This window comes from Mercenaria mercenaria, chromosome 15, assembly GCF_021730395.1.
Source record: "Mercenaria mercenaria strain notata chromosome 15, MADL_Memer_1, whole genome shotgun sequence".
Taxonomy (NCBI): domain Eukaryota; kingdom Metazoa; phylum Mollusca; class Bivalvia; order Venerida; family Veneridae; genus Mercenaria; species Mercenaria mercenaria.
In genome coordinates this window covers 30,824,364-30,880,779 of record NC_069375.1, presented here as the reverse complement: position 1 = coordinate 30,880,779, position 56,416 = coordinate 30,824,364, and the positions used below count along the sequence as shown (strand labels likewise).

The 56,416-nt window shown below is 36.4% G+C and overlaps 2 protein-coding genes across 2 annotated transcripts; both read right to left on the bottom strand.

Annotated features, from left to right (window-relative positions):
* Window positions 1-15,112: 15,112 nt before the first annotated feature.
* LOC123550225 (uncharacterized) lies at window positions 15,113-40,036 on the bottom strand. The gene is made up of 11 exons (XM_053524910.1): window positions 39,960-40,036; window positions 37,405-37,497; window positions 35,992-36,129; window positions 34,896-35,013; window positions 33,809-33,861; window positions 32,985-33,096; window positions 31,264-31,387; window positions 28,301-28,368; window positions 25,483-25,656; window positions 23,256-23,343; window positions 15,113-21,066 (listed from the first exon to the last, which is right to left on the bottom strand). Exons 4-11 carry the CDS (start codon window positions 35,003-35,005, stop codon window positions 20,431-20,433), a joined length of 1,365 nt encoding a protein of 454 aa, XP_053380885.1. The 5' UTR covers window positions 35,006-35,013; window positions 35,992-36,129; window positions 37,405-37,497; window positions 39,960-40,036; the 3' UTR covers window positions 15,113-20,430.
* A 2,296-nt stretch (window positions 40,037-42,332) lies between these two features.
* LOC128548687 (uncharacterized) lies at window positions 42,333-54,448 on the bottom strand. Its single transcript, XM_053524044.1, has 4 exons — window positions 54,318-54,448; window positions 51,235-52,230; window positions 49,443-49,576; window positions 42,333-42,701 (listed from the first exon to the last, which is right to left on the bottom strand). The coding sequence occupies exons 1-4, from the start codon at window positions 54,377-54,379 to the stop codon at window positions 42,349-42,351; spliced, it is 1,545 nt and encodes a 514-aa protein (XP_053380019.1). The 5' UTR covers window positions 54,380-54,448; the 3' UTR covers window positions 42,333-42,348.
* Between the last annotated feature and the right edge of the window lie 1,968 nt (window positions 54,449-56,416).

Genomic DNA, 56,416 nt, shown 5'->3' with positions numbered 1-56,416 from the left:
TCGTGTGAATTAGACCCAATACCAACTTGGCTTTTAAAGACATGCCTTGACGAGCTCCTTCCGGCTTTGACAAAAATTATCAACACATCACTGGAAACCGCCTATGTTCCAAAAGAATTTAAAAAATCTCAAAAAAACCACCGGGCCTTGATTCCAATGAACTAAAGAACTACAGGCCTGTTTCAAACCTACCTTTTGTCTCAAAAGTACTGGAAAAAGTAGTAAATAAACGCATTGAGTACCCCTGACTTCAAAGAATCTACATGAACAGCATCAGTCTGCATACAGAAAGCATCACTCGACAGAAACTGCACTTCTCAAAGTTCAAAATGACATTCTTCAATACCTGGATCAAAACGAAATCACAATCTTGGTAATGCTGGACTTATCAGCTGCGTTTGATACTATCGACCATGAAACGCTGCTTAAAACGCTTGGAAAAGGACTTCGGGATCATTGGCAAACCACTACAGTGGATGACTTCTTACCTGAATGACCGCTACCAAACAGTCTCAGTAAATGGCGAAGTATCTACTCCAGTCCATATGAAATACAGTGTACCACAAGGATCTGTCTTAGGACCGAAAAACTACACCATGTACACAAAACCCGTTGGTTCAATCTGCAGAAGCCATGGACTGAATCATCACTTTTATGCGATGACTCACAATTATACTTATCGTTTAAGCCAAAAATATTTCCCACCAACACGAAGCCCTATCTCGGATTGAAATCTGTCTCAACGACATAGTCTCTTGGATGCATCAGAATGCTGAAGCTCAATACTGACAAAACGGAGGTCATTTTGTTTCACACAAATCACACAAAAATACCCGAAGATATCTGCGTGAAAGTAGGACCCTCTCAGGTTAAACCATCAATTTGTGTGAAGAATCTCGGTGCTAGAATGGATTCAAACATGGTCATGACACAGTATGTTAACACTCTGTAGAGCTAGTTACGCACAACTTCGGCAAATTGGTCACATCAGGCAGTAAATCACAGCTGATGCTACCAAGTCTCTTGTGAACTCTCTGGTTACATCGAAAGCAGACTACTGTAACTCGCTGCTGTATGGAATTTCCAAAGACTCACTGCAAAATCTTCAATGTGTACAAAACACAGCGGCCCGCATCATAACCAGGACTCCAAGATACGAAACACATCACGCGGTCTTCAAGGAGTTGCATTGGCTTCCGGTTCAGCACCGCATTGAGTTCAAATCTAACACATACAAAGCTATGCACAATGAATCTCTTAAGTACATTGTCGATATGCTGGACATGTACAAGCCTCGTAGAGACTTAAGGTCGGCAAATGGCCCGACCGAGGAGTCGAACAGTAAAGTATGGTGACAGAAGTTTCAAGCATGCAGCTCCAAAGCTTTGGAATGCCCTCCCAGCAAGCATCAGAGATTCAAGCTCACTGTCCGCATTTAAAAAAATCTTTGAAAACGCATCTCTTTCACATATGTTATAAATAAATAACAAAATGCCATGAAAGGTTTGTTTCATGTTTAGAATGGGATTGGTCTCGTAATGTAATTTAACGCCGAACATAATTTATGGATGATCTTGTTTTAATTACTATTCATTTTAATCTTTTACCAATATATTTACATGTATGTATGTATGTGTTCTTTATGTTTTTGTAAAGCACTTTTGAACGTACATATTTTGTATGAAAAGAGTGCTATATAAGTTAGGTATAATAATAATAATAATGATGATGATGATGTGGAACAACTACTTCAAGTTTGAATCAAATCCATTTAGTAATAACTGAGATATTTACTTCAGTAAAATGCATCAAAATTAACTTTAACTTCTAAGTAAAAGGTGGCCTAATTCATGAAAAATTGGTGCTAGAGTTATGCATCTTGTGTCATATGATGTGGGTGATAAGGTGGGAAAATTATTTCAAGTTTGAATCAAATCCATTTAGTAATAACTGAGATATTTACTTCAGTAAAATGCATCAAAATTAACTTTAACTTTTAAGTAAAAGGTGGCCTAATTCATGAAAAATTGGTGCTAGAGTTATGCATCTTGTGTCATATGATGTGGGTGATAAGGTGGGAAAATTATTTCAAGTTTGAATCAAATCCATTTAGTAACAAGAGGACCATGATGGTCCTGAATCGCTCACCTCTTCCCACATGACCCAGTTTTGAGTATGACGTCGTTTTTTCTATTATCTGACATAGTGACCTAGTTTTTGAGCTCATGTGACCCAGTTTTGAACTTGACCTAGATATTATCAAGATAAAAATTCTGACCAATTTTCATGAAGATCCATTGAAAAATATGGTCTCTAGAGAGGTCACAAGGTTTTTCTATTATTTGACCTATTGACCAGTTTTCCAAGGTACGTGACCCTGTTTTGAATTTAACCTAGACATCATCAAGGTGAACATTCTCACTAATTTTCATGAAGATCTCATGAAAAATATGGCCTCTAGAGAGGTCACAAGGTTTTTCTATTTTTATACCTACTGGCCTAGTTTTCGACCGCACATGACCCAGTTTCGAAACTGACCTAGATATCATCAAGGTGAACATTCAGATCAATTTTCATGAAGATCCATTGAAAAATATGGCCTCTAGAGAGGTCAAAAGATTTTTCTAATTTTAGACCTACTGACCTAGTTTTTGACCGCAGTTGACCCAGTTTCAAACTTGACCTAGATATCATCAAGATGAACATTCAGACCAACTTTCATATAGATCCCACGAAAAGTATGGCCTCTAGAGAGGTCACAAGGTTTTTTTATTATTTGACCTACTGACCTAGTTTTTTAAGGCACGTGACCCAGTTTCAAACTTGACCTAGATATCATCAAGGTGAACATTCTGACCAATTTTCATGAAGATCCATTCTAGGGTATGGCCTCTAGAGAGGTCACAAGGTTTTTCTATTTTTAGACCTACTGACCTAGTTTTTGACCGCACATGGCTCTGTTTCGAACCTGACCTAGATATCATCAAGATAAGCATTCGGACCAACTTTCATACAGATCCCATGAAAAATATGGCCTTTAGAGAGGTCACAAGGTTTTTCTATTATTTGACCTACTGACCTAGTTTTTGAGGGAACGCGACCCACTTTCGAACTTGACCTAGATATCATCAAGATGAACATTCAGACCAACTTTCATACAGATCCCATGAAAAATATGGCCTCTAGAGAGGTCACAAGGTTTTTTCTATTTTTAGACCTACTGACCTACTTTTTGAACGCACGTGACCCAGTTTCGAACTTGACCTAGATATCATCAAGATGAACATTCAGACCAACTTTCATACAGATCCCATGAAAAATATGGCCTTTAGAGAGTCACAAGGTTTTTCTATTATTTGACCTACTGACCTAGTTTTCGAAGGCACGTGACCCAGTTTCGAACCTGACCTAGATATCATCAAGATGAACATTCAGACTAACTTTCATACAGATCCCATGAAAAATATGGCCTCTAGAGAGGTCACAAGGTTTTTCTATTATTTGACCTACTGACCTAGTTTTTGACGGCACGTGACCCAGTTTCGAACCTGACCTAGATATCATCAAGGTGAACGTTCTGACCAATTTTCATGAAGATCCTTTGAAATATATGGCCTCTAGAGAGGTCACAAGGTTTTTCTATTTTTAGACCTACTGACCTAGTTTTGATGGCATGTGACCCAGTTTCGAACTTGACCTAGATATCATCAAGGTGAACATTCTGACCAATTTTCATGAAGATCTTGTGAAATATATGGCCTCTAGAGAGGTCACAAGGTTTTTCTATTTTTAGACCTACTGACCTAGTTTTTTATGGCACGTGACCCAGTTTCGAACTTGACCTAGATATCATCAAGATGAACATTCTGACCAACTTTCATAAAGATCCCATGAAAAATGTGACCTCTAGAGTGGTCACAAGCAAAAGTTTACGGACTGACGCACGCACGCACGGACGGCGGACGACGGACGCTGCGCGATCACAAAAGCTCACCTTGTCACTTTGTGACAGGTGAGCTAATAAATAAGATAGAATGAAAGTGCATCAAAACTTTAACCTGAAATTCAAAGTAAAAGGGGGATAATTCATGAAATATAGGTGCAAAAGTTAAGACCCTTGTGCCATATGATAGGCCTATTAGTATTGATGTTGAACAACTACTTTAAGTTTGAATCAAATCCAATCAGTAATAACTGAGATAGAGTGAAAATGCATCAAAACTTAAACCTGAAATTCCAAGTAAAAAAGGGGTTGATTCAATAAATATTGGTACCAGAGTTATGGACCTTGTGTCATATGATGTGGAACAACTACTTTTAGTTTGAATCAAATCCATTTAGTAACAGGAGATCACAGAATGATCTTGGCGCCCACCAATGAGCCATTTTTGAATGTTTCAAATTTCAAGACTAGCTCAAGGTCAAATTTCATTTCGGTACACAACACTGTGTACGTGGTCCATGCATGTTGTCCGAATTTGAAAGCTGTAGCTTGAGACATGTGAAAGTAGGTCACTAGATCAATTTCAAGGACAAAGTTCATTTCTGTACACAAACTATGCATGTGCATCAATTTTGAAGGCTGTAGCTTGAGAAATGTGAAAGTAGGTACTAGGTAAAAATCCATGTCAAATTTCAATTCAGAACACAAATTATGCATGTGGTCCAAATCTGAAGCCTGTACCTTCAGAAATGTGAAAGTAGGTCACTAGGTCAATCTCAAGGTCAAAGTTCATTTCGGTTCACAAAACTATGCATGTGGTCCAAATTTGAAGGCTGTAGGCTTGAGAAATGTGAAAGTAGGTCACTAGATCAAAATCAAGGTCAAATTTCATTTCGGAACACAAAACTATGCATGTGGTCCAAATTTGAAGCCTGTACCTTCAAAAATGTGAAAGTATGTCACTAGGTCAATGTCAAGGTCAAAGTTTGTTTCGGTACACAAACCTATACATGTGGTCCAAATTTGAAGGCTGTAGCTACAGAAATGTGAAAGTAGGTCACTAGGTCAAGATCAAGGTCAACTCATGTCAAAGTTCATCTTGCCACTCAAAACTATACATGTGGTCTAAATTTAAATGTTGTAGGTTATGGACAAGAAGATTTAAAGTTTTTCCCTATATAAGTCTATATGAACCAAGTGACCCCTGGGGCTGGGTCATATTTGACCCTAGGGGGATAACTTGAACAAACTTTGTAGAGAACCACAAGATAATGCTACATTACAAAGGTCAAAGCCCTAGTCTTTGTGGTTTGGACAAGAAGATTTTCAAAGTTTTTCCCTATATAACTCTATGTAAACCACGTGACCCCCAGGGCGGGACCATATTTGACCCTAGGGGAATAATTTGAACAATCTTAGTAGAGAAACACTAGATGATGTCACATACAAAATATCAAAGCCCTAGGCTCTGTGGTTTTGGAAAAGAGGTTTTTCAAAGTTTTTCCTTATATAAGTCTATATAAACCATGTGACCCCCAGGGCGGAGCCATATTTGACCCCAGGGAAATAATTTGAACAATCTTGGTAGAAGACTACTAGATAATGCTACATACCAAATATCAAAGCCCTAGGCCCTGTGGTTTTGGGCAAGAAGATTTTCAAATTTTTTCCTTATATAAATCTATGTAAATTATAAAAATAAACAAAGGCCCATAACTCACTCAAAAATTGTTGAACTAGTCTGATTTTCGGGGGGACACAACTAGGGTATCAATACATCATTCTGACAAAGTTTGGTCAAAATCTCCCCAGTAGTTTCTGAGGAGATGCGATAACGAGAAATTGTTAACGGGCGGAAGGACGGACGACGGACCACGGATGCAGAGTGATTTGAATAGCCCACCATCAAATGAGATAGAGTGAAAGTGCATCGAAAACTTTAACCTGAAATTCTTAGTAAAAAGGGGGAATTATTCATGAAATATTTGTGTGAGAGTTATGACCTTTGTGCCATATGATGTGGGTGATGATGAGGTATAATTATTTTAAGTCTGAAACAATTTATTTATTTATTTGGGTTTTACGCGCACCAACACAGTATAGGTTATATGGTGCCAAACAGGACTACAAATTTTGGTTCCACATCTCATTTACATCGAAATAAATCCATCAAATAATTACACAGATAAAGTGTATCTAAACTTTAACTAAGGTGCAGATGCGAAAGGACGTTGACGCCGGGTCGAGAAGGAAAGCTCTCCATACATCATATAGTCAAGCTAAAAACTGTAACATGATGTTTTTGTATTTAAAAGTATGACAACACTGAAATGTACAAATGTATATTAGCATATCTAGACAGCTGACAACAGCAACTTTCCAGCTTTTGATGGTGGAGGAAAAAATTTATCCTCTGTGCATTTTCTCAGGGGTGAAACCACTGAAATGCCGTATGCCAGCTGGATGTCTTCCTCACATAGAGAAACCACATCTGTGAGGATCAAGAGTTTCAAAGGAAGCAACCTTAACAACTTAACCACAGAGGCCACAAAGGAATTTTGGAAAAATATAGTAGTAAAGTTCATAATAACATTACTTTTTCAGCTTTTTTATCTTTGGGGGTAGGAGAGGTGTGTTTAAACATTTTCAAGAACTAGAATCAAATCCAAGGACGGTTTATGGCCTGTGTGAACCCCGTTTCTTTCCATAAAACAACTAGACAACTTGCATGACTGACTGAATGGTGTGATAGTTATAGTGGAATTTAACCATTATCATGCTGGACATGACTGATTCTGCCTTTGGCACCAGTGTTGATCATCGGCCTGCACATACGTGCAGTCTGATCAAGATCTGCACTGTTTGCAATTCAGTCAGTATATTTTTGGTAAGCATCCCTTTTATCAGTTAATGGTACTGTCCAAACTGAAAGGTGGACACGTTCATTATAGAAATTTAACAGGGTTAGGGTAAACCAAGTACCAACACAGATCATGGGTAAACAAAGTACCAACACAAATCATAAAACAAGATTGTATATTGTACTGGAACATACAATAATTGGTACTGAATGATAATGGTCATGTAAAAACACATTTCTAAACTGTTCAAATAACATTCATAAAACAAGTGACTATACATTTATACAACAAACAAACATGATTTATTACACAGACTCCTGTAACTAGTAAAATCAGGCCGCTGAAGTGGAGAATAAATGAATAACCTTCTACATCTTGACTATTCGAAAATGTATGGCAATGTTGAAGAGAAAATAACAAACAAGATGAAGTATTGAGCAACAGTTTAAAGTTTACTCAGTAACTGACATTTGAGGTTATTAACATTGTGGTGTACTATAAAATAGAATGCTATAATATAAAATTTCAAACAGCTGAATTACAACACATAAAGGTCCTTCATCTATGAAACTTTCAAACATACTTTCAATAGTGTTTGAGGAGTTGGACACACAACATTTTTCTCTATATTCTACATTTTAGCAAAACTATCAGAGGGCCGTAACTGTGATAAAAATAGTAACAGCAAAAATTCTTTCAAATATGATCATCTGCATATCAAGCTTGTTCATCTGTGAAAATTTGATGCAAATCAGCTATTAGTGTGGGAGGAGTTGAACACACAACATTTTTCTCTACATTCTATATAGCAAAGCTATCAAAGGGCCATAACTTCAGTATAAGCAGTCACAGCAAAGGTTTCTTTCTTTGTGGTCATCCACACATCAAGCTTGTCCATCTATGAAAGTTTGAAGCAAACCAGACAAGTAATGTGGGAGGAGTTACAAGATTTCGGGACGTACATATGGACTGATGTATGGACAGTAGCTACGCTATACTCTCCACAAAAAATGTTCAAGAGTTAAGAAGATCAGTGAAAATGAAAACCCTGCTTTAAATTTACAACCTGAAAACAGCGTCAACACCAATGACAGCAGCCACAACTTCAGGTGTAAAATAACCCTTCGCACTCTTTGAATAATCAAACTAAAAATTAATTAAATATCTTATATCTCTACATTTCTTATATATATAAATAATGAATATTTTGCAGTCATCACTGCCTGCTAGTTTAGGTCCATTTTCCATTGCCAGGAATGGCAAAGGAAATAACACGGTAAAAGTAAAGAAAGGCTAAATTGTTTGCAAGATTTTAAATGGATAACATTCTCAAATTTGATTTTCTTATTTCCTTCAGGAAAAGGGAATGAAAGTGAAATTTAATACTTATGAAAACCATTCCTATGTTTCTGTCACTTCGGATGTATAGTTTGTGTTAAAACATTCGCCACTGGTGATAATTTCATCTGGATGTAAGAATTTTAAGTACTTTTCAGATTTTCCTACGTTTTTTTGTGACCTGAAGACATGCCATTAAACCTTATCTCTTGCAGTCAATTAACTATTTACGTGAATTTTTAGAAAAAAAACAATGGAAGTCATTTGTCAGTTGCAAGTTTATTCAAAAATAAATCTTCGGTATTTCAAAATTCTCTTTTATTCATCGAAATAGTGCAAAAATTCAATGGTAACAGCACCAATCAAAACAGAAAATTTTATATCCGTTACTATTTGCTTAATTATTTCAAATGAACTTCAAAATTTACAAACTAAGAATGTGCATGTATTTAATATATCTTCATTGGCCAGAAACTCTCTTCATCTCAATACTATGTCTATAACAAATATTTATTTAACTTCTCTAATATGTCACTTTCAGATAAAAATTACAGCTAAATCTTTAACCTTTAGCCTGCCGGCGGCAAACAATTCTGCCTTTGCGGCCAGTGCAGACCAAGATCAGCCTGCACATCCTTGCAGTCTGATCATGATCTGCACTTTTCGCTATTCAGTCAGTAAATTTTCAGTGAATACCACTTTGAATAATAAATAGTACTGCCTATACTGAATGATGGACAAGTCCATTATAAAAATTTAGCAGGGTAAAGAGTAATTTAAGATATTAGCAACTTCACTTAAATACTGTAATCACTGGATTAAAAGGAACTGACGTCAGAAAATGATATAGAAGGGAAATGCCAGTATTTGCTCACGAAAATACATATTTTAGTTTGTTCCATTCTAGCGAGTACAGAAAGAGTAATCAAATAAATACCATCACAAAACAATTCTCTTGGCCATAAAAGTATCAAACAGTAACAAGAGCTATCAGCGGACAGCAATGCTCGACTATTCACGGCCTTGTCAACAGAACGAAAACAAAAGTGGATAAAGGGCCATAATTTTGAACTTGTAAAATGCATATAAGCCTATGACAGAAGACAAAAATCCCATTCCAATAAGTTGGTACTGAGATACCAGCTTACTTACAAAAACTTAACTAAAAATTGCTAAGTTGGAAAGGAGGCATAACTTTGTAAAAATTCAAAGAGTGATGGAACCTGTGCACTTCACTTCAAATCATCACAATGAAGAATCCATTCCCATAAATGGACACCGAGGTACAAGCTTAAGTACAAGAACTTAACCAATAATTGATTAAGTCAAAAAAGGAGCACCATTTTCTAAATAAGCAAAACAGAGTTATGGAATCTGTGCAATGTTAGTCAGTTAATCACACTGAATAAATATGTGAACTTTCAATCCATTTTAACAAGTTGTAACGGAGAAACTAGCTTACATACAAGAAACTTAACCAAATCGGGATGCTGACGCCAACGAATGGCAAGTCCAATAGCTCTGCCTATTCTTTGAATAGTCGAGCTGAAAACAAAAGCAGTTCTGTGCGAATTTAAGGATCCTACATGTCTCCCTGTGTAAGACAAATATTTCTCAACCCAATGTTCAGCAGGGAATGAAAAACCATCAATCAGCAATGTTTCTTATCCAAGCTGCGCAAGATCATTTTCTCGACTACCACTGCAAAAAATTTCAAAGACAGTGGAAATTATAAAATCACGTGTATCGTTTATTGCATCAAAATTATGAGGTCACAATGCTCCAGTGTAGCTGGTCTTTTTCCTAGGGAAAAGGTAAGGTAATCTACTACCAGGATATCCTTGTCTTTCTCCCATAAGAACGCAAGAACAAGAGGCCAAAATGGGCCTAAGTCGCTCACCTGAAGAGGACCTTGACCATTTGACCTCGTCTCTAACCAGATTTAGTGAAAATCCTTTAAGAATTTCATTAAACTAGACTGTTAACAAAGTTTTTCTATGATTTGACATATCAACCTTGTTAAAAATCTCAGAAAACCCATTTTTTGAACCTGACCAATACTTAATGAGACATTCAGAATTTTTTTATGAGGATCAAGCGGAAAATGTTGCCTCTAGAGTGCTAACAAGGTTTTTCTTGTTTCTGACACAAACTTTCAAACTTGTAATTCTTTATTTCATAGAGACAAACATCGACATAAACAACAATCAAGTAGAAAATTTTGCCTCTAGTGTGTTAACATGTTTTTTTCTACCATTTGACCAAGTGGTTTAGTTTTTGACCGAAGTTATCCAATTCTTAACTTGTTCCGTATTTCATAAAGACAAACATTCTGACAAAGATTTATGATAATCAAGTAGAAAATGTGGCCTCTAAGTATCAACAAGGTTTTCCTATGATATGACCTAGTTTAAGATCTCAGGTAACCCAGTTTCAAATTCAACCTAGACTTCAGAGACAAACATTCTTACAAAGTTTCAGGATGAGGCTGAAAATGTGGCCTCTAGAGTGTTAAAAGGGTTTTCCTATAAATTGACCTAGTGACCTAGTTTCTGATCCTAGATGACCCAGTAACAAAACCATCAAAATTTTTATCGAGGGCAACATTCTGACTAGGATTCATAAAGATTTGGCCAAAAATGTGTTCTCTAGAGTGTAAGGCATAAAAAAAAATTGTTTGTTTCCGGTATCCCGACCTACTCTAAAGTTTTGGCTAGGGTTGGATACCGGTTCCCGGTATCGGTACCGTACCGAATAATCACTTCGTAAAGTACCGGTATATACCGTTTCGTAAAGAACCGGTTCCGATTCCGGTATTTCCATAAAAGTAAAAAAACAAAATAATTACCAAATCCGCGGCAAAAGAAAGCAGAAAATAAGCAAATAGTATTTGAAACACAGTTATAACGCGATCGACATTGTTTACTGTGACACCGCTCCAAGTAACATGGAGAGCTGGCCTTGCGAATAATTTCGTATGCTAAATATTATTATAAAAAACTTCTTTTCCCGTCGTTTTAAACTACGTGAATCATACTTAATTGCAAAATATACGACATTTTTTTGCTCTTTGTCATATTCTATCAAAACAAATGAAAAAAAAATTATTTTAATAAAAAGTTACGAAACTAAGCTGTAACCTACGTAAACAAGTCATCGGTTTTCGCGAACTAATAGAAATACGTTATTGCTGGTTGTTTCAAGCGTTTTGAGGGTTATTTTTCAATGAAAATTGTGTTGGAAAAAATGTTGCAATTTAAATACATTACTAGTTAACCTGGTTGAAGATTTATCATGAGTGACAACGAGTCTGACTTGTTAAATGGGTTAATTTGAAAGCTAGTAAGTGTTGAATTTCACAGTTCTCGTCAGTGCAGAGCAAGCATGAACACAGTCAGTGAGTCCTAGATTTAAATTGCACAGTGAGCGACGTATCTACTCTTTTTTTATTTTGGAAAACTCTAGTTTGTAAAATATATTTATTTTATTTACTCTTTCATAATTTTAGTACAACATCAAATTAACAGACTTAAAATGTTTATATATCAAAGCAAATTTTCCTGTATAACTACTTAAAACGGTGTATTTAATACTAACCAAATCATTGCTTATGTGATGTACTTCAAAGCTTGGTATCGGTATCTGTATCGTTAAAAATACCGTATCGTTTCGTTGGTATCGGTATCGGACCGCTTCGTCCTTAACGATATCCAACCCTAGTTTTGACCCGACCCTAAATGTTTTTATGGCCTTGGAGAATTTTTTTTTCAACTTCACTTTTTATGCTTTAAACATTGTCAGTGATATTAGAAATCAACTTACTGATGCTCTAAAGGCATAACCCCCTAATTTGTACTTGTCTTTTGACATAACAAGAGCACCGCCTTGCGGGTGCTGACGCTCATCTGATTTTTTTTGTATAATAGAAATATTGTCCTACCCATGATTTTCTAAGTCTAAAAAGGGCCATCACTCTTGCAAAAAGCAGGATAGAGTTATGTTTCTTGATGTACAGTGTCCACTTATGATGGTGAAAAACTGTTGCAAGTTTTAAAGCAATAGCTTTGATAGTTTATGAGAAAAGTTGACTTAAACATAATATTCAACCAAGAAAATGATTTTTCTAAGTCCAAAAGGGGCAATAATTATTGCAAAAAGCAGGATGGAGTTATGTTGCTTGCTGTACAGGGTCAGCTTATGATGGTGAACAAGAGTTGCAAGTTTTAAAGCAATAGCTTTGATATTTTAAGAGAAAAGTTGACCTAAACATAAAACTTAACCAAGAAATCTGATATTTTCTAAGTCCAAAAGGGGCCATAAATCTTGCAAAAAGCAGGATGGAGTTATGTTTCTTGCTGTACAGGGTCAGCTCATGATGGTGAACAAGTGTTGCAAGTTTTAAAGGAATAGCTTTGATAGTTTAGGATAAAAGCTGACCTAAACATAAAACTTAACCAAGAAAACTGATTTTCTAAGTCCAAAAGGGGCAATAATTCTTGCAAAAAGCAAGATGGAGTTATGTTTCTTGATGTACAGGGTCTGCTTATGATGGTGAACAAGTATTCCAAGTTTCAAAGCAAAAGCTTTGATAGTTTAGGAGAAAAGTTGACCTAAACATAAAACTTAACCAAGAAATCTGATATTTTCTAAGTACAAAAGGGGCCATAAATCTTGCAAAAAGCAAGATGGAGTTATGTTTCTTGCTATACAGGGTCAGCTTATGATGGTGAACAAGTATTCCAAGTTTCAAAGCAATAGCTTTGATAGTTTAGGAGAAAAGCTGACCTAAACATAAAACTTAACCAGGCAACGCCGACGCAGACGCCGACGCCGACGCCGACGCCGACAACCGCTCAAGTGATGACAATAACTCATCATTTTTTTTCAAAAAATCAGATGAGCTAAAAATGATTTCCGAAAAGTCTTTTAATAAAAAAAAAAATTCCAAAAAAGAAAATGTTTTCGACCTACCTACCCTAATGGGCGATATCGGTCAGTTAATTCCCCTGATTAAACAGGTGCGCGTATAGGTGGCGCTACATGCGAATAGGTCCTAGAAAAGTTTGTTTACATTATTTACATTATTATTCAGTCGCTGTCACTTCAAACTATATTAGTAGATTTGGAAAATATCTGATTATGTAATCAAAATTCAGCTGTTTATCTCTTGAGCAATTGAAGAAAGAACTTTATTTATATTTATTGATACTCTGTGCCTTAAAAAATATGAGGCTAGCTGTAAGGACTGTTTTAAAGTGCATTTTCTGTGTGTCAGTTTATATATGGACTGTATGATTGTTATGTTTGTTAATTGTGACAATAAATGCTTTTATTCAGCTTTAAAGTATTTTTCAATATTGAAATGCCTCCCTTGGAAAATCATTTTATCATTGTGCAAGTATTCAGACTATATTCTTAGAATAAGGATCAATATACTAGACAGTATATATTCCTAAAGTTACAAAATTAATCGGAAAGATCTGCATACACAGCTTAATGCAATGAGATCTTGAATAATATAAAAATTATAATAATAATTACTGTAAAATGTTAGAATATATGCCTTTGTGATAAGATGTACCTTCAATTTTCCATCAGCTCAATTAATTTATTATAGGTGTTTTCTCATATATTTCAAAATATCATCCATGAGGCATAAATGATCTCTATTGACAAGTTGACATACCACGTGTTAATTTAATTTTATGTTGCTGCCTCTTTAATTTTCAGTCAATTCAAATTCACAGTAACTTGCCCACATAAAGTTAAAATATAAATCTTTACATTTAATAAAAACACCCGTAGGATTTTTAATACACAGACCACAAATTTGTGAAGCTTTAAAAATAAAAACAACTGTGAGACCTTTTAGACATTATTTCAAATTGCAATGTATTAAGAAAACTTATTATACACATTACATTAACATCTGACCGATATTTAACACCTAAGTGGGAGCAGAAAGTGTTAAGTCTGCTTTAAGGACATATTCTTGAATTTAACCCCCTAGAGTTAACAGGACACATGGCATGCACATTTTTATGATAACAATCAGTATGCAGCCGGTGGATAGGAAATTTTATGCAAACTAAATGTTTCCAGAGTAACCATTGTCTATTTGAAACAAAGCTTCCATTCAGGGGTAAAATTTAACAATATTTTCAACTAGCTACTAGCTAGCCTCACTTTGCTTATAAATTATACGGAAATGTGACTCGCTTAAATTAATGCTAAAATAATAATTTCAGTTATATATTACTAGCCAGCATTTTGAAATGATGAAAATTTTACAAGGCTTTAAATTTTATGTTAAAACCAAAGAAACAGCTATCCAGATAGATTATATTGATAAATTACATGATTAGAATTTTTTTTTAAATGCTTTAATTATTTTATTATTCAGCTATCAAATGCATGAAAGGTTAAGAAAAAGAGTTTAACACTATGATAAAAGCCGAGAGTACACCGCATGATAGGACCTATTCGCCCGTAGCGACACCTGTCAAATCATTTGGGAAGATAACTCAGCGAATGCTGCCATTCTTTTGAGCACGTTACCGGAAACAAAGAATTTTTTTTTTAAGGCCTTAACAGTCAAATTGTGGATGACACACAACAAAGGGTGAGCACAATAGCTCATCTTAAGCACTTTGTGCTCAGGTGAGCTAAAAACTAAAAGCCATTATTTAAATATATTGATAAATGTCATAAAAAGATACCAACTGCATTCTCAATTATCATAAATTTCAAAAATAACTTCTGGTATTCAAATAGTTCAGATAACATGCAACATTAAATCTTAAATACTGGTTTACTTCTGAATTATATGAATGGTCCAAGATAAACTACTAACATAACAGAATATGTACAACAGTGAAAACACAAAGAATATGAAGAACATGAAGAACATGTTTTAATTGTAACTTGATCATTATAACCTACATTAGATATATCACTCAGTTAAACTTGGTCCAAACAACTATAAATTGTCTTCATTGTTAATGATGAAATAAGAAAATAAAATATAATGGCAAAATACTATGGATATAAGAGTTTTCTAAGACACCAGAAATCCATGTTAGAATCAATACTTTATTGATGATCACATGACAAATAGTTAAATATCTGTCAACACTTAGAAATCAACAAATCATTTCAAAAAAACTTATTTTACAATGTCACCTTTGAACAAATAATATCAACTTTTATATCATATCTCATGCAAGAACACAGATGAAGTAACAATTTTTTGTATTGTTTAATAGCTTTGGTAACAAAAACGAGGTCCATGAAGGTCCTGTATGGCTCACCTGACATAGCTCTATCTGTGCAGGCTGTGTCATGGTCTGCACTGTTCGCTATTCAGTCAGTAAATTTTCAATGAACACCCCTTTGAATAATAAATGAAACTGTCCAAACTGAATGACAGACCAGTCCATTTTAGAAATTTAGCAGGGTAAAGGTTAACATGCCCCCATTCAGGCATTTATATCATGAAAATGATTAAAATATCAGTAAGTAAATTTTGATGATAGTGTATAGACCTATGCTCTTGAATGGCTAATCTTTATTTCCTGGTTGTATGTTTTTTTCATATACAAGACGACCCTGATGGCCCTAGATGGCTCACCTGTCTCACAGCTTGTGGTAACAGTTTTGGTATATGTTCACACACGGCAAATATCTGTAAAAATATTTTGAAAAAGGGCCAGTGATTCTGACAGGAAGATTCTAAAACTTTTAACTGATTAAACAAGGGTGTGTAATGACTTATGTGTTTGTGGAGTTTTATACAGGATACTTTGACACAACATCAAGAAATAATAACTTTATTATATTCGTTTTATTTCTTTCTTTTTTTACTTTTGGAGGGGGTGGGGTGGGGAGTTGGGTGTAATGTGTGGGAACTTGGTAAAGGGTCACAAAAGAAGATTTGTATGAAATTATTCAAAATTCTGGCTGGCAGTTTCAAAGGAGATTTCAAAGTTTTCCATATAACCATACTGGGAAACCTTCCCTGCCCTCAACGCACTCCCCTGGCAGCCATGTTTTTAATGAAATAGAATTATTTGAAGGAATTTGGCAGAGAGCACCAAAGGAATATTTTTTAGAAGATATCTCAGAATTGGGCCAGCTGTTTACCAGAATTCTATATGAATGACCTAGATTTGAAGGAATCTGAATCGGTACTATCCATGGAACATTCCTGTGAAGTATTGGCTTGACCGTTTAGGAGATATTCTTTAAAGATATTGTAGATGATTGACAGCAGATGACAGATGGACAATGGACATCCAACAATCCCAAAAGCTTACCAGTGCTATGGTGAGCTAAAAATAGGACAGCTCAGTCCTCAACTAGAAGTTTATAACAGCTGGTCTGTATATATGCATAAAATGACACACTGGAAAAAGTGAAGACCATGAGCAAGCTATAAACTTTTTTTAAAGATGTAAGTCTCCAGATCCATGTGAAAGTTTCGAAATTTCGAAGACATTAGACAAAAACCAAAACTGTCTTGATATACAAGGAATTTATCTGTATTTTATACCACACAAACTAAAGTAATTATTTAAACAATAAAGCTTAACTTATCTCAAAGTAATATTACTCTTATTTAAAATTTTGGCGCTGAACTTGAGGTATGTCTACTTAACCTTTAGCCTGCTGGCGGCAAATATTTCTGCCTTTGCGACCAGTGCAGACCAAGATCAGCCTGCACGGATGCCTGCACATCTGTGCAGGCTGATCATGGTCTGCACTGTTCGCTATTCAGTCAGTAAATTTTCAGCAAACACCCCTTCAAATAATAAATGGTTTTGCCCAAATTGAATGATGGACCAGTCTACTTGAGAAATTTAGCAGGGTAAAGGTTAATAAGACCAAAGTTAAATGTCTCAGTTTACCATATAAGGGTTACAGAAGCAATACGACCCTGTAGCGTGGTACACATGAATGCAGCAACTACAGGCTATTCAAAAATAAACATACAAATCTGTTCTGATCCGAGGCAGTAAAACAAATTAATTTTCCAAATATTAGGAAAGTATTACATATGATATATAAACTGCTTTTAACACAACTGCATTCACTGAAAATTGACTAAAAAATAGTTAAACAACTATTATTATTAAACTTTTCTGAAGTTTTTTTGGTTTCTGCAGTTTTTATGATGACATAATTGAAGGTCATACTGCAATTTTTTAGCTTTTAATTTTTTAGGTGAACCTGTAAGCATTATTTCAGGCACCTTTTTCAAAAAATGACAAACAATTAGAAAATTTCTAAAGTGATTTGAATTTGAAAAGTATTAATATTTCAACTGATAGCCAACAAAGGATTATATATAGGACTGACTAACTTCCAAAAACTAAGCAGGTTTCATGTAGAACTGCAACAGGTCCTTTTGCACAGTCAAACTTCTATTATAATACTTTAACCTTTAGCCTGCTGGCGGCAAGTGATTTTGCCTTTGCGACCAGTGCAGACCAAGATCAGCATGCAGGCTGATCATGGTCTGCACTGTTCGCTCAGTCAATAAATTTTCAGTGGAAACTCCTTCGAATAATAAATGGTATTGCCCAAACTGATAAAGACCAGTCCATTTTAGAAATTTAGCAGGCTGAAGGTTAAAATATATCAACCTGATAAACAAATGAGATCAGTCTGTGTAAGTGAGATCTTTCTATGTCCAAAGAATGGAGAGATGGTCCCTATTATTTCAATCATTTGGCAAAACTGGCTGAATATTTTAATGTCAAATCTAAATTCAACGAAAGCTTACGGTATTTGGCAACACAAACTGGGATCTCTTCGACATGTTCGATAACTTCTTACTTGTATATTAAACTGATGTAAGTATTAATGCCAGTTTACGTAAATCTTATTTTAACTTTAACTACTTCAATATCAGCAGCATTTTATTTTACACTCTTCAAACTTGGAAAAATGTTAGCCAGACAAGCAGTTAATCAAATGAGAAAAAAATCTACTAAAATTAAAATTAACACTCTGAACAAGCTTTAAAAATCACAATAAATATTCAACTGATTGGGAACATAAAACTTGAATAAATATAGAAATTATCATTAAATATTTCAAGAAATAGGGCTGCCACTGTTAAAATGTTTTCTCTTTGTTGGAACTATGATACCAACATCCTAAAATTCTGTACTGGTATTGAAATATCATCAGCATGTTAAAATCAATAAAAGATGCTTTTTACATAGCAATCATTATCTCTCCTAGCAGCCATTTGTGGGTGTAATTCTTAACCCTTATCATGCTGGACATGACTGATTCTGCATTTGCGACCAGTGTAGATCATGATCAGCCTGATATCTGTGCAGTCTGATCAAGATCTGCACTGTTCGCCATTCATTCATTATCTTTTGGTAAGCACCCCTTTAAACAGTTAATGGTACTGTCCAAAGTGAAAGAGGAACAGGTTCATTACAGAAATTTAGAAGGGTTTAAAGAGGAACAAGTTCATTACAGAAATTTAGAAGGGAAAGGGTTAACATAAAATCTGCTACAGAATAGACAAGAATATCTTACAATGCTAGGAAATTACGCTTACTGATACAGTTTTTTCTTGTATCATTGCTACATATGTAATATCTACATGTGTCATGTGTGGAGGATTATCACAACTGTCCTTACACCTTTAATATTATTTTGCTGATTTTGTTAAATATTTCTATAAGATAATTAAAACTTTGACCCCAAATATGGCTGCCATTTTTTTCCCAAGAGAGATAAATACAGCAATACATCAATGTCACAATTAACAATGATAGCCCTATCAAGAAAAATATTTAAAACATTTTCAGTTAATTTCAATGCACACCAAGTATTAACTTATATTAACATAACTTAATTCCTCAAGAGTATTATACTGCAGGAATCACACAGTCTCGTCACTAACTGCATACCGGTATCTGTCAATCACGGAATCTATCCTGATACAAGACTGAACAATGGCAGTACTAAACTAAGAAATCTTAAATATTCATGGAGGACTCATTTTTGTTGAATTTGTCATTGAGTCAATCCACAAAATTAAATCCCAACTAACAAGTAAAATTCCTTTTCGTTTCATTTTTAGAAGTTGAAATCCACAAATTTATATCCCGACCAAATAGCGGCTTGGCCAAATTACAGACTTTCCTGCCAAAATAATCAAAATTGTTTCACAAACAATATTCCATATTCAATTATGCTACTGACAAATATCTGAACCAATTACTATTAAATTCAATTTTTTTTTCAGAAAAAAAACTGTATGTCTCCTCTTTTCTATAATTCAAAATACTGGGAGCAAACAGACAAAGTCTGAATAAATCTGTAAAAACCCTGTTACCATGTACGTAAGAACATGTATCACAGACCTAACAGTAATCTATAAGTCTGGGCAAGATGTTGTAGAAGTTGTCTGAAAATCATAGAAATTTAATATTCCGGGTCACTTATCCCCACTGGGGAAAAAGAAGAGTCTAGTTCCATAACTATAATCTGTAATCCATTTGATTGAAAAATCCCTAAATTGTTAATTTAATCTTTTCTTGGTTATTCGTACTAACTACTATGAACAAAATCTAATGAAAGAAGTTGATGTGTCCTGAAACATTTTCTTTAAATGTTTAAAGTCCCACAACCCTCATTAAAATTAGTCCATATCAATTGAGCAGAACATCTCAACAATATGCACAACTGGACAATATTCTCATTTTTTACTACAGAATTTGGTCAAAATCCAGTACAATTTGTAAAATTTATCTGAAAAATAATTTTGACAGCTCGGCATCATTTAAGTAAGAGACATTATCAGTCCACATCTCATAGCAGAATTACAGCAAGCTCACTCCAAAATTAATTTATAATGGGCAACTTAAAGCATAATTCTGACAGCTTTGCTGTTGAAAATCAGCACTGGAAAATTAACAGTATTTGCAGAGGGAAAGACTTTATTCATCATTCCACCTTCACAGACTTTCTGTTTCTGCAACAACTTCTAAAACCAGTAGTAACTATATATGCTTTTAACTAAAATCAGAAAATTCACTGCAGAAATGCTGAACATTCTGGTACCTGGCCCAAAAAAGCATTGTTCCTATATCATTTTACTTTCATTAATTAAAACAAAAGCCAATTTTCAACAATAAAGTCCTCTTGAAAATTACACTGGGAAATGGAAACTTCCAAAACTGCATTGAATTCCTCCTCTACAGAAATCCTCAAAATATAAAACGAATCTGAAGTATCACAATGGTCTCTATCGCAACAATTTCAATCCCATTTAACCATATATTCAACACGACCCATACTATCAACTCTCCTGCCCATGACAGAAAAGCCTCTCCCATACCCAAACTTATCATGACAGCAGTAATAGTTCCCTCCCGCTACAGATTTAACATGTTTTACTGTAAAATCATCCTCTTTCGCACTGTCATTTGCTATATCTACAGGTACATTTGTTCGCTGAGTAGATTTCCGCCTTCTTTGACGGTCACTTCCCCTCTTTTCATTGTTTTTTTCCAGCTTTGGCACAGACTTTCGACCGGGTTTCTTTTCTTGTATCTCAGGCATGGGTGGGGTACCGTTACACGATATTGTAGGCACTACGGGTTCAACTTTCTCTAGGACTGGGGGATCATCTGGTACAAAGTCGGTAATCCCTGTACTGCTCTCCACTTCCTCATTACAGTCAAATGTCTCGAGAAATTTATTCCAAATTTTGGCGCGTATTTTTTGCTCTGCTTTTTCAGCTGACTGTTCAATTTCTGTTTTAAATGGATGATTACATCCTACGAATGAAGAGCCCAACGGAATGAGAGTTTCAAGGAATGGCAGTTTCTTTGGTTTTCTTGCAGACTTTCCTGGAGAGCCTGCGTGTTTGGACGGACTGTACTTGCATTCTCCCTAAAAACAATTACACAAATAATTAAGAACCAATACATGTATTATACAATTTTTCTACCTTCAGGCAAGATTTGTTTCAGAGGCTATTACTAATTTTTTTCTCTTAATAGCATGACCAATCTTAACTTTCAAAATATTTTTGCAGCCTGTAGAATTTCAGTAATGTGATAATTTTCCAAAAATATCTGTTCTTGAATGGATGTTTCAAGAGTGCAGCTCTATTCTAACTTCAGTTTACATTGGACACTGTATACCTGTAACATTTAATGCGCCTTCAACAATTACTGACAAGACAAAATCTGACCATGTTCAGTTTCAAATACACAACTACATAAAAATATTAGTCCAGCCTCAGTAACTTAACAGCTTTGGAAAACAAGAGGGTCATGATGACCCTGGATCGCTCACCTGAGTAATATGAGCTACATGTTTCAAATGTCAAACTGATGATAAAATATTAAGAAAGTCAGTAGGTCACATTCATGGTCAATGAAATTCAGTTTTACGATTTGTGTGCAAAACTGTGTATGTCATCAAAATTTCAAGGCTGTATCTTAAAAAACAAGAAAGTAGGTCAGCAGGTCAAGGTCACAGTCAAGTAACATCATATTACTTGGGGTCATCAGGTAATTATAATTAAACAGTCTTGGAAATAGGATCAGATGATTTTTTAAGTATTTTTCCTATATAACTCACATAATAACTAAGTGACCCCAGGGTGGGGTCTCTTTTAACCCCAGGGGCATAATTTGAATAATTTTGGTAGAGGACTACTAGACAATGCATCATATCAAATATCAAAAGCCTACTTCGTATGGTTTTAGACAAGAAGATTTTTAAAGCTTTTTCCAATATAAGTCTATATAAAACTTGGGACCCCCAGGGCAGGGTCTCTTTTCACCCATGGGGTACAATTTGAACAATTTTGGTTGAGGACCATATGACAATGCTACAAACCAAATATCAAAGGTCTAAGTGTTGTGGTTTCAGACAAGAAGATTTTTTTAAAACTTTTTTTCCTATATAAGTCTATGTAAAACTTGGGACCCCCGGGGCAGGGCCATATTTGACCCTTGGGGGATAATTTGAACTATCTTGGTAGAGGACCACTAGATGATGCTACATATCAAATATCAAAGTCCTAGGCCATGTGGTTTTGTACAAGAAGATTTTCAAAGTTTTCCCTATATAAGTCTATGTAAACAATGTGACCCAAGGGGCGGAGCCATATTTGACCCTAGGGGGATAATTTGAACAATTTTGGTAGAGGACCACTAGATGATGCTACACACCAGATATCAAAGCCCTAGGCCCTGTGGTTTTGGACAAGTATATTTTTAAAGTTTTTCCTTTCGGTTGCCATATATAGGAAACCAGAGTTCTGCATGGAATTCAATTCTTTGAACAATTTTGAAAGGGGGCCACCCAAGGATCATTCCTGTTAAGTTTGGTGTAATTCTGCCCAGTGGTTTTCAAGAAGATTTTTTTAGAAATTGTTGACGGACGACGGACATCAAGCGGTCACAATAGCTCAACTTGTCACTTCGTGACAGGTGAGCTAAAAAAACAACAAGAAAAACATTAATTAACTATGCATATCCCAGGAATTTGCTAGTACTTACGTCTAAGTTACATTAACACAGCCCAATTCTGTGCAGTGCTGGAATCCAGATTTATAAATCAAAGCTTGTTCAATAAAGTGTCAAGATATGCTCAAGGTATCTATAAAATCATTTATGCCTTATAACCAAGTAAAATGCTCATGTATTATTATCAGTACACTGTTCAGATTTTCAGTTTGTCTTGGGGTTTTTAACGCCATTTTTCAACAGTATTTCAGTTGTGTAACGATGGGCATTTAACCTAACCAGAGTTCCTGGAATCTGTACAAGTACGAACCTGTTCTCCACAAGTAACTGCCAACATCCCCACATGAATCAGAGGTGGAGGATGAATGATTTCAAACACACAATTTTTTTTATCAACTCGTCACAGAAAACATGACCCGCCCAGAGATCAAACTCACGACCCTGGGATCCGCAGATCTGCGCTCTCACTATTGAGCTAAATGGGTGGGCTATTCAGATTTTCTGAGCTTTTGCAAAAATTCACCACACTTCCAATTAGTGCTGTGACACTACACTGTTTCTGACAATAATAAAGAAGAAAAGTATAAACAACAATTTTACCTGTCCTAAGGCTACAGCATCGAGCCTCTTTTTGACAGCACCTCTTGCATGTAGTGGACTGTAATGTATCTGGTTTACTGGAGATTTGCTGCGAAGAAGACAGATCAGTTAATGCAAAACAGATTTATGGAACGTGTGCAATGCAAGTCAGTTCAGTGCAGTGAACAAGAGTTTGAAGTTTCAAACTATTCCCATCAGTGGGTACTGAGAAAAGGGCCATGAAGGCCCTGTATTGCTTACCTGACCTATTGACCTAAAGATCATCAAGGTTAACATTCTGACCAAGTTTCATTAAGTTATGGTTACAAATGTGGCCTCTAAAGTGTTAAATAGCTTTTCCTTTGATTGACCTACATGACCCAGATTCGAACTTGACCTAAAGATCATCAAGATTAACATTCTAAGTTTCATGAAGATACAGTCATAAATGTGGCATCTAGAGTGTTAACAAGCTTTTTCTTTGATTTGACCTAGTGACCTAGTTTTTGACCCCACCTGATACAGATTTGAACTTGACCTACAGATAATCAAGATTAACATACAGACCAAGTTTCATGAAGATACAGTCATAAATCTGGCCTCTGCAGTGTTAACATGCTTTTCCTTTGATTTGACCTGGTGACCTAGTTTTTGACCCCGGTTAATCCAATATCAAACTCGTCCAAGATTTTATTGAGGGTAACATTTTGACCAAGTTTCATTAAGATTGGGCCAAAATTGTGACCTCTAGTGTTAACAAGCTTTTCCTTAGATTTGACCTGGTGACCTAGTTTTGACCCCAGATGACCCAATATCAAACTCGTGGAAGATTTTATTGAGGGTAACATTCTGACCAAGTTTCATTAAGTTTGGGCCAAAATTGTGACCTCTAGAGTGTTAAAAGTCAAATTGTTGATGACTGACGACGACGGACACGGTGATCACAAAAGCTCCCCTTTGAGCACTTCGTGCTCCGGTGAGCTAAAAATCTAATAAAAAATTACCAAGTCTAATATTGTAAACAAGAGGGTCAAGATGGCCCTAGGTCGCTCACCTTAGAAACATACCATAACAGTGTAAACATGTTTGACCTAGTGATTTCATGGAAACAATTATTCTGACCAATTTTCATTAAGATTAGACCAAAAATCTCTTTAAGTGTAAACAAGTATTTTCTTCAATATGACCTGGTGTCCTAGTTTTAGAGCCAAGATGACCTACATTCGAACTTGACCTAGATTTTATCAAGGTTATCATTCTGACCAAATTTCATGAAGATCAGTTGAAAAATACAGCCTCTATCGCAAACACAAGGTTTTTCTTTGATTTGACCTAGTGACCTAGTTTTTGATCCAAGATTACCCATTTTCGAACTCGGCCTAGATTTCATCAAGGTTATCATTTTGACCAAATTTCATGAAGATCAATTGAAAAATAAAGTCTCTATCGCATACACAAGCTTTTTTCTTTAATTTAACCCAGTGACCTAGTTTTTGACCCATATTCCAAACTGACCTAGATTTCATCAAGGCAATCATTCTGACCAAAATTCATGAAGATCAATTGAAAAATACAGCCTCTATCACATACACAACGTTTTTCTTTGATTTGACCTAGTGACCTGTTTTTGAACCCAGATGACCCATTTTCAAACTCGGCCTAGATTTCATCAAGGTTATCATTCTGACAAAATTTCATGAAGATCAGTTGAAAAATTCCAGCCTCTATCGCATACACAAGGTTTTCCTTTGATTTGACCTAGTGACCTAGTTTTTGATCCCAAACGACCCATTTTTGAACTTGGCCTAGATTTCATCAAGGTAATCATTCTGACAAAATTTCATAAAGATCAGTTGAAAAATACAGCCTCTATGGCATACACAAGCTAAATGTTGACAGACGACAGACAGACGCCAGACATCGAGTGATCACAATAACTCACCTAAGCATTGCTCAGGTGAGCTAAAAAGTGAAAGAGTTATGGAACCTGTGCAAAGTAAGCCAGCTCACAGTGAGAGTGTGTAGTTACAATTCATTTCCGCAAGTAGTTACTGAAACACAAGCTTACATACAAAAACATCAAATTTTCCAATAGCTTTACTCATTCTTTGAACAGTCAAACTAAAAATCAAAAGCAGCAATCAAATTATAACTTATAAAAGATTTTAGGGAGTATGTAACTAGTATAAAACATCAGTGAGAATATCATTTTCAATACTTTATGCATGACTGTACACATATAACATACCATTCAACAGGCATGAACACCTTTGACCTTCGACCTTTTATCTTAAGTTTGTTCATCAACTCATCAGTGACTTGTCCAGTGAAAGGAAGGGTGATATGTATCCGAGGAGGTGGCACTCGTACACGCAAACCCCATAATGCCCACTTCTTACGCACTTCAGATCCATTGGTAAATCTGAAATACACAAAACAGTAAATATAGCTATACATGTTATCCAGGGTGGCCAACCCATATGACCTTTGGAAACACACTGAAAAAAATGCCTTGATTCAGGTAACATTTGCCTGTATCTTCCTTATTACTTGGCAGATTTTCATACAAAAAAATGCGATGAAGACAACAAAATGAATGCTTTCCTCTGCACTAAGCATCTGCCATCAATTCTTTGTACTTTTTTTAAGTACTTCACCCAACTGCTTTTTCATGGACTAACTGTGTAGACAACATTCACACTTTTGCAGTTGGGAAAAGTGTTTGAGAAAAGTACTGAGAACTGATTGCAGACGTATTGTGTCAGGGGTCTAGCTTGGTCCAATTTTTTGGGAGAAGTCACTTCCCCCTCAAGCTGATTTAGGGAGAAGTGGGGAGACTTTAGGGAGAAGTGGGAAGACTTTTCCTACCACAATGCTGTCGAGCGATTCGAAAGGTGGCTGTAATTTTCTTGTTTTCAGATAAAGAACAATGATGTGACTATTCATTTTCTTAGATCATTTCCTATACAGTGGTTATTGTTTCATTACAAAATTCTGGAAAAAGTTGTTTTCAAAATTCAAGCCGATGCTGTAAATCTAGCCCACCGATTTTTGGTTATATCTTGTATGAAGTGTTTATTATTAACACCGAGTCACCACCTCAGTGAACAGTATCTCACTCGAACAAAACTGAAAGTAAACTGTGTAAACTAGAAATACATATTCAAATCAATTCATCGATGGAAGTCAATTTAACGTAGTTAATACATTACATGTCGTTCTTTTACCATAGATAACAAATAATTGTGTACAATATTCCAATTAATCGCATGGTTAATCAGCAGTTTCTTTACTAAACATTGTTTTTTTGCACTCGAACATGTTGACAATAAACGCAAAGTGTCAAAGACGTAACCGCATTGCTAACTGCCTGAACACAATCCACTCTGGTGTATCGGATAAAGTGATTCGCTTTCACACTTCTCGGGAAAATCTCGCAAGTACCTGAAGTAGGCAGAGCTTAAATTATGCTACCGGCGTGTGTTTGTGTATTCAACTCTAATTTTGACACCGTGCAAATTGCCAACAGCCCGGAAAGCGGTAATTAGCAAGTGCGGATATCAAAGAAAATCGGGCGACTTGCATTTCGCTTTGAGGTTAGATTAGAGCGAAGTTTGAAGTTCCAAAGCGCCTATTTTGCTCAAGTCACCCACTCACGAGAGACCTGACTGTGTGGAGCAAAGCACTTATTTTTCCGTCTTCTGCCAACAGACCACAATAGTTCACCCCTGAGCACTTTGTGCTCACGTGAGCTAATAATATAGGCAAAATAATACCTAAAACGGAACAATTTCTGCGTGTACGATATTCAAATCACATGTTGGCCACCCTACAGTCATAAACATGGTGAGAAAAGCCAAATTAAATTTCTTGAACTGTTTAAAATATAAAAAACAAGAGCACCGCCTTGCGGGTGCTGACGCTCATCTGATTTTTTTTGTGTAATAGAAATATTGTCCTACCCATGATTTTCTAAGTCTAATAAGGGCCATCATTCTTGCAAAAAGCAGGATAGAGTTATGTTTCTTGATGTACAGTGTCCACTTATGATGGTGAAAAACTGTTGCAAGTTTTAAAGCAATAGCTTTGATAGTTTATGAGAAAAGTTGACTTAAACATAATACTCAACCAAGAAAATGATTTTCTAAGTCCAAAAGGGGCAATAATTATTGCAAAAAGCAGGATGGAGTTACGCTGCTTGCTGTACAGGGTCAGCTTATGATGGTGAACAAGTGTTGCAAGTTTCAAAGCAATAGCTTTGATAGTTTAAGAGAAAAAGTTGACCTAAACATAAAACTTAACCAAGAAATCTGACATTTTCTAAGTCCAAAAGGGGCCATAAATCTTGCAAAAAGCAGGATGGAGTTATGTTTCTTGCTGTACAGGGTCAACTTATGATGGTGAACAAGTGTTGCAAGTTTTAAAGCAATAGCTTTGATAGTTTAGGATAAAAGCTGACCTAAACATAAAACTTAACCAAGAAAACTGATTTTCTCAGTCCAAAAGGGGCAATAAATCTTGCAAAAAGCAAGATGGAGTTATGTTTCTTGCTGTACAGGGTCAGCTTATGATGGTGAACAAGTATTCCAAGTTTCAAAGCAATAGCTTTGACAGTTTGGGAGAAAAGTTGACCTAAACATAAAACTTAACCAAGAAATCTGATATTTTCTAAGTACAAAAGGGCCCATAAATCTTGCAAAAAGCAAGATGGAGTTATGTTTCTTGCTGTACAGGGTCAGCTTATGATGGTGAACAAGTATTCCAAGTTTCAAAGCAATAGCTTTGATAGTTTAGGAGAAAAGCTGACCTAAACATAAAACTTAACCAGGCAACGCCGACGCCGACGCCGACGCCGACAACCGCTCAAGTGATGACAATAACTCATCATTTTTTTTCAAAAAATCAGATGAGCTAAAAAAATCAGAATTTATCAATACAAATAATAATAATTACATACACATCGCAAATACTTGTATCTTTTTTACTTGATGTCTAGGTTTTGAAAGCATTAAGTACTGTCTCTACATATTGTACATAATACTTCAAGCATAGAGATTGATATTTACCTTGTTTTGTTACTTTCCAAGGCATTTTTAACTTCAACTTCCTTTTCATCCTCAGTAATCTCTGTGTACTGAAACATAAAGTAAGCTTTTAAAAAATATTTGGTAGAAACCTGTTATCAGAAGTGAAAGTTTCCAAAATTTTGTGGAAAGAAACTGTTCTTGAAAATTGAATAAAACCATCTAGTCATCTAAAGTTAGTCTTCTTCACTTATGAATCGTTTCAAGTTGATGTGCGTATGAAAAAAAAGGTTTACTTTTACTTTAACAGACAACTTAAGGTTTGTAAAAATTGAAATTAGAATTGTGTTCAGTAAAATTATTCGCCTTCAAAAACGTGCGTATAAACTGATTTTTGGACAAAACTACACAACCTTTGAAGATGCCATGAAAGAAATAAATCAGCTTCCCTTTCTAGATAAAGTTAAATTCAATAAAGCTGTAGTTACGTTTAAAATTGTAAACAGAAAGTTTCCAATGTATATATGTAAAGACTTTGAACTTAAAGATGCAGATGATGTTAATCAATCCATTATTGTAAGATCAGACTGTGGTCCTACTTTCAAAGTACCAAAACCAAACACAGAACTTTTCAAAGGAAGCTTGTTGTATTCAGGGCCTGTTGTGTGGAATGATTTACCAGGTGATATAAGAAATTGTTCATCTCTGGAAGCCTTTAAACGTAAGACCAAAGCCTTCCTTATGCAATAAATCAAAGAACCTCTATTGCATAGCCAATTATGGAAATAGTTTAATTAAATTGAAAGGTATGTTTTCTAATTTGGATTGGATTTCTTTCAATACCTTTGTAGGGCTTTAATACACCATTTGAATGATATGTCCATTTAAAACAATCTCTTTATCTTTCTCTTAATATAAAGTTATATACATACATATGTATGTATTGTTGTTAGCATTATAGTTTCTATTATGTGAATATGTGTATGAATTTTGTTCTGTCTTATGTACATAAAATGTGTTGTTTCTTTGTTTTAAATGTACCATGTAAAATTGCTTAGAGGCCCCCAAGATAGATTAGAATAATACTATGCTAATTAGGCAACCCTCTGTAAATAAAGACTTTACTTACTTACTTATAGGACAAAGATGCCCCCACATGCTCTAACTAGCCATGTTTTTAGTGCAGACCATCTTCAAATGAAGGATGATTAAAAGTTTTACAGATAAGGTTTTTTGAAAACATTCCTCCATATAGTGTATGAGGCCTATTTTGTGAAATGATGGAAGGCCATAATTCTAGAGAAAACAAGAGCTGTCGGAGGACAGCAACGCTCGACTATTTAACAGCCTTGTCGCTTGAATGAATAAGAAAGTCGAAAAAGGGGCATAATTTAGTAAAAAAGTAAAATAGGGTTATGGAACCTGCATAGTGCTTATCAGCTCATGACAGTGGACAAGTGTATGAAGTTTCAATCCATTCCCATTAGTGGGTACTGATACCAGCTTACATATAAGAATTTAACCCAAAAACTCCTAAGTTGAAAAAGGGGCATAATTTTGTAAAATGCAAAGTTGAGTTATTGACCCTTTGCACTGCATGTCATATCATGACAGTGAACTAGTGTGTGAAGTTTCAATCCTTTCCCATTAGTGGATACTGAGATACCAGCTTACATACAAAAACTTAACCAAAAATTTCTATGTTGAAAAAGGGGCATAATTTTGTGAAAAGGCAAAATAGAGTTATGGAACCTGTGCAATGTAAGTCAGATTATCACAGTAAATAAGTGTGTGAAGTTTCAATCCATTCCCACAAGTGGTTACTGAGATACCAGCTTACATACAAAACCTTAACCAAAAATTTCTAAGTCAAAAAAGGGGCATAATTTTGTAAAAAAGCAAAACAGAGTTATGGAACCTGTGCAATGTAAGTCAGTTTATCACAGTGAATAAGTGTGTGAAGTTTCAATCCATTCCCACAAGTGGTTGCTGAGATACCAGCTTACATACAAAAACTTAACCAAATCGGGACGCGGACGCGGACGCCGACGCCGACGCATGGGCGAGTCCAATAGCTCTACTATTCTATGAATAGTCGAGCTAAAAAATAGCCACAGAAAAAAATCCATTATTTTTGGTCATCTTAAAATCAAGACTCTTCATCATCTTTCAGGCATATCCTTTCAATAGTGTTTGAGGAGTTGGACACACACGATTTTTCTCTATATTCTATAGTAAAACAAAGGGCCATAACTGCAGTGAAAATAGTCACAGCAAAAGTTCCTTCCTTTATGGTCATCTGCACATTAAGCTTGTTCATCTGTGAAAGTTTGAAGCATATCCTTTCAATAGTGTTATAGGAGTTGGACACATTTTTTCTCAAGGAGCAAAACTATTAAAGGGCCATAACCACAGTAAAAATAGTCACAGCAAAAGTTCCTTTCTTATGGTCATCTGTACATCAAGCTTGTTCATTTGATACTTTGAAGTAAATCAGGCTAACAGTGTGGGTATACGGATGGACACACGGACAGCAGCATCACTATAATAATCATGCCCCCGAAATAATGCGGGGAAGGCGTAAAAAACATGAGCAAATGGGCATTGGGACTCAGAGGTGCAACAGTAAGTAGATTTGCCTGTAATACTAGACCGGTTTCTTTTCTCACTTGCAACTTATATCCTGACTAGTGTTCAGAGCTGGATGATTAAGTGTTTCAGCAATATCTGCCTAGACTTAATACTGTGGGAGGTAAATATGTCAACTGCAATGGGTTTGGCTTGAAAAAGTTGTTTCCGTCCATTCCAGTTGTGACAGTGACTCTTCAAAGACCCATATTAAGTAAGAAACCATTCACCTTCATTAGCAGAGAAGCCAGGAATCTAACTACAGTTCACTTTCATAATGTCATCTGTAAAACTATTTGCAGCTGTACATTTTAAAAGAAAGGGCGTTGAAAGCTTTTATGCATAGACAAATAAGCCCACTTTTCTGCCTGGCCTACCTTGTTAACTTGTAATTGGTCCCAGTTCTCTAACAGCCAAGGCATCAGTTCACCGTCTAGATCAAAGTATTTCCTTTTCTGCATAACTGCCAGATTAAACAATCCAATATGGACCAAATCTGCCCTGTAACATACATGTTATATGAACTAAAGTGATCTGGTCAAAGGGAAATGTACAAATGTAATTATCACTACATTTAAGAAAGGAATTAACTTTATTACAGAGTCCACAAGTTTAAATATCAGTGACACTTTTTCTGGAAGGCATTCCAAATCCCTGTAGTACAAATTCTTGTTCTAGAATTCCTTTCGAGTTAAATGTAAAATATTTTTACATATAATCAATACAGGTATTTAATGTGATTCTGCATGTACATAGAAAATTATGCAGTTTATGTCAAACTGAGAGTAAATTAGCATACTATGTATGGGGGTGTTTAAACTTTTAACACTTGTTTTAAACTTTAAACACTTGTAATCAGAACTTACACATTGATCTTTATAACAATACATTAAACACTAATACTTAACCCTTACCATGCTGGACATGAGTGGTTTTGTCTTTGCGACCAGTGTAGATCACGATCAGCCTGCACATCATTGCAGTCTGATCATGATCTGCACTGTTCACTATTCAGCCAGTATCTTTTTGGTAAGCACCCCTTTTAACAGTTAATGGTACTGTCCAAATTGGAAGATGGACAAGTTCATTATAGAAATTTAGCAGGGTAAGGGTTGAATGGATACTGTAAAATTAAACACTGCTTTTACATAATACTAAATCAATTTTGTATACACTATATTACGATTTCAGCATAGAAAATTTACATCTAGATGGCAAACAGTTTATTTGTTTGCATTGGGTATAGCGCTGTTTTTCAACAGAATTCTGGTTATTTAGAAACATGGCAGTAAACCTAACTAGTGTTCCTGGATTCTGTACACCTGTCAGTGGTGGAGGATGAAATCACTCCTGACACAATGTCTGTTATCAAATAGTCATACAGAACATAGAACTTGCAACGGGATCGAACTCACAACCCCATTGCCATCACTATCAAGCAAAGCAGGCGGGCTACAAATGGTGTATTTACAATACCATTAACCCTTACCCTGCTGGATGTCTTTAATGAACTTGTCCATCTTTCAAATTTGACAGTACCAGTGACTGTTAAAAGGGGTGCTAACCAAAAAGATACCAACTAAATGGCGAACAGTGCAGATCTTGATCAGACTGTACAGATGTGCAGGCTGATTAAGATCTACACTGGTTGCAAAGGCAGAATCAATTGTGTCCAGCATGATAAGGGTTAATGACCAAATCTCCTCCAAAAACCTGATAATTCTGTTTTGCTAGGCTTAGATGTACTCTGACACGATATAGGTCATAAAGCGACTTTGACAAACACGAGCACTGACATATTATATTGTGTATTATTAAACAATAAACCAAACAAGACAAAATTTCAATTCTGATTCAATAAGAGAAAATATCTTTCATGTAAATCATACAGCATTTTAAGTAGAGTTTTAACACAGTCTTGCTTTTTGCTCAGAACAAAAAATTCAACAAGTTTCTTCGAAATCCTTCAAAGGGTTCAAGAGTTACAGAGCGGACATGAAATTGCTAACGGACAGACGGACACCGGCGTCATAACATAATACGTCCCTTTGGGCGTATAAAAATTATCAACACATGTTTAAAATACTGAACTTCATACCAGTCTACATCCAGACGTTTTATGTATTCATTGCCTGCATTACATGGACTACACACAAATATGTAGAAACTGTCTGCATACAACAGCTGATACTCTAAACACTGCATACAGGCTGAAAAGTAAAAATACTATATCAACTCAAAGCAAAAGGAACCATTGGTTAACACAGAATCAACTGTCTCTCAGCTCAGGGCTTTTTTCCCCTACAAAGTAACCTGGTAAATTGAGCAATTACCAAAGCAATATTTTTGCTCATATTTTAAACCTAAAAATCCTAAAAAGCTTTTGGATTTTAAGGTATTTCTGCTATTTTACCACAACTTTGCTACTATGTTAACTTTACTTTGCATTTTGGTAAGTAAACAACAGTAATTACATAACAACTAACAGCAATGTCAGTCTCACAATTCCAAAACTTCCAAAGAAAATTTCTTCTTAATTTCTATGTTACTGTTTTTTAATTTAAGATGAGATACACAAATTTTTGCATTACTATTGTCGATGGCATTCCTATATTTATTCAAATGATGAACTAATTCTATTTTCAATCTTGAGGTCACTGTGACATAAAACATTGACCTACCGGTACTGACCCCTTAAACAATGCATAGGAATCATTGTAGACCAAAGTGTTCTTGCCCTTTGAACAACCATATTCAAAATCAAAAGGGGTCATCTGCAAGTCAAAACAACACTGCTTACTAAGTTTGAGGTTCCTGCATGTACACGTTTAGTTACTGATCACAAACTGAGGGAACGGACAGGTTACTAGTATATGCTGTCACTTTAAGGCATAAAATTGTATTATTCATTATTGTCCTTACCTTCATGGTACCACTGTTTACATCTACAACACTGAAGCATTTTCTGGAACCAGCTGAAACAAAATGGAAGTTTACAATATAGTGCTCCATTATGTATAACTGCAAGTGTCTGTATACAGTTGGTTTCTTACTTTTTTCCATCAACATAAGTCTCTCAAACTGCCCCCACCCCCCAAAAAACGTGACATTTTCCTCACATATAACCATAACATGAGTGCAGACTGTCACGAAATACGCCCGTCTAAATATTCAGTAAGTATCATAAAGGTATAATGTTGTTGTTGTAGGCCGGGTTAAACCCCACCCCCCTCCAAACAAAAAAAAAAAAAAAAAAAAGAAAACAAAAAAAAAAAAAAAAAAAGGACTAAGACGAATCTAGGTATGTGTGAGGTTCCGTGTTGGGATGAAATTGACCAACTAGATCAAAAAACTATTTGAATGGACAGGCTAATTTCACAGATTTTGAGGTAACTCAAGGGCCATAATCCCAGGAGTTGCCTGGGGCGATTGGTGTGGTTATCGAACTTGGTCGAGATAAGAAGCCCACAATCATTGTCAGCAGTTTGGTGAAGATGGACTGAAAATGTGTTCAACTTCAGAGAGCAGACAATGCTAAATTATCGTTTTTAGAGTAATCAAGGGCCATAACCCAAGATTGCTGGGGCGAAGTTGGGTGGATTATCGACTTGGTGAGATATTATGCCAATAAACACTCGTCTGCAAGTTTTGTGAAGATCGGATGAAAACTGTTCAACTTAAAAGAGGGTTGACAAGGCTAAATTCAGTTTTCGAGCAATTAAAGGGCCATAATCCAAAATTGCCTGGAGCGATTTGGCTGGTTACCAAATTTGACCGAGATATAAACTTGAATGAGATATTATGCCCACAAACATTGTCAGCAAGTTGGTGAGGATCTGATAAAAATGTTAGAGACGTGGCCATGCTTTGGACCCTGTATTGCCACCCGCCCGCCGCGGAGGTTGTTCACATAAATACGCCCTGCTCGTTAGAGCACGGGCATATAAAAATGCAGTAGCCGAAAATCAGTTTATATTGAGGGGTATTTCTAAGTCTCAATCATACTTACATGCCCGGTCCACCACAGTAACAGTATGTTGCCTCTACATTATTTTTATGTTGTTGGTCCCAGGTTAGAGTATCTAGATTGTAAGGCAACGTCAGTTTCATTTTCTTCATCTCTTCATCTATAACATCAAAATACAATTTAAAAGATATCAAAGCAGTGGAATTACTTCTATGTATCAAAGAACTGACTCTATTCTAAACCTACTTGAAGGTATCAAGTCAGTGTACCATAAAATCATTTAATTTCGTGGGCATGAAATTTCGTGGTTTTGGTCAAAACGGCAATTTTTGGGGATCCACCGCCCCCCCCCTGGGGGGATTTCGGTGGATTCAACTTTATAAACATTAAAATGACATGGGAATTTTACGTGGTTGTTGGGATTAAATTTCTTGGGATTGACTCAAACCATGCAATCCACGAAATTAGTCCCCATGAATATTACTGATTTACAGTATTTCCTGGCTGACATTAAAAGTAGGTAATGTTTGTCTCAGTATTAAACTTGTATAAATACTCTTGTGGGTTACAATCTATCTCACAGACTGGAGTAACTGGGGTGTACAATAAATTTTTGTGCAGCATTAAATCTTATACTGTGTTGACATGGCAACATGTAACATGTATATCAAGCAAGGTAAACACAAGGTCAGAATTTGCTAAATGGTGTCATATTGATGTTACCAGTAACAATCCAGATAAACTTCAATAGGTTACATGAGCCGCGCCTGAGAAAATCAACATAGTGGGCTTTGCGGACAAGCATGGATCCAGCAGCTGCGCATCCGCGCAGTCTGGTTCCCAGGATCCTACTGTTCGCTAACGGTTTCTCTAATTACAGTAGGCTCTTTAAAGCGAACAGCAAGGATTTGACCAGACTGCGCGGATTGCGCAGGCCTGGTATGGATCCATGCTGGTCGCAAACCCACTATGTTGGTTTTCTCATGGCGCGGCTCATATCATATTAAAACATGAACTGAGTACCACTAACAGCTGAGACTTTTACATGAAACCTTTCTAATTAGAACTGATACACTTCATCACTTAACACTTTCAACTCTCATTTTAAAGGAATTGCTAAATAATTATTTTATTTTACCCCATTTTTTGTCCTTGTCTGCTTTTCCAGGTTGACTTGCTTGCAGAAAGAAGACACATTTCCGGCAGTACCAAGGTTCATCAGGGTCAACGATTTTACCTGATCCTATATTTGGACTGTGACACTGTTGGTGATAACCTGCTCACAAAAAAAATATTGAAAGATCATTGCACAACAATAGTGAATGGTTTGTTGGGGGAATACTGTCCATTATTCATAACCTTATATATTAAGTAGATGGTCCTCAGTTGTATTTTGGGGGTTTTTTTGGTTGGGTTTAACATAACACCAACACAGTTTAAAAGTAATATGGTGACTTTCAAGCTTTTGATGGTGAAGGAAAATCCCAAGTACCCCTGTCAGGCACTGTTTCAGGCATGAAATTTTTTCAAATACTCTAGCTAAATAAGCGGGCCATAGTGGCATTTGAGATGTCAATGAAATGACTATTTGGTCATGATGTATGTAAGTTGACATGCTGAATTTGAATGGTAACAGCTGTGTTTACATAAAAACAGGTTCCAAAGCGTCACGCCAAGTCTGATGAAGATTCCATTCCAGCAGATCCTGAGAGTTGAATAAAAGATTTGTTATTTTTCTCTAGCTTGCACCTAAAAGGGGGCCAAGAACCCTCATTGATCAATTTGCCAAAAGGACCATGCAAGGCGGCAACCAGCAAGGTTTGATGTAAATCTCACAGCAGTTTCAGAGATCGTTTTATGTACAGGCCCCCGAATATATTTGGGAGGAGAGGACTAAGTGAGTCCTGTTATGAGCAAAAATTTCAGCCTTTTACTGGTTCAGGAAATTTAAATTGAAAAAATCAAAGACGTTCCAGTGATACTGTAGGTGGGAACTCCTGCCACACTATATTCTTTTCTTGAGCCAGTCAAAATATTGGACACAAAATCTGGGTGAAGTTTCATTCTATGTCATTATACTATAAATTTATTGACCAAACTGTTTAAGGCTTTTGGGAGTGTATTCTATGTGCATGTGCTCAGGGAAGAAACTTATAAGGCAATAACAGCAGACCATTTATAAGGAACAATCAGTTTTTTTCACTATTCATTCAATAATGTTAAGTGTTTTATTATGCTACATAAAAATAAATTTGACCAAACATGTTACCTGGTTTAAATCCCAACCCAAAGAAACTGAACCACAAGTTCATCAGTTATCTGGCTGTAAGACCATTGACCGTGCAAAGTGCAATATCTCTTAACCAGCAACTTAGGCTGAGCAATTGTTAAACTTTGTCTAATATTAAGCTGTCATACTTCCATATCCATACATTTAAAGTTACTAAATCAGTTTTATATTAATATTAAAAATTTACATACTTGCAACATCCCCCAGAGCATTTTAGATATCAAGATTAGAAATACAAAATGTGAAAGAGATTATACATACCTTGTAGGCAGTATTCACATAGGACAATCTCATTAGGAGGTTCCGAAACATCACTCAAACATACACTGCAGATCGTCTCTTCCTCTTTTAATACTGAAAATAAGAACATCCCTTTCAGCTCTGTTTTATATGTTACCAATATCAGGCCAGGGCTTTTCATCAGGAAATTGGGAAGAGGCCTTGGCCTTCAAATTGGCAAATTTATGCGCGATAATTGTCCATTTTGGGAAAAATAATCAACTGGAAGTAAACACTGAAAGACAAATTAAATTTATCTCCCCTGAAACACGGACTAAAATCCAGGCCATGGAACATAATGGATTAGACTGGTAATGCATCACACGTGGTTCTGTGCGCTGTTAGGCTTTAGTGCTACAAAAAATCGATACCAGACAAACACTTCCTCTGGAAATACTAAAATGTAAACAAAATCTTAACCATCTGTTGGCATGGTTTTGGGAAATCATACCTTAAATTTTGGGAAATATCTCTGCCACAGTTGCCAAAATATAGTACATTTTTGGATTGGAAAGCGGCCTAATACAGGCCTCTGTTATATAAGGATGAAAAGCCCTGCAGACAGTATAAAATACTGAACTGATATGTTCAATTCTGACCAAAAATGAGTTTTTCTACTAGGGCTTTCCATCAAGAAATTGAGATCCCTTGGTCTTTAAAACTGAAGAATTCATACATGATAACTGCTTATTTGTGAAGGTCCATTTTAAAATAGACTTTTTTCCTTTTGCAAACAGAGGACCATGATGGGTCCTGACGCGCTCACTGTCCAAATGCGGGACCAGTTATTGAACTGAGTATGAGGTCGTTTTTTTTTTTTCTTCTATTATTGACTAGTTTTTGAGCTCATGTGACCCTGATTTGAACCCTGACCTAGATTCATCAAGATGAACATATCAGGAACCAACTTCCATACAGATCCCATGAAAAATATGGCCTCTAGAGAGGTCTCAAGGTTTTTTCATTTATTGACCTACTGACCTAGTTATTGAATGGCACGTGACCAGTTAAACTTGACCTAGATATCATCAATATGAACATTCTGACCCATTTTCATGAGATCCATTCAAAAGTAATGGCCTCTAGGAGGTCACAAGCTTTTTCTATTTTTCGACCTAATGACCTAGTTTTTGACCGCCAGCTGACCCAGATTGAAAATGATCTAGATCATCAAGATAACATTCAGGCCAAACTTTTCATACAGATCCAGAATAATATGGGCCTCTAGAGAGGTCACAAGGTTTCTTATTATTTGACTACTGCTAGTTGTTTTGGGGCACATGACCCAGTTTCAAAACTTGACCTAGAATATCATCAAGCGTGAACATTCTGACAATTTTCTGAAGATCTTGTTGAAAAATATGGCCTCTACAGATGGTCAACAAGGTTTTTCTATTTTTAGACCTACTGACTAGTTTTTATCCACAGTTGGACCCAGTTTCGAACTTGGCCTAGATATCATCAAGATGAAACATTCAGACCATCCTTCATACAGTTCCCAGAAAAATGATGGCTTCTAGAGAGGTCACAAGGGTTTTTTTTATTATTTGACCTACGACCTAGTTATTGATGGCACGTGACCCAGTTTCAAATTGACCTAGAATAACATCAAGGTGAACCATTCTGACCAATTTTCATGCAAGATCCATTTCAAAAAGTATGACCTCTAGAGAGGTCACAAGAGTTTTTTCTATTTTAGGACCCTAATGACCTAGTTTTTGACCGGCAGGACCAGTTTCGAATTGACCTAGATATCATCAAGATGAACATTCACACCAAGCTTTCATACCGATCTGAAAAAATATGGCTCTAGAGAGGTCACAAGGTTTTTCTATTATTTGTCACTCTGACTAGTTTTGAAAGGCACGTGGACCCCAGTTTCGAACTTGACCTAGATACAATCAAGATGACATTCTGACCAACTTTTCATGAAGATCTTGTGCAAAAAATGTGCCTCTAGAGAGGTTACAAGGTTTTTTATTTTTTAGACCTACTGACTAGTTTTTAACCGCACCGCGGACCCAGTTTCGTACTTGACCTAGATTCATCACGATGAACATTCTGACAACTTTCATAAAGATCCCATGAAAAATGAGACCTCTTGAGAGGTCACAAGCAAAAGTTTACGCACGGACGGACTGACGACGGACGCTGCGCGATCACAAAAGCTCACACTGTCACTTTGTGACATGTGAGCTAAAAATGTCTCTAACAAAGCAAGAAATCTGTTTTTTTTTCCTCAATCCTAAATAAGCTCATGTATAGTCATACTACCTTATTTTCTTCGCCACATTTGGGGAAAAAAAATAACCTTTTTTTTCCCATTGGGAAGAGGCCCAATATCGGCCTCTGTTATGTAAGGATGAAAACCCTGTCTACTACAAGTATTTATGAATACCTTCACTAATTTCATTCAAGTAACAAAAACAAGGAAATTCAAAGAATTATTATCCTTTAAGCAATGTACTCATTAGAGACGATATGACTTGAAGATCGCTTTCATAAATCAGACAACCTAAAATTGATAAACAGCGTACCTCTGTGGATATCTTTAAATAAAGACCAGTACTCAGAATCATCCTCGTATCGTAGTAGACATTTCTTTGCTCTTTCATCAATCTGAAATCATTCATCTTGTCATATTTACTGTCATAGTAGTTCATAAATGGTGCCTCTTAAGCAGCAAATTACCTTTACAATATATAAATACAAAATGTGAAATGACTGGTTCAAAGCAGTGTATACATTTTTAGTGTTTTTAAAATGTAACTGTGTCACAGTAATATTCAAACTGAAAACAGTTTAGAATATAATTATGCTCTTTTTTTGAACTGCCAAAATTACATTCTCAGCTAGAAACTTTATATTTACAGAGTATATTTTAGACTAATTTAGAAACTGTATACCTACACTGACTAAGAAACTGTAAATTTACCCTGAGTAAACTCAGACTGACTTAAGTTAGAAACTGTATATTTACCCAGAGTATACTTTAGACTAACTTTTAAAAGTTAGACACTGTATATTTACCCTGAGTAAACTTTAGACTCACTTCTAAAAGTTAGAAACTGTGTATTTACCCACTGACTTAAGTTAGAAACTGTGTATTTACCCAGAGTATACTTTAGACTAACTTTTAAAAGTTAGAAACTGTGTATTTACCCAGAGTATACTTTAGACTAACTTTTAAAAAGTTAGAAACTGTGTATTTACCAGAGTATACTTTAGCTATCTTTTAAAAGGTTTAGGAAAAACTGTGTTTTTATCCCAGAGTATACTTAGATAACCTTTTAAAGTTAGACACTGTAACATTTACCCTGGAGTAAACTTTTGAATAACTTCTAAAAAGTTAGAAAGCTGTGTATTTACCCAAAGTAAACTTTAGACTAACTTTTAAAAGTTAGAAACTGTGTATTTACCCAGAGTATACTTTAGACTAACTTTTAAAAGTTAGAAACTGTGTATTTACCCAGAGTATACTTTAGACTAACTTTTAAAAGTTAGAAACTGTGTATTTACCCAGAGTATACTTAGACTGACTCAGTTAGAATCTGTATATTTACCCACTGACTTAAGTTAGAAACTGTATATTTACCCTGAGTAAACTTTAGACTAACTTCTAAAAGTTAGAAACTGTGTATTTACCCAGAGTATACTTTAGACTAACTTTTAAAAGTTAGAAACTGTGTATTTACCCAGAGTATTCTTAGACTGACTTAAGTTAGAAACTGTATATTTACCCTGAGTATACTTTAGACTAACTTTTAAAAGTTAGAAACATGTATATTTACCCAGAGTATACTTTAGATAACTTTTAAAAGTTAGAGAACCTGTATATTTACCCAGGAGTAAACTTTTTAGAACTAACTTTTTAAAAGTTAGGAAACTGCCTATTACCCAGGTTTACTTAGATGACTCAGTTAGAAACTTATATTTACCCATGAATTAAGTTAGAAATGTATATTTACCCAGAGTATCACTTTTGACTAACTTTTAACAAGTTGGAACTGGATATTTACCTGAGTATACTTAGATGGATCTCATTAGAAATGTAATTTACACTGGACTAAGTTAGAAACTGTGTATTTCCCAGAGTATACTTAGACAGACTCAGTTAGAAACTGTGTATTTACCCACTGACTTAAGTTAGAAACTGTGTATTTACCCAGAGTATACTTAGACTGACTCAGTTAGAAACTGTGTATTTACCCACTGACTTAAGTTAGAAACTGTGTATTTACCCAGAGTATACTTAGACTGACTCAGTTAGAAACTGTATATTTACCCACTGACTTAAGTTAGAAACTGTATATTTACCCAGAGTATACTTAGACTGACTCAGTTAGAAACTTTCAAAAGTTAGAAACTGTGTATTTACCCAGAGTATACTTAGACTGACTCAGTTAGAAACTGTATATTTACCCACTGACTTAAGTTAGAAACTGTGTATTTACCCTGAGTAAACTCAGACTGACTTAAGTTAGAAACTGTATATTTACCCAGAGTATACTTTAGACTAACTTTTAAAAGTTAGAAAACTGTCTATTTTACCCAGAGTTATACTTTAGATCACTTTTAATAGTTAGAACATGTGTATTTACCCTGAGTTAATCTTAGGACTGACTCAGTTAGAAACTGTGTATATATCCCACTGATTTAAGTTGAAAACTGGTGTATTTTACCTGAGTATACTTTTGATTGACTAAGTAGACACTGTTATTTACCCTGATATTATTTCCTAGGTAGTAGATGTCCAATCATGCCACCTGGCTTGCACTTCATCATACGGGTGTCATAGTATTTTTTTCTTTCTTGGTGGTTACTTCAACTTCGTGCTGCCACGACTGGTGTTGTTACATGGAGATTTATTTGGAGAGAGCAGGGTAACAATTTGGAGTGAGGATTTTCTGACTTTATTGGAGACTATTAGGAGTGCTTGACTGAGGAACGGCGCGATGTGCGACTTTCTGATCTAGAAGGTGTCAATGACAACTTCCCGTGAGTGATTTCTTTACATTTGGCACTTGTATTACGACGCAGCATGTTCACAGTTTCTTCCAGGCTCTTCTTACTTCTAGATTTGCTCATTTGCTCATTCTTGGTCTTGGCTGTCTCTGTTGCTTTAGTGTAACAGTGGTCGGATAGATTCTCACATTTTCTTGGACTATCACATTTGTTGACAGGAAGTGTGTTAGGACGTTCGAGAGGCTTGTTGAAGCATGTTGAGGACTTACTGTCTGAGCTGATGATTGCAGGTGAATTTAATGCTGTTGGGGTACCTGAAGGAATGTTAATTCATTATTCAAAATCAAGTCTGGAGAGCTAGTAATCAGGATATTCAGCCATTTGTACAATTCACTATGCAGGGTTGTCAATACCATAATCGGCCGAATATAGGTCGCACTCGTGTATAGGCCGCCCAGTGAAAAAATATAATCAGCAGACAGAATTCTGGAAAAATGCTTATACCAACTTATCACTTATCCGAATTTATGTTTGTTCGAAATTCGCTATAGTTTTAACAAACTCGCCATTTTTTGCTTACGGTAAACATTGTCGATGTTTTTAGATGTTGTGGGCATGTATTTTAAATTGACAAGCCTCACTCTGTGAAAGCACTAACTGCCCGCATCCTCTGACCACTCCTATGAATATTGACGCCAGTGAAAAACGAACGTACACTTTGCACGTTGCAGTAAATGACGTAATTTGTAGACTGGTTTACAAATGTTTGAACTTTACATGGATCAGCGACAATGAAATCATATTGGATCATTCTAAAAATCTCGATTGCACGTTTACATTGCCTCGGGTTTGATTTAACGGTTAATTGTTTGCAAGATTGTGACAGTAGGTGTAAGATAAGTAATGCCTCGGGCGGTGAATTTCTCGATCATGAACAAGAGGAATTTTAGACAATATCAAATTTAGTTGGAGATTAGATTAATCATTTCCGGGCTACCTGATACGGAGTTTTCAAGTATTTAATGCAAAATGTAGTTGGAAAAAACACGCGGGAAAAAATAAAGTTTTTTTAAAGCTCTTGTTAAAAACTTGATGATCCATTTACAGGAATGCGTTGTAAACTATATTTAATAAAAAATCAGCATTTAATTTATCTTTTTTACGCGGCTCTAAATTTTACGTTTTATACAAAAAGTAATTTTAAGACACCAGGTCCCGATACGGCTATTAGGCTTATGCCGAGTCATTGGTATTTACTCCCTTGAATTCTCTTCAATATAGAGGTCGCGGGGGTAATCAAAAATCGATTTTCTTAATTTGTGAGTTGGGGGATATGTTTTGGTTTTTCTATCCCATATATAGGACGCATCGGTCCTTCGAGATCTGAATCTTTAAAAAAAAATGTTGAGTCATATTCGTTTGGATGACGGTAAGAACCGGCCACAATGGGCTGATTCAAATTCGCAAAAAAAAATTTCTTTTATAAGGCCTAAATAGAAAATTGTTTGTTTCGGGTAACCCAGCCCTACTTACTACCCAGCGTCATTTTCACCGAATCTGTTACTACACGAAAATAATGTGGTTATTAATTTGTTCTAAAGAAACTCTCCAGCCTAAAAAATCAATATTACACGCCTGGCAGTTTTCGTTCATAATACACACTATACAACCGTATTCAACAAAGGATTAGGAGTGAATGTTCAATTCGGACATCACTTTCAATTTCAGCCTCCTTAATTACCGAGCGGACTGTCATAAACTGATAGTGTGTATCAAACACTGCCACGTGCCTCTCGATTTTGACTTAAGTTAAAACATGCAATAAACCAATGACAGCTTTGGATGTAGAATGAGAGACGTATTTTATCGGCATGCCCCCAACCCCTACTGGTCGGCTACTTTTTTAAATTTCAGCCTGTTCAACAAAAACTTATTGACAACCCTGACTATGAATAGTTATATGCTCTATGCTCTATAACAGTGATTATTTTTCAGTCTGAGCAGAAGGATGGTACGGCCCTTTGGCAGGAGAATTTCATACTTTTTGTCAGAAAAATGGAATTTTCTTTTACAAAGTATACAAAGACTGTTTGATATGATTATGAATTCCAAATTGTATTAAATTTGTTCACAGGTAAATCCCAATGCTTATTTATCAAGAGAAGAAATTCTGAAGTAAAACTAGAAAATGCTTTGGTATAAAGGCATGTATCCCCCAATGCCAAAAGTTCTATAGGCAAGAGTCACTAGGGGTCAGTGAGCGAAAGTCAATGAGACACTGATGGTTGGCTGCAATAGGGATCATCTACTTGGCATGTCCAGTATCCCGCTCTAAATTTCAACACTCTTGGCCTCCTAGTGGCTTCTCAGTCACTGTTAGGCTCCTGTGGACTCGACCTTTGATCAAGTGACCTCAAATACAATAGGGGGTCATTCTTTCTGCATGTCAATCATCCTATTAAGTTTCAACATTGTAGGGTAAGTGGTTCTCAAGTTATTCCAAAAAAATGATTTTACCAATGAACAGGGCACTGTGACCTTGACCTTTAATAGTGAACTTGACCCCAAAATCATAGGGGTCATCTACTATGCATGTTCAATCATCTATGAAGTTTCAACTTTTCTGGGTCAAGTGGGTTCTGAAGTTATTCATCAGAACTGGTTATCACCTGTTCAGCCCCTATGACCTTGACTTTACGGAGTGACCAAAAACAATAGGGGTCACTTTACTCTGCATGAAACAATCATCCTATTGAAGTTTCACATTCTGGCGTCGAAAGGTTTCAAGTTATTGATTGAAATGGTTTTCCATGTTCAGTCCCCTGTGGCCTTGACCTTTAACAGAGTGACCCTAAAATGTTAGGGGTCATCTACTGTGCATGGACCAATCAACCTATGAAGTGTCATCATCATTCTGGGTCAAGTGGTTCTCAAGTACTGACCGGAAATGGTTTTCAATGTTCAGGCCCCTGTGCCCTTGACTTTCACAGAATGAACCCAAAATCGATGGGGTTCATCTACTCTGGCATGACCAATTACCTATTAAGTTTCAACATCTGGGTGTCAGTGGATCTCAAGTTATGAACGGAAATGGTTTTCAATGTTAGGCCCCTGTGACCTTGACCTTTAATGGAGTGACCCCAAAATCGATAGGGGGTCATCTACATTGCAAATGTAAAACAATCATCCTACTAAGTTTCAACATTCTGGGTCAAGTGGTTCTCTAGTTATTGATCGGAAATGGTTTTCTTGTTCAGGCCCCTGTGACTTTGACCCTTTGAGGAGTGACCCAAAATCAATAGGGGTCATCTACTCTTTATGACCAATTCATCCTCTGAGTTTCAACATTCTGGTCAAGAGTGGTTCTCTAGTTATTGATCGGAAATGGTTTTCAATATTTGGCACCTGTGACCTTGACCTTGACGGAGTAGTCAGTGACCCCTCACAATCAATAGGGGTCATCGACTCTTCATGACCATCATCCTATGAAGTTTCAACTTCTGGGTCAAGTGGTTCTCTTCCTATGATCGGAAAATGGTTTTTTTCAATGTTCAGGCCCTGTGACCTTGACTTTGACGGAGTGACCCCAAAACTATAGGGTCGTCTACTCCAGCAGCCCTACAACCCTATTAAGTTGAAGTTCTAGGTCAAATGGGTTCTCCAGTTATTGCTCGGAAAATGAAGTGTGACGTACGGAACGCCGGACGGACGGGGGAAAACAGGGCAAAACAATATTCTCCTGGGGGAACATAATTAAACTGGTGCGTGTAACCACAATGAACTAGTAATAACTGCCTTCTTCGTAATTAAAAAGGTAATACTATTTAGCTTTGCACCTCTCAAATTGTTTTTTTTTTAACAAAATGAAAATAAACAAGAGGGCAATGAAGGCCCTGTATTGCTCACCTGACCTATTGACCTAACGCTATCAAGATTAAAATTCTGACCAAATTTCATTATGTATGGTCATAAATGTGGCCTCAAGGAGTGTTAACTTAGTTTTTCCTTAATATGACTAGTGAACTAGTTTTTGACACCCACATGACCCAGATTTCAACTTGACCCTAAAGATCATCAAGATTAAATTCTGACCAAGTTTCATGAAGATATAGTCATAAATGTGGCTTCTAGATTGTTAACAAGATTTACTTTGTTTGACCTGGTGACCTAGTTTTTGACCCCACCTGACCAAGATGGAACTTAACGTAAGGATCATTAAGATTAAACATTGATCCAAGTATCATAAAGATATGTCATAATTGTGGTCTCAGGGTGTTCACTAGTTTTCCTTTGATTTGACTGGTAGGCCTACTTTTGACCCACAGGAGCCAGATTCCAACTTGGTATAGAGCATTAAGATAACTTTCTGACCAAGTTTTAAGAAGATAACAGTCATAAATTTGTCCTCTAGATTGTTTACACGCTTTACCTTTGATTTGAACCTGGTGACCTAGTTTGACACCTTACATGACCCAGATTTGATCTGACCTAGAGGTCATCAAGACAAAACATTCGATCAATTCCCATGAGTTCAAAACTCAATTAGGTTCCCTAGGTGTTAACAAGCTATACCTTTGATTTGAACTGGTGACCTAGTTTTTGACCCCAACAGACCCAGACTGAAACCTAAAGATTTTCAAGATAAACATTCTGACCAAGTTTCATTAAGATATGTTTCATAAATGTGGGCTCTAGGAGTGTTTATAGTTTTTCTTTGATTAGCACCTGGTGACCTAGTTTTTGCCCCCACATGACCCAGATTCGAACTAGACCTAAAGTTTCAAAGGTTACACTCTGACCAATTTCATAAAGATACAGTCATAAATGTGGCCTTAGAGTGTTAATAAGCTTTTCCTTGATTTGACCTGGTGACCTTGTTTTTTGACCACCTGAACCCAGATTTAAACTTACCTAAGATCATCAAGCTACACATTCTGACCAAGTTTCTTAAGATATGGTCATAAATGTGGCTTTTTAGAGTGTTAACTAGCTAGATCTTTTGATTTGACTGGTGACCTAGTTTTTGGATCCCCACCTGACCCAATTTGAACTTGACCTAAAGATATCAACGTTAATATTCTGGACCAAGTTTTTCATGACGATACAGTTTAAATGTGGCCTCTTCTAAGTGTTAACAGGCTTTTCCTCCAATCGCCCATCCCGCGCCCCGCACCCCCCCCCCCCACCCCAAGATCAACCCTGTGTTTTTGACCACACATGACCCAGATTTTAACTTGACCTAAAAAGATCATCACAAGATTAACATTTGACCAAGTATCATGAAGATATGGTCATAAATGTGGCCTCCTAGGTTACTAGATTTTCATTTGATTTGACCTGCTGACCTAGTATTTGATCCTACCTGACCCAGATTCTAAACTGGAACCTAAAGATGTCAACAAGATTATACATTCTGACCAAGTTTCAAGAAGTCAGTCATAAATGTGGCCCCTCTAGGTGTTAACAAGCTTTTCTTTGATTTGACTGGTGACCTAGTTTTTGGACCCAGATGCCCTATATCGAACTCGTCCAAGATTTTATTGAGGGTACATTCTGACCAAGCTTCATTAAGATTGGGCAAAAATTGTGACCTCTGGAGTGGTTGACGACAGATGGACGACCGACGACGGACACAGGGCGATCACAAAATCCATTTTCAGGTTCAAGGTTACTGTGACCTTGACCTTTGATTAACCATTCACAGTGACTTAGAACTTTGATCTGCTGTCATTGCAGTTCATTTGTTTACCACATGCTTACGACATAAAATATTAAACAAGCTCGTAGAACACGAAATGCCCCCCTTGATGCATTCAGTAATTGCACAAGGAACAGAAATTATTTGGTCACTGTACAGAAAAGTTCTACTGTTCTGGGTCAATGTGACCTTGACCTATTGACCTCAAAATCAATAGGGGTAATAGGGGTAATCTGCTGGTCATGATCAACCTCCCTATTAAGATTCGTGACCCTACGCCCAAGCCTTCTCAACGTTAACGTCCAGAAACGGTTAACTGTTCCGGGTCAATGTGACTTGGACCTGTGGCCTACTGACTCAAAAATCAATAGGGGTCCATTGCTGGTCAAGACCAACCTCCTTCAACTTTCATGACCTAGGCCCAAGCGTTGTTGAGTTATCATCCGGAAAACCGTTTAACTGTTTGGGTCACGATGACTTGATCTTTGGCCTATGATCCCAAAATTCAATAGGGCTGATCTGCTGATCTAGATCTACTCCATATCAAGTTTCTTGGTCCTAGGCCTAAGCGTATCTCAAGTTATCATCCGGAAATGGTTTAAAGTTTCTAGGGTCAATGGGACTTTGACGTACTGACCTCAAAATCAATAGGGGTCATCTGCTGGTTCGGACCAACCTCCCTATTAACTTTCATGATCTAGGCTAAGCGTGCTTGGAGTTATCATTCGGAAATCCGTTTCACTGGTGGGTCACGGTGACCCTTGACATTTGACCTATTGACCTCACATCAATTGGGCGGTCATCTGCTGGTCATGGCCAACTCCTTATAAAACTATCATGATCCTAGGCCCAAGCGTTCTTGAGTTATTATTCTGACTGTTCCGAGTCAATGTGACCTTGACCTTTGACCTGCTGATCTCAAAATCAATAGGGGTCATCTACTAATTATGACCAACCTCCCTATTAACTTTCATGATACTAGTCCTAAGCACTCTTGAGTTATCATCCGGAAACGGATTGGTCTACAAACTGACAGACCGACCGACAGACATCTGCAAAACAATTCACCCCTCCTCCTTCGAAGGGGGGCATAACTACGTCGTACTCCTTCATACTTTTTTCCCCATTTTGAACTATTTGCTAAAACAAAGTAGCTAGGGCTTTAGGCCACTATTGCATAGGCAAATTGGCCACAACCCTTGGTCCTTAATGAAATCCTTGTGGGTTTTTACTCTATTTACTTAGAGATTGCATTGCCACGGAAATGCCCTATAAAATAGTTATCATCAACCTTAGATCTACTTGGCTCTAGAAAAATAAATATTGAGACATATGAAGACTGAGATTATACATTTACCTGAGACTTTGTTGGGCATGATTTGTTTATGTAATGATGTAAATGCAGATCCCTGATGCTGGTCACTGGTCCCTGATAAACTGTCTAGTGAAAGTCGTGTGGGTAGAGTCTTGAGCTTCGGAGATCCATTTAACCTAAAAATCAACAACTGCTTGATAAAAATGCTGAGTTTCTATTATTAGAGTCTAAATTTATCAGAAAACTGTTGTATTGTAATTTGCAAATACTGAATTACAAAGAAGATAATGGCCTCTATATTAGAATTTTTTTTTTAAATAATTCCAGCCTGTAAAAAGAACCTCTATTTCAAAATGTTTGTCTGGTTCCTCATGTTCCAAGGTTTGACAAGAGTCTCAAAACCCTTTCATCTGACTGATAGTTTCTAAACAAAGACAGTGTTCTGCCGAAACTGCGATATCACTGGAATCTTGCATAAAAAAATCACAAACGTTGCACTAAAATTGGTCTAGAAGCGTCAGTTATCGCGTTACAAAAATGACTGTGACGAATTTGCCTATAGATGGGCTGACTGGAACTGAGTATAAATTGTTCCATTTTTCTTCTGCCTCAGAAAAGAAGAGTTCCCCGCAAAACCTCATTTTTGATCCAACAGCAAAGAAACAGTGACAATTTTAAGCTACGTTGCTGCATCTGCTACAAAAAATTTCAAACTAATAAATAACGGCCTACTTACTCTGTTGAATTCCTTTAAAAACACCATAGATCACGCAACGCCGATGTTGTTAAACCGTTCTTCCAACCCAGTCTCGAGGTGAATTTAAAGTGGAGTTCGTATGACGCCTTTTTAATCTGTCGACCGTCCACATTAATGTCTCCCAGAACTGAGAATGGCAATGAAACCAGAGGTGGCAGAATATGAAATAAAGCAAAAAAAGAAAAGTTGACTCCAAAATTTCAGGAGAGTGGTTTAAAGAGTATCAATGGTTGGACTACAATAAGACTTCAATTGTAGTAATATTACCTATTAATTTCAATGACAAACTGTCAAAATTTGTTGTCCCAAGATTTTGCCAATGTCCCCATTTTTTCTTACCAAGGGGACATGTGTCCCCGCCAATTTTGATCCTTGGCAGAACACTATTCCAAGGACACTTTTACACATCGCCGCCCCGCAACAAACTCCCCCGGTACACCTCAAATGCAATCTTATAAGATTGGAGTCTTATAGATGAATGTTACTACTGAGATGGGCAAACAGATTAAACCTTACCCGGCTAAATTCTATAATGAACTTGTCCATCTTTCAATTTGGACAGTACCATTAAACTGTTAAAAGGGAGGTGTTTACAAAACGATACTGACTGAAATGGGAACAGTGCAGACATGACTCAGATGCACGGGATGTGACCGGCTGATCTTGGTTCTGCACTGGTCGCAAAGGCAGACAGAAACATGCGCAGCAGGCTAGGGTTAAACCATTATTTCTGAATAAAGTTAAGCTGACATAACAGATATTTAGGATATCTGTTTGTTTCACACGAAAATCAAAGCATCCTTCACTGAGTAAGAAGCTGATGCAGTATTTTCTAGTGGCATAGCCATTCATGAAAATGGCATAAGTGAATTTTTTATTAACCAAATACTATGTTTCATTTTATTTCATGTTTTATATCGGATTAAAAAAATTGTTTTTGCCATTTTATAGTTTTATACCATCTGTGAAAATACCAGAAATATGTTGTATGCAATACATTTTATTTGTTCCACACAATTAAGAATCACTTCGGTTTAGTTTACCTATCAAACTGTAAAAATATCAAAATTATATTACCTAAACTTGATAGTTTTCTCTGTGTTCAAACTTACAGCAGCCTTTATGCTCACTTTGGATTTCCTCCGCTTTGGTACTGGCTTTACAATTTTGTTCTCTACTGAACTTGGCGATAAAGAACCAACTACATCTACAGTCCTCGTCCTTTTACGAGTCTTCTTAATATTTCTCTTAGTCTTTTTATCTAATAACTCCTGGCGGTCCAAAGACGAGGCTAAAGATAGCCTACTTTTATTTCTCTTTTTCTCCCGATAGTCTGGTTTAGGCACATTGGCATTCATTCTTGGAGAGGACCTCAGGGTGGCAGACTCAATACTTTTCCTTCTCTCGAGATTTTGCTTTCCTTTCAGCAATGAAATTTCGAAAGCACTCATTTGACCTTTAAAAGGACTGGAGTCACTGGCATCTTGTATTTTTTTAGAATATATTTCTTTTAAATTTTCTCTATTAATACTTTCTGTTATATGGTTAAGATTCTGGTCAACAATCTTGATTGTGGATTTGTCTAATTTATTCATGCCATCATAGTCATCATGACTTGATCTTACTCGCTGCATATTGTTCAACTTCAATTTTTCTTTGCTTCTCTGTTTTTCAACATTTTCTTCTTCCTTGTTTTCAAGTATATCCTTTCTAAAGGACATTTTCTCATTTTCTAGTCTACCGGCTCTCCTAGCTACAATAATCTCTCGAGCATCCAGCACGTCCGTCTTATTACTTGCACCATCTAACTGCTTCAACAGTTTTCTATCTGACGAATTCACCCTTCTTCTTTTTGGACGCATGTCTGTGCTCTCAATGTCTTCTAGTTTTCTTTTCAAGTTTCTCCTTTTTTGTCCCACTGCAGATGCAGTAGAATCTTTTCTCTTTCCAGCTTTGTTCTGTGACAGAGCTTTTAGTTTTGCCTTTTCATAAGTAAAGTGAGTTCCATTCGGAGGGTAACTTCTACTAGGTGATACCGGTAGTTTGCCATTTGGGGACAAACTTTTATCAGACCTAAAAAAAAAAATAAACAAGTATATCTACAACTAGTCAATAGTTAGACCCTATGTTTTGTGCACAGAATATAACTCCGAGACTATTCAAATTCTGTATACAATTATGTCCTTATTCTTCTCAAAACACAGGTAATCAGAGCCAAGACAATCGGGTCAGAATATGTAAGAACAAGAGTGTCGGAGGACAGCAAACGCATCGACTATCAAACAGCTTGTCATTGATGAATACAAGTTGAAAAAAAGGGGCTTAATTTTGTAAAATGCAAAGTAGTAGGTATTGGAACTTCCTGTACTGCATTGTCATATCATGACAGCGAAAAAAGTGTGGAAGTTTCAATCCTTTTCAATTTGTGGATATGAGGATACCGTTACATACACAACCTTAACAAAAAAGGCTAAGTTCTCACGGGGGCATAATTTTGAAAAATAAATGCCAAGAGAGTTATGGGACCTACACAGTGCATGTTAGATCATGACAGTGAACAGTGTGTGAAGTTACAATTCCATTCCAATTAGTGGCTACTGAGATATCAGCTTACTTACAAAATTTAAACCAAAAACTGCTAAGTCGAAAAAGGGCATAATTATGAAAAAAAAAAGAGAGTTAGAGTTATGGGACTAGCTTAGTGCATGTCCAATCATGATTGGGACGAAGTATGTGAAGTTTCAATCATTCCCATTAGTAACACGCACAGAGATACAGCTACATACAAAACCCTTAAACCAAAATTTCTTAAGTCGAAACCGGGGCAAAATTTTGTCCAACACGCCCAACAATAGAGTTATGGACCCTGTGCAATGTAGAAATCAGTTCCATCAAGTGAAATAAGTGTGTGAAGTTTCAATTTCCATTCCCACAATTGGTTATGAGTTACCAGCTTACATACAAAACCATAAACAAAAATTTCTAAGACGAAAAGGGGCATAATGTTTGTAAAAAAGCACAATTGAGTTATGTAACCTGTAGCAATTAAGTCAGTTTGTCACAGTCATTAAGTGTTGTGAAGTTTCAATCCATTCACACACGTGGTTACTGAGATTCCAGCTTACATACAAAACCTTAACCAAAATCGGGACGCGGACGCGGACGCAGACGCCGACGCATGGGCGAGTGCAATAGCTCACTATTCTATGAATAGTCGAGCTAAAAATGATTAAAACTATTTTTAAAACAAGTGGGCCATGAAGGCCCTGTATCGCTCACCTGACTAGGAATCATCACGATTAAACATTCTGACCAAATCATTAAGCTATGGTCTAATGTAGGCTCTAGCGTGTTAACAAGCTTTCCTTGATTTGGACCTGGTGACCTAGTTTTTGACCCCACCTGATCCAGATTTGACCTGACCCTATAAATCATCAAGATTAAACATACTGTCAAGTTTCATTATGATTATGCGTCATAACCCCAGATGAACCAATATCAAACTCATCGCAGATTTTATTGAGGGTAACATTCTTGACCAGTTTCATTAAGAATGGGCAAAAATTGTACCTCTAGAAAGTATAACAGTCAAACTGTTGACAATGGGGAAACGGCGACGGGACACCGCGATCACAAAAGCTCACCTATGAGCATTGTGCTGGTCTGGGGTAAAAAAAATTGTGCTTTTATACACGAGTATCAACGGTACGTTCAGTAATATATTTGAATGTATAATGACAGATATGCACCAGAATTATTTAATTATTCAATAGTAATCTTTATGGTATATTTCTAATCAAGGAAAAACTTTCTAGGGACAAAAATAATGTATGCAAAACAAATCAAACTGCATGTATTTATAAAAGGTTAAGCATTGTTATCTAGACAACGGTATTAATATTTTTCATGAACCTTTGGATTCATTTGCAAAATCTTTCTGTAGACCATACAATGTAGAATTACAACAAAAACCATGGAATTACCTTATGATTTTCGTAGACAAAGGTACGCTACGCGCAAAATGCACACTGCCCTTTCTAGAGGTCTAGAAAAATCCCTATAAAGTAACTGGAGCTATCACTCTGCATTGCCCTTGGAAAAACACTGTCCGTTTTATAAATAAGGTATCTTATTTTGTTTTACTTTATGTATACACTTACTTGGCGGGCGACTGACTGCCTTCAGCCTTCCATGATTTCATTTTGTGTAATGCCCCACCCATTGAAGTATCATCATCCGACTGCGGCTGAACTTTTATACAATTATCGTTCCTCTATTGCCTTTACATACTGGATTCAAAGTGAAATTCCTCGTTGACCACAGTTTGTATGTTGCACTGGTCATTTTTACATCAGTCTAGAAGAAATAAAAAGAAAGTTAGGCTTCATGCATTGACTTGCCAAATCGGGTGTTACTTTACTTTAAGCAGAGTTTAATTCTAAATCAGAGTGGTAATGTTAAACAGTTAACATATGGGTCCAGTGTAAACCAGCCATTGCTTACTTCTCAAACAACAAATTGCCAACTTCCCAAACATGAAGGACATACTGTGTAATTTGTAAATGTTGGACTTGAATAGTTGTTGTTGGAAAATGGTTATCTGCAGATCGGAATATTGTTCCATTAACCTGCCTGGATATTTTTTCCAGAAAAGGGGAAGCAAACTGCATAGGTCTGTCATTTTTAGGGGTGGCAAAGGGGAATAAAAATCCTCATGTTATGTCAATTTTAGGGGGAAAACTGAGGGATTTGAAAGAAATGTACTACCGGGAAAACCACAGTAAAATCCTTTCTATAGAAAGAATAAAACACTGTGCACATACAGGCGGTCACAGGGGATCTTCTATCATATTTCGTTTCATTTCTTTTTCATGATCTGAGTGATGGGTTAAGCAAACAGCCCATTTCCTGCCAACACCTCCCTCTTTAAGACAGAAGTTAAAAGCAATTCCTTAATAATTGTCGACATCATGAATGCACCACAAAACAGGGATTTTTTTCCCCTTCATAAAGTGGACTTGGGTGAAAGGAGCTCTGTGTGCTAAAAGTATGCAGTTTCACCATAAATGAAATACAGAAATTCCCAAACTCATATGACAAAAAAATGTCTTATCTGAAAAACTGCACTCAAAACTCGTACTTTAAAAATGAACTTTTGAAGAAAGCCATTGTATATCTCTGGCAGCAAAATACACCCACAATGCGCAATACTCAATAGTTAATAGGTCAAATTCATTTTAACATACATGTTTCACAAACTTTTTTTTTTTAGTAAGTCTGGACAAGAAGTCTGGTCTTGTGTAATATAAAAACAACTTTATACAAAAAAAATAAGTCAGGGGTATAACTCCAACAATAATGAATGACTCCTGAAGCAAAAAAAACCAGGTGCACAATTGCACATGCCTACCCAACATTCTGTAAATTTTGGTGATCGAGGTCGAATACTTTTGGCAGCTGGGCGCAAAACCCCTAAAACGACCACTTTTTTACAAAGTCAGGGGCCTAAACTCTACAGACTGAATGAATCCGGACGCGAAACCCCAGTTGACAATACACCTGCTGACAACATTCCTGTAAGTTTTGTGACTTTAGGTCAGATCATTTTGGAGCTGGCGCGACAAAACACTAAACTGACCCATTTTTACACAGTCAGGGGCATAACTCCTTCATTAATGAATGAATCCGGCCGCGAAACCCCCGGAGCACAATACCATGCTCCGACCAACATTCCTGTACAGTTTTTAGACTCTACGTCAATACTAACGGGAGCTAGACGCGACACACATTTTCCGGAAGGACGAACGGACAAGCGCAAATCTATATGCCCTACATCATGGGGGGGGGGGGCACAAAACGGGGATAATTTGTTAACATGGCAAACAAAGGGCTAAGGAACCTGAACCATGTATATCAGCCCCATGACAATGGCAAATGTATGAAGTTTCCATCCATTCACGGAAAGTGGGTACTGAGGATAACCGCATTTACAACATACTGTAACCTTACATCCCTTGACCAAAAATTTCTAAGTTCATAACAGGGCATTTTTTTGTAAATTGCAAAGCAGAGTTATGGGAACTGTTGCTTAATGCATGTAGATCATCACAGTGACAAGTTTGTGAAGTATCAGTCCATTCCCATTAGTGGGTATGAGATACCATCGTTACAAAGTTACCTAAAAAACCTTACCAAAAATATAGTAAGTCGAAAAAAAAGGGGCTTAATTTTGAAAAAAAAGCAAAATAGAGTTAAGGAA

Excerpts from the sequence above, each read along its gene's own strand:
- LOC123550225 (XM_053524910.1), bottom strand. The coding sequence starts at position 35,005 with ATGAAGAAAATGAAACTGACGTTGCCTTACAATCTAGATACTCTAACC. Across the intron at positions 23,344-25,482 it reads GTGTTCATGCCTGTTGAATG|CAAATCTCCAGTAAACCAGA; the intron begins GTATGTTATATG and ends TCTTCTTCGCAG. Across the intron at positions 21,067-23,255 it reads ATGCTGTAGCCTTAGGACAG|GGAGAATGCAAGTACAGTCC; the intron begins GTAAAATTGTTG and ends AATTGTTTTTAG.
- LOC128548687 (XM_053524044.1), bottom strand. The coding sequence starts at position 54,379 with ATGGGTGGGGCATTACACAAAATGAAATCATGGAAGGCTGAAGGCAGT. Across the intron at positions 49,577-51,234 it reads GAGAAAACTATCAAGTTTAG|GTTAAATGGATCTCCGAAGC; the intron begins GTAATATAATTT and ends GTTGATTTTTAG. Across the intron at positions 42,702-49,442 it reads CATGCCCAACAAAGTCTCAG|GTACCCCAACAGCATTAAAT; the intron begins GTAAATGTATAA and ends ACATTCCTTCAG.